We start from the raw sequence: 72,089 nt of genomic DNA, 5'->3' as shown, positions 1-72,089 counted from the left end.
GAATGAGTTTTGATTGAGTTAAATTGGACCTTTTCCAAATAGTGTCATATTGTGGAGCGTCGAGACAACCTCACTTCTAACACTTCGGATTACACTAATGATATATACAGGTTTAAAAAAAAAAATGCACCATTGTTCATCGTTTGATGGTCATGAAGTAAATGAATTATTGGCTTTTTGACTTCTGGTGAAGTCTTAGCTTGAAGCAACTGGGAGCGGAAACTCCTTTTGTACACCATTTTAATAAAGCTAAGCTACGATAGTCATCAGGTGAAGAGCTTTACTGAAATAATGCACTCAGGAATTTACTGTGAATGTGTTAATCAAGCTGCTGAAAGTAGCAAAACAAAGATTGGAGCTCTCTTGTGGTTCATTCACAGCCCATAACCAATTCATCAAAATGTTTCCTTCATATCATCACAGATTATTCTCATACTTTGCTACCTGTAGATTTGCTTCAAGGTATCAGTTATTTCAGAAGAGCATCGGGGAACTGCACAGCATGATACAATGAGGAGCATCATCTGCAGCCTCCACAGACATGCGATCTGATGGTTTTTCCTCATGCGCATTGCTCCGAACAGGATAGAAAAGTTCACATGGACAGCAGAAGCAAATTGGGAGGTAAGCTCGTCAAAGTGAAAAATAGAAAAGGGTCCCAAGGATCCCAAGTGATAAAGAAGGGGTAAAAGCACATGGGATCATGGGTAACTTGGCAAGTAGGATCCAAAACTGGCTTAGTGGTAAGAGACAGAGGCGTGGTAAGCGACAGAGTTAGAAGGCGGTTTGTGTGACTGGAGTGTGTCCAGTGGCGTATCAGAGATCAGTGCTAGGCCCCTTACTGTTTGTGATGTATATCAATGAAAATGTGGGGAGGATGATAAGTACGTTGATGAATGACACAAAGATTGGCAGGCAGGTTAATAGTGAGGAACCAAAGGAGAAAATGCTGGAAAATCTCAGCAGGTCTGGCAGCATCTGTAAGGAGAGAAAAGAGCGAACCATTGGAGTCCAGATGGCCCATTGTCAACAGTGAGTTTGCTTAATAGCGAGGAAGATGGTCTTCGTGTGCAGGGGGTTACAGGCGGTTTGGCCAGACGGGCAGATCAGTGACAGATGGAATTTAACCCTGAAAAGTGTGAGGTGAAACACTTTGGAAGGAGTAACAAGACAAGGGAGTGTTCAATGAATGGCAGGACTCTAGGAAGCTCAGAGGAAGAGAGGGATCTTGGGGTGCTTGTCCACAGATCCCTAAAGCTGGTAGGACAGGTTAATAGGTTAGATAAGAAGGCATATGGGACACTTGCCTTTATCAATCATGGCACAGATTATGAGAGCAGGGAGGTTATGTTGGAGTTATACAGGATTTTGGTTAGGCCACAGCTGGAGTACCGTGTGCAACTCTGGTCATCTCACTATAGGAAGGATGTGATTGCATTGGAGAGGGTGCAGAGGAGATTCACCAGGATGTTGCCTGGGATGGAGAATTTGAGCTATGAAGAGAGGCTGGTTAAGATGGAGTTGTTTTCTTTAGAGTTGAGAAGGCTGAGGGGGACCTGATGGAGGAGTATAAGATTATGAGGGGCATCATAGAATTTACAGTGCAGAAGGAGGCCATTCGGCCCATCGAGTCTGCACCGGCTCTTGGAAAGAGCCCCCTACCCAAGGTCAACACCCCCACCCTATCCCCATAACCCAGTAACCCCACCCAACACTAAGGGCAATTTTGGACACTAAGGGCAATTTACCATGGCCAATCCACCTAACCTGCACATCGTTGGACTTGGGAGGAAACCGGAGCACCCGGAGAAAACCCACGCACACACGGGGAGGATGTGCAGACTCCGCACAGACAGTGACCCAAGCCGGAATCGAACCTGGGACCCTGGAGCTGTGAAGCAATTGTGCTATCCACAATGCTACCGTGCTGCCCATTTGAACAGGGTGGATAGGAAGCAGCTTTCCCCCTTTTGTCGAAGGGACAATAATGGTTGGGCAAATGTTAAGGCGAGGGGCAGGAGTTTCAGAGGGGATTTGAGGAAAAATCTTTCCCACAGAGGGTGGGAATGCCTGTCTGGGAGGGTAAAAGAAGTGAGAAACCTGACAACTATTAAAAATTGCATGGATGAGCACTTGAAATGTCAAAACATTCAAGGCTATGGGGACTAGTGTTGGAAAGTGGGATTAGTGTAGATTTAGTGTTGTTTTATTGGTGCAGACTTGACGGGATGAATGGCCTCTTCTATACTGTATGAGAAGCTAGCCATGTTTCTGCAACAAAAGGAAAGATTGAGAGTGGATGAGACCGGGACTAAACCCAACAGCACAGGCTGGGAGGGCCGAATGCTATTTTCACTGTTCCAAAAAATTCTTACTTATCTGTCACTGCCGGTAACTATTCTTCTTTAAGATTCTCCTTCCCAACTTGCGTTGCGAAAAGGGCAAGGCTTCTCCAGAATAAGTGATTATATATTGAGAGATCGCGGCAAAATGCCGAGGTTACAAACATGCGGCACCAAAGCTCAGCAACGTAGGACAGAAAACGGGGCAAATTAAAATGTGGGTGATCAGGGTTGCCAAGTTTGGACGAGCAAGGTGCTGTGGCAGTGCATGTGTGCCCGTGCTGACAATGACATGTGCCTTTAAGAAGCGACAGAGTGAAATCACAATGCCATGGCCAGGTGTAAGGCTGGAGGATAAAAGGTGCAGCCTCCACGTTAGATGTTCACTGTCGCCTGTGATCCCTAATGCAGACGTTCACTACTGTCTGTTGTGACATTCTGGGAAATGGTCAGAATACAAAGGGTTAATGTCATATCATAATTAACCACTAGATGGAGCTAGATACAGAACTAGAGAAAGCACTGACCCACAGGCTTCTGGGAGAAGGTTGGAGAGGAGAACATAGGACTAGTGAGAGAGATCAGAGTCCAGTTATAGATAGAGTGTAGAGACTAGTGTTAGTTAAATTCCGATTGTAGATTACTAGATTATTGTTTACTATAGGAGTAAGTGGTCGAGCTTTAATAAGTAGTGTAAATAAATGTTAGCTTTGTTCTTAGCTTCTGTGGTCTTTGTGAACACTACAACATCTATCCTGATAACAGAATCACAAAGAACACCACATCTGTGACTCTGTATCAGTAAGAATTCGGACAGGATTCCCTCCACTCCCCCCATCCCTCATGGTGCATTATTCCAGCGGCAGAGATGGATCATTGGCCACCGGTAGGATCTTCCGTTTCCATCAAGGTCTGTGTGACATGCCCATGCCACTGCTGGAGAACCTGCCACAGGAGATTGCCTTCAGTAACGGAAGATCCCACCAACAGAAAGGGACAGAAAATTCCACGTATACATTCTGATTCAGGCTTACAGGGCGCGATTCTCTGTCTCCCCCAGCCATGTGTTTCTCGGAGGCGCGCCGCTCCCTGGCGGAGGGATTCTACCTTCCGGCCACTTGACAATGGGACTTCCCATTGTAACCACCCCACATCGCCGGGAAACACGCGGGTGGGGTGCCCTGCCTGCGGGGAAACTGAATCACGACGACCAGGGAGTTCCAGCTATATAGCCAAGGAATCTACCTACGTAACTGTTAGGACTCAGGCTAGATCGAGGCCTGTGTGGAGTTGCATACGGCTGGTGCTCCACAAAAACCTCATGTCAATTGTGTTCAACCGAAACCCTCGTCATTCTCAATCTCTTGCTCAGCATGGAGGCAGGCCCCTTGAGGTCTATACCAAGGCCCTCAACATACATGGTGGCAGCAGACCATAAGAGACCCAAACACCCGTGAGTCCTGAAGGCCAAAAAGTATTATTGAAAGACTGGTGTGCTCTTTGGCGATTTTATCCGTCATTTTCGAGCTATTTTAAAATTGCACTCAAAGAAAATAAGCCACAGAGGCGGCAGATCAGTTCAATCATGAACCTTCCAGGCAAAATAGTCTGGCTTGTTTAATAGCTTCAAAGGGGGCCAGAGAGAGATTTCCAAGATTTTGTTTCCTAAATCAGCCTCGGGATTTCTCCCCCCCCCCTTCCTCTGTTTATTTGCCTCTTCCAGGAGGTTGGAGAATGGCGGTATGAGATAGTCTCAATGGAACCAATTGATCGTCTCCCATCCTCCCATTGCTTGTCTGCTTGAAGGGGACACGTCTCTTTATTGTTCCACATCTGAGAAAATACTCCCAGCAACCTGGTGTCCCTTCACATAGGGTGCCAGCTACTTCTTGGCAGCTTTTTTTTTCCATCAGTTACCAGTTATGCATTAAACAGCTGAAAATAATAAATTTAACCTGGGAATTGGCTTCTTTAATTATTTCGGACTGAACAGGAAGCAATGGAGAAAAATCGTTTATGGCAACCGGTCAATAAAGAATTAATACTGAACTGGAAAATGTAAGGAAGTAAAAATACGGACAAAAAGCAATGTACAGAAGTAGGACTCTCTTCAGCATGGAGTGAGCCAGCCAGTTTTGTGTGAATTGTACGACAATAAAAAAGTCTTTTTCAAGCATTTAGCCGAACAATCATTTGCAAAGAAACAAAACGGCTATTAAATTCAGGCCAATGAATTTGTTCGGAACAAACGTTGAAAACTGAGACGCACAAATAACATCATGACCCCTTCAAGCAATTAATCCCGCTGTTTCCAGAACAGCAACAACAACAACAGCACCAGCCGTATGCAACTCCACATAGGCCTCGATCTAGCCTGAGTCCTAACAGTTTCGTAGGTTGATTCCTTGGCTATACAGCTGGAACTCTGGTCGTCGCGATCTGGACGGATGGTTTCGAACTTTAAATGACATGGTCGCAAAACAATATTAATCTGCATCCCCCCCCCCGCCATCCGCCCCAACCTGGAACAATGAGGCACAATTCCGGAATTATTCTATGTCAGCAGACTTTGGTTACTTCCCCTTGAGGCCTCAGAATGCCCAGCTGCCCCACCAAGCTGGCAAAGTTCCCCCCTCGTACATCAGAATGAAATGAAAATCGGGCAGCTTCTTTCATGGGCAAGCGACCTGCTCTGTCAGATGACGGCCCAAGCTGTGAAAATCTATCCCTACAGCTCCATGTTCCTCCGAAACGTTGCTTCCCGATCTTGTCTGGCCCATTAATCCTGACCTTCCCTTGGTACCCCGTCCCCCAGTACTTCTAATTTAAAATCCTCACCTTCCAACTTAAATCTTTCCGAGGCCTCGTCCCTCCCTATCTCTGTAATCGCTGGGTGAGAGTGGCAGGCCGGGATATCAAGGCATCGTTTGACCGAGTGTGGTCGTAAGGGGCCCTAGCAAAACCAGAGTCAAGTGGAATTAGGAGGAAGATTGTTCACTGCTTGCAGTCATTCTTGGTACACGGCAAGTTAGTTGGGGTTATTGGAGGGCAGCTATGTCAGCCCCGACACGTCATAGTTCCTCAGAATAGTGTCCGAGGCCCAAACACCTTCAGCTGCTTCATCAATGACCTTCCCCCTGTCACAAAGTCAGAAGGTGGGATGTTCACTGATGACTATACAATGTTCAGCACCATTCACAATTCCAGATACTGAAGCAGTCCGTATCCAAATGCAGCAAGACCTGGACAACACTCAGTCTTGGGCTGATAAATGACCCATTTTTACTCCCTTACATTTTCCAGTTCAGTATTAATTCTTTATTGACTGGTTGCCATTCATCCCGCTCATGTGCCAGACAAAGACCATCTTCAAAAAGAGACAATCCAACCATCGCCCCTTGATTCTTGGCATTATCGTTGCTGAATGCCGCTCTATCAATCTGCTGGAGGTTTATATGGGCCAAGCATATAAATACTGTTGCTATAAAAGCAGGCCAGAGGCTGCAAATTCTATAGCAACAAACTCACCTCCTTCCTTGCCTAAAGTCTGTCCGCCATCTACAAAGCACATGTCAGAAGCGTTTTGGAATACTCCACACTTAGCTAGATGAGCAACATTCCAAGCCCGACACTCTTCAGGGCAAAGCATCCCACTTGATTGACACCCGATCTGCCACCTTAAACATTTACTCCCTCCACTGACACACGGTGGCAGCAGTGGGTACCATCTACAAGATGAATTTCAGCAACTCACCAAGGCTCCTTCAACAGCCCTTTCCAAATCTGCGAACTCTACCACCTAGAAGGACGAGGACAGCAGATGCTTGGAAATACCACCCGCTCCGAGCCTCACACCATCCTGACTTGGAGCTAGATCATTGTTCCTTCATTGTGACTGAGTCAAAATTCTGGAACTCCCTCTCTAACCAGCACTGTGGGTGTATCTACACCAGAGGGACTGCGGTGGTTCAAGAAGGTGGTTCACCGCCACCTGCTCAGGGGCAACTAGAGATGGGGCAACAAGCCCTGTGCGAGTCCGTGACACCCGAACCGGAAATAATTAGCAAAAATAGTAGGCCAGAATTTAGCATTATTCAGGCGGGCACGCGTCCCAGCTGGAAACACGTAACATCACGAGGGAAGACGATGGGTGCATGTCCTGATGGCATTGTGCCTCCGTGGCATATTTTTTGTGGGCGGGCGAGCATGTGAGTTGGGATCGTGCCCGCTGACAATCAAGAAGCCAATCTGATTCAGCAACAATTAACTGGGTCTTTACATGGCCCGTCTGCCTGCGCGGTTGGTGGGCTGGCCGATTGGCCAGGCGGCCATTACATTTTAGCTACGACCTCGATCCAGGGAGGGAGGAAATTCAGCGCTCAAATAAAATGAACAAATGTATCTGGGGTCTGAGGTCTGGGTATGGTTGTGCTGCCCAGACGCTCGTGACACGGATTTTCCGCTGAGATTCATTATCCATGGGGCCGCAGTTCTCCTGAAACAGCTCTGCAATGGCTGCCCCCCTGAGGGGAGTACATTGGAAGCACCGGAAGGCACCCTCCCTTTTCTTGCCGCCCTCCCCGACCGCGTTCAGCCTATCACAGAGCGCATTTCATATTGGATGGCCATTAACCAGCCACCGAGCGTTGTGTTAACAACGTGTTTCACATCTACTCCCGCCTCTGGCGACATCCGACCCAAAATTCAGGCCGTAAACTCTCACCCCCAAAGCTCCATCCTCTTGACTGCTTTCTTTCCACACAAAATGTTATCTTCCCGTGACACTGGCTTCTTGCGCATCCTCTGGTTCCTTTGTTTTGTGATTGGTTGCCAAGTCTTCAGTCAGTACATTCTGGGGTTCCCTCCCTTATAACCCCTCTGCCTCTCTTCCACCCTCTTCTAGTTAAAGACACCCCTTAAAAATCGCCCTTATTTTTTTCCAATTAAGGGAAATCCAATCCACCTACCCTGCACATCTTTGGGTTGTGGGGGTGAGACCCACGCAGACACGTGGAGAATGTGTAAACGCCACACGGACAGTGACCCAGGGCCGGGATTTGAACCCGGGTCCTCAGCGCCATAGGCAGCAGTGCTAACCACTGCATCACCGTGCCACCTCTAAAAATCACCATTTTGACCAAACTTTGTTTGCCCATACAAATCTGGGTGGCCATTTTTTTGCCTCCCTCTTTTTAGAAATATACTTGGAATATTTTTCTGCACTAAGAATGTGATAGAAATGTCCATTCTTGTTGTGGTCATTTATTTATTCCCACATTCTTCCGAGATCACTCAAAAATTCTGCGCAGTAGTTGGTTAATAATTTTGCTGTATATTTTGATTTGGTTGTCATCGTGGCTCAGTTACATATTAGAGAGTTCCAGTGTGGACTGGTGTAATGACTTAGACCATGCCTTTGAGACTGGCCAATTGGAATACAGGTTCCCTGATTAGTGGGCCAATCAGGGAACCTCTCTGTATATAGCAGGGAGTGTCAGATCCTCTGCACTCTCAGTGTAGACAGCAAGCTGAATGCACCTGGTTGTACTGATGTTGGGGTTTGTTAATAAAAGGAATTTTAGTGAAGGGATTTCTGCCTCCGTGGACTTATATAACTGGCGTGACTGTTAAATTATCTTTGGCAGGGTGGCACGGTGACGTAGTGCTTAGCACTGCTGCCTCACGGTGCCAAGGACCTGGGTTCGAATCCCGGCCCCCTGTCTGTGTGGAGTTTGGACATTCTCCCCGTGTCTACATGGGTCTCACCTCACAACCCAAAGGTGTGCAGGGCAGGTGGATTGGCCACGCTAAATTGCCTTTTAATTGATTTTTTTTAAAAAATTATCTTTGGCAACCATTAGTTATTCAGTCAATTGGGCGCAACATGACTCGGCTAATGCTACTGGAGACCAACATTCTCCCTTCCAGCAGCGTTGTAATCTTATGGGATAAATGTTTTTGGTCTGAACTCTTCAGTGGGAGCACATACTGGGAATTTGAAAGTGTACATCATTTCCCCTCCACCAGATGTTCCAAGGTGTCAGCCTTGGTTCGGTTGTTAGCACTCTCACCCCTGAGTCAGAAGGTCATGAACCCCACTCCTGAGAATTCAGCGCATAATCCGGACTGACAGTTCATTGCGCGGCTGATGGCATGCCGCTCTGTCGGGGGTGGTACCGTCTTTCAGACCAAGGCCCGCCTACCCTTTTGTGCGAACTCAAAAGGTTCCCTGGTGCTACGTTGAAGAGAAGCAGTAGGGTCTGTAACACGCTTTGAGATGTGCTGAGGCTGTGAAAAGCATTATACATAATCAATGCGAATTTTATTATATTAATTTCTATTGATAGAATGTGACCTAACGGAGGTGTACAAAATTAGGAGTGGCCTAGATTGGATAGACAGGGGGCGGGATTCTCCCCTACCCGGTGGGGCGGGGGGTCCCAGCGGCGAGGAGTGGCGTGAACCACTCCGGCGTCGGGCCGCCCCAAAGGTGCGGAATCCTCCGCACCTTCAGGGGCTAGGCCCGCCCCGGAGTGGCTTGCGCCCCGCCGGCTGGCAGGAAAAGGGCCTGGCGCCCCGCCAACCGGTGCCAAGGGGCCTCCGCTGGCCGGCGCGAGTTGGCACATGCGCGGGAGCGCCAGCGTGTGCTGGCGTCATCCCCGCGCATGCGCAGAGGGCTTCGTTTCCACACCGGCAATGGTGGACCGCTACAGCCGCCGGTGCGGAAGAATAGAGTGCCCCCACGGCAGAGACCCGCCCGCAGATCAGTGGGCCCCGATTGCGGGCCAGGCCACCGTGGGGGCACCTCCCAGGGCCAGATCCCCGCGCGCCCCACCAAGAACCTCAGAGGCCGCCCGCGCCGCCAGATCCCGCCGGTAAGGACCTACTCCAATTTACGCCGGCGGGACTGGCAAAAAATGGGCCAGACTTCGGCCCATCACGGGCCGGAGAATGTGGGCGGCCCCGGGGCCCATTGAGTCGCGCCAGTCCCCGCCATTCTCCGAGGCGAGCGGCGCGTTTCACTCCGGGGCGATTTTTGGGGGGCCGGAGAATTCGGAGGACGGCGGGGGCGGGATTCCCTAGCTGTGGGGTCAATTACCAGGGGACACAGATTGAAGGTGATTGGTGGAAGGATTAGACAGGATATGAGGAAAACATTTTAAGCCAGAGAGTGGTGGGGGACTGGAAGTCACAGCCAAAGCTGGTGTTTGAGGCTGAAGCGCTCAATTCATTTCAAAGGTACCTGGATCTGAAGTTCTGGAACCTGCGACCAGGTCCTGGAAAATGAGATTAAAATGAGCGGCGGTAGTTTCTTTTTTTGGCACGATGGACTGAATTACCTCTTTCTGCACCGTGACCTTTCTGTTTGTTTACGCACAAATTCCGGACACGTGTTCCCCCTTAAGCAAATCTCCATCCCCTACGCTAAGGATTTTTCAGGTCGCTATTGGCAACAACATCCAACATGGTTTAATGAAGACATCTTCTAGCCAGAGCTGGAATGCTGTCTAAAGTTTGCAATCACGCTAGAAAGTCTAAAGTGCTGTTATAGTGATGTATTATGGATCGCAAAGTGACTGGTGGCATACAGGCCCAGCCTCTTCTTTCTCAGCATTTCAAGCTAAATGGCTCCAAAAATGTTGGGGCCTTGCCCTCTTCCCAACTGTCAAGGTTCCGAGTCTGCCCACAGGCTGATTTTCTTTTTCTCTCCTTGTCACTTTGCCTCCCTTAAATTCGTCGTCCTGTTTATTGCTGTTATTCTTCTACCTCAAGCTTGGCCGACTCACCATTAACTGCCACTCCGACACACATCACCTTGTTACTGGCCCCTCTTGTATCCGTCTCTCGGTACAAATATCTATCTTTACAGGTCCGCCAATCGACTGTTTCAAAAACATTTTGGCAAACGCTTTAACCCGTCTGAAGTGAGGGGCCCCGACCATTGCTCAGAGCCGACATGTTTTTAGATTCACATTTCCCAGTGTATCGGCTTCAGGTATTAAGTTACCCAAATTGGTACCTAAGCTGAATCGTTAGTTTGCCTCTACTTCATTAATCCAAAGCCATGTCACTGACACACTGTTTCCACTTAGCTTTCTAGCTGTGCCTTAATTTTCGTTCAGAGCATATGTTCACGTTGCCAGCATGGTTGTTTTGACAGAAGAACTTTTAAAGCAGAATTAATGTTTACCTGAGGTCATATTTTAGTTACGTTTCGAATTCTCCATGGCCTCGCCCCTCCCTACCACTCCCTCCATGCTCTGTCGAAGATGCCATCTTTCAGATGAGATATTAAACTAATGCCCCAACTACCCTCATTGACAGCTGTGCATTCGGTTGCCTCAGCCCGAAGCTTCGAGCATTTTCTTCCTAAGCCTCTGCCCCGCTGCACCTAGAATCACAGAATCCCTACAGCGCAGAAGGAGGCCATTCGGCCCATCGATTCTGCCCTAACCCTTAGAAAGGACACCCTGTAGCCCCGCATAACCTTTTGGACACGAAGGAACAATTTAGCACGGCCCATCCACCTAACCCGCACATCTTTGGACTGTAGGGAGGAAATTGGAGCACCCAGAGGAAACCCACGCAGACACGGGGGAGAAAGTTCAGACTCCGCACAGACAGTGACCCAAGGTCGGAATTGAACTCGAGTCCCTGGTGCTGTGAGGCAGCAGTGCTAACCACTGTGCCCCCACGCCGCCTCTATTTCTTTCTGGAAGACGCTCCTTAAAACCCACCTCTTTGACAAGCTTTGGGTCATCTCTCATAGTATTGTCTTAAGACTTCAGTGTCAAATTTTGTTCAATGATACTCTTGTGGTGTTTGACTGCGTTAAAGGCATTGGCCGGGATTTTCCACTCCCGTTCACGGCGGGTGTGTTTAGTGGCGGGTTTGGAAAATATCATAGGAGGCTTCCCAGTGGCGTAAATGGAGGACACAATCGTTCCCTCCCCCAGTCAGTGACGGGCCACGTTTTACACCATGCCACATCAGGAACGCCATTAGAATACATCTGCGTATCATTACTGGGCACATTATCAAAGTTCCACACCAATTTTTTTAATGCCAGCCTGGCACCCTGGTAGTGCCCTTGCCAGTTTCACCGAGGCATCCTGGCAGTGGCTGGCACCCAGGTGGCAACCCCACATCGACTTTAGCTTCCATGGTGGCGTGATGTCAGGACGGCGTCATGTGCGACTGGACTCAAATGGCGTGCGCCTGTCGAGTAGAACTCTGAAGGAAGGTGGGAAGTGATTGGACTCACCCTGGCGTAGCGCCTGGGGAGCGGCTCCACGCCTTCGGGGGCGGAGGGAGGGGTGAGGTCACAGGCGAGCTGGGCACAGCAGCTTCTTCATGGCTGCTTGTGGTGCCGGGAAAAGCTTTCAATGAAGGGCTGAATTGTGGGAAGGGCAGGGAACGCGGGGGCAGTATTCTTCCTCGGTTTGATGACTTACCAGCGGCTTCCTCTGACTTGAGGGCTGCACGGTAGCATGGTGGTTAGCACAATTGCTTCACAGCTCCAGAGTCCCAGGTTCGATTCCGGCTTGAGTCACTGTCTGTGCGGAGTCTGCACATCCTCCCTGTGTGTGCGTGGGTTTCCTCCGGGTGCTCCGGTTTCCTCCCACAGTCCAAAGATGTGCAGGTTAGGTGGATTGGCCATGATAAATTGCCCTTCGTGTCCAAAATTGCCCTTAAGTGTTGGGTGGGGTTACTGGGTTATGGGGATAGGGTGGAGGTGTGGACCTTGGGTAGGGTGCTCTTTCCAAGAGCCGGTGCAGACTCGATGGGCCGAATGGCCTCTTTCTGCACTGTAAATTCTATGAAATTCTATGAAGTGTGCTGGCTGCGTGCAGAGTGGACTTTAACCACCCAAATTCAGACGGTGCCGATTTCTGGCACCATTCCACCCATTGAATAAATGCAAGTGTTGTACGTAAAACAAGGCGACTTACAGGTTTGAAAGAGTGGACGGCAATCTTTTTGCGATACATCAATTGTGCCTATCTTTGGAGAGAGCTCTTTGATAGAAGCTGGTACCCTGAAGTCCTGCGGTGCTGCAACTGTTTGTGCGCCTCACCCAAAACGCTGCTCCACAAATCTTCAACTCACGTCAACGCCCCTCGAGCCGTCATTCTGAGGCTCGTTCGGTTACATTGGCGCCAGATGGACCTCATTTTAAAATTCTGACGCTCGCCCCTCCCCAACAGTGTAACCCCCCCCTCCAGTCCCATAAACCCTCTGCGAACCCTGTGTTCCCGGCCACCCACAGCCTCTTGCCCATCCAATCTCCTCCTTTCGCCTCAGTGTCGGTGTCCGTGCCTTCAGCTGCCTGGGGCTAAAGCTGCGGTTCCCTTCTTGAAGGCCCCTCCCTCTCTCCTCCATCTCGATCGCTTTGGCCATTTGTCTCACTCTTTGAGATCTCTTTCTTCGTCAATTTAATACCTTACTGCTCTCCCGTGAAACATCTTGGAACGTTTTGCAATATTCGTGTCAACGCGTCAATGCGAGTTGTTTTGCTGAACTTTTTGGAGGCATCTTTTCTTAACCAAGTCTTCTCCTGGGTACATGTGCCCATGTATAATTCTCATTAGGCCCTTGACCTGCTACATATTTTAGACATTGACTGGAATCCTCCGGTTATTGGGAATCACTTTTTCTGCTGGCAGCGCACCCCCGCCCATGGGGTTCCCAATGGCGTGGGGCGACTTCAATGGGAATCCCGCCGCCAACGAACAGTGCGCCGCTGATGAAACACGTGCCCTTTGTCTTGCAAATATGACATTTGATGGTACATGTTAAGCACCATTTAGCAGAGCTTTGTTGTAACCCCATAACTATATGTTGCTCTAAGAGGGAGAAAGCTACAAATTGCTATCATAGATCATAGAATTTGCAGGTCAGAATGAGGCCATTTGGCCCAACGGGGCTATACCGGCCCCTGAAAAAGCACCCTACCTAAGCCCACACCTCCACCCTATCCCCCTAACCCAGCAACCCCAACTAACTTTTGGATACTATGGGGCAATTGTAGCATGACCAATCCACCTAACCTGCACATCTTTGGATGCTAGCCATCGCTGGAGTCACGAAAAGTTTAAAGGATTAATTCCACATCCCAGAAGTGTCAAAATATACACCAGTATATCGTGGTGCAGACACACACACACTGGTGGACATGCAGTGGGACCAACCAGCATTCATAACACCGCAGCCAATCACCAGCGAGAGCACAAGCACTGTAAAGACAGGGGACAGGAGAGTTCCCGCTCATTCTAGCAGCAGCCAGCTCGGAGCACAGAGCTCACAGCCTGCAACACAGACATTCACCATGTGCTGAGTGCCTCACCGAAGCTAGTGATAGGAAAGGGTCCACAGTTAAGCTGGTATTGCTCATACCCACGTTTACAGTATGTTAGCATAGTTGAACAGTTAATAAAATAACTGTTACACTATTATTGTAACAGTTACACTACTTCCAGCATTGTTGGCTTGTTTGTGAACCAGAACACCCAACACGACAAGAAGGGGGAAAAAAATGTTCAGACCAGTGTTCTTATTTCCCCGTTTTACTGGCGTTCCATTTTAAAGCGCGTAAGACCAGTTCAGACCAAAATTGTTATTTCCCCGCATCACTGTTTTTTTTCCTTCTAGGCTACATGCTAACTGGTTGCATTTTGAGTTGAGAGCTTTTCAATTCGTTTCACAAGAAAAACCAGCTTCATCTCTGAATTTGCAGGTGAGCGGACAATTGAACCAGTTGGGGTGGTGGCTCTCAGTATTGACCTATCAGAAGTCACCTTCTTCTCCTGTCAGTTGTCAGCGAGCATGAAATCAAAAAAGGCTTTTTGATGAGTTGATGGCTTCTGAGAATATCTTGTCCCCAGCCAAGGTCCACATTTAAAAACAAAAACAAGCTGTTCAAAAATGTCGCTTTCCTCAAACCTTTTATTTTGCTGAAATTCTGGAGTGCTTTCAATCCTTCGTCTTTCGAAAAATTGACTTTTACAGGATGGGTTGTGGCCACATCTTTGAGATAAGGGGCAGTTTCCTGGTGTAAAATCATTCGCTGGGTTTCTGGCGGCATGGTAGCACAGTGGTTAGCACTGTTGCCTCCGAGCGGCAGGGTCCCGGGTTCGATTCCCGGCTTGGGTCACTGTCTGTGCGGAGACTGCACGTTCTCCCCGTGTCTGCGTGGGTTTCCTCCGGGTGCTCCGGTTTCCTCCCACAAGTCCCGAAAGGCGCGCTTGTTCGGTGAATTGGACATTCTGAATTCTCCCTCCGTGTACCCGAGCAGGCGCCGGAGTGTGGGGACGAGGGGATTTTCACAGTAACTTCATTGCAGTGTTAATGTAAGCCTACTTGTGACACTAGTAAAGATTATTATATATTTAAGCCCCCATGACAGTCTCTAAATAAAATGAGAAATATAATAGTAATGTGTTGCATTATTTTAAAAGATATGCTTCTCGTATTTCATATTTTAGCATTGTGTATTACCATGGTGCGAACCACTGATCCAGTGGTGTATGCGATTTGCACTGCCTGTTATTTTTTGACTGAAAGCTGTTTTGTTTACACACACTCGTGGTAAAGGTCTCTTTGGTTGCCATTGCTGTAGCAGAGGCAGGAGCTCACAACATCTTTATCAAGGCGGCCAACATCCACAGGGAGATGTAAGCAATGACAGAAACAATCAATGAGAGTATAATACATTTCAAAGGGCATGCGGGAGCAGCCCGCCAGGTCCACCTGAGTGCAGAACGGCCAACTCCCTGCCTACCTCCTGCAGACAGCGCTTTTATGCGCTTTAGTTATTTTCTCAAAGTCTGCAGCTTTATTTCCCAGCCCAAGAAAATAAACAACTCTTGACAGGGTCAAAAGAGCACAACAGGGTAGAAATTAGACAATTTCCTAATACGTTCACATTACATCCCTTCGCCATCGTTTGAATGGAGGTATTAAACTGTTTGTTTTAAGTGGATTATGCGCATCCCTTATCCAGGCTAGTACCTTGCCTTAGGACTTCAGGCCGATTTGCAGGCCTGTCTGGGAAACTGTAGCAGCTTTCCAAATGCTATTGGGGAGGTTTGGATAGATTTCTTAGCCGCGTATGACGATGGGTTGGAAGTCAGGAAAAGCGCGGCGGTGGTGGTGGTGGGGCGTGTGGGGGAGGGGAGTGAGGGGAGGGCGATGGCAGGCTGTGGCGGCGGGGGGGGGGGGCCTAATCGAGGCAAATGAGGACAATGCGTTCAAGTGGCTCAGGCCTGAGCTGACACTTCATTAAATACTCCCCACTCGTGTCAGAGCACATACAGGAGAAATTAAGGGAAGTGGTCAATTAGAAATAAACACTTGGAATGATGCGCCAGGGAGGAAAGCACTGAGATGACATTGTAGATATTTCTGAGGGAAAGGTTACGGGAAAATGTGCACCTCCAAGTTAGGAGAAACAGGGAATCCAGCTGTGCGGCTAATAACTTAAATATGGTACGAATAACAAACAAGCTTCAGTCAGGTCGTTTTGTAAAAGGTACAAAGCAAACTGCGTGAACATAACAATGGTCCTGAACTTTGATTCTGAGGTAAGTTTGATAAAAAAAGACCATCAAAGAGAGAAATATTAAATATCTAAGATTAAAACTAAACATTAGGTGCATTTAAAAGCTCGAGTAATGGTAGCTATGGCCATATACTAGGGGATATATTCAATCAGGCCCCTTCACTCTGAGACAAGAATCTTCAACGACAATACCTGGAATTGACTTCTATCCACAGTCTGTGCAGGAGTGGGAAAATTAACAGTTAAAATGTTTGGCAACAAGACAGACTGGCTGTGGGAGGAGAGGAGAGGGTTGTTGGACCAGAAGGTTTGAGGCCGGAGTTCTCCTGCCGTTGGCTGGTGGTGGGATTCTCTGGTCTTGCCCCGGCGACGTGGGGTGGATTCAATGGGAGTCTCAAATGGCAAGCAGCGGAGCAGAGGATCCCGCTGCCAGTGAACGGCGTGCCGCCTCCCATTGCTGAGAAATACACGGTTGGGAGGCCGGAGAATCGCGCCCTGAGCCTTCAAGTGTCTGTCCTGTTGGATCAGCGTGTTTGAGATTGTAAGGGTTAATGTGGGGCGAGGGAAACAGTACCACCCACATTATCATGTAGAGTCACACGTGAATAATAGGCTGTAGGTCTGGCAGAGGTCAGCATGAAGATAGTAGCTAGTCTGGACTGTGCAATAAGTCCACGGAGGTAGAAGTCCTTTCACCAGAATCCCTGTTATTAACAAAACCAACAGCAGTACGCCCTTGTGCATTCAGCTTGCACTGGGAGTACAGATGATCTGACACTCCCTGTTATACACAGAGAAAGGGGTTCCCTGATTGGGCCACTAATCAGGGAACTCAAAGGCCTGGTCTAAATCATTACAGACTGTACCCTCACTGTATGTGTGAAGTGATGTGTTATTAATAAACAGATTGTTCAACCATACAAACCTCCAGGCATCATCAGGGGGCAACATGCAACACTTAAACAGAGCCCTTTCTTCAACTACCCAGGAAATCACTACAGAAACGGGACACAACAGTTGGGAGGTTATGCTCCAGATACGCAGGGCATTGGTGAGACCACATCTGAAGTACTGTGTACGGCATTAGACACCTTATTTAAGGAAATAAGGAATGTTTAAGGAAGGGCAGCACGGTAGCACAGTGGGTAGCACAGTTGCTTCACAGCTCCAGGATCCCAGGTTTGATTCCCAGCTTGGGTCACTGTCTGTGCGGAGTCTGCACGTTCTCCCCCGTGTCTGTGTGGGTTTCCTCCGGGTGCTCCGGTTTCCTCCCACAAGTCCCAAACGACGTGCTTGTTAGGTGAATTGGACATTCTGAATTCTCTCTCAGTGTTATTTTTCTCTTTCATTTGATCCATTTGTCGTCATGGACTTCATTCCTCGTAGACCGATCGTATTTTGATGGAATACCTCTTGGAGGGATGTATAGCCGGCTGGTTTCCCCCTGTGGAACTTCCTGCTTTGCACTGTCCAGGACAACAACAGCTTTATTCCCCTTGTCAGCTTTGCACAAACTGGCTCTTCGTTTGAGCTCATCGTGACGCATGAGTATTTAGGCTTCTCTCTGTTCCCATCCTCCTTTTACTGCAGCTACTTTCATTTAGCCATTCTCTTAGCGTCCCTCAACAATTCATACAGAGATTTAGAGCGGCACGGTAGCACAGTGGTTAGCACCGTTGCTTCACAGCGCCAAGGACCCGGATTCAATTCCCGGCTTGGGTCACTGTCTGTGCCGAGTCTGCACGTTCTCCCCGTGTCTGCGTGGGTTTCCTCCGGGCGCTCCGGTTTCTTCCCACAAGTCCTGAAAAATGCGCTTGTTAGATCAATTGGACATTCTGAATTCTCCCTCAGTGTACCCAAACAGGCGCCTGAGTGTGACGACTAGGGGATGTTCACAGTAACTTCATTGCAGCGTTAATGTAAGCCTACTTGTGACGGTAATACTGATTATTTTTATATATAAAGGCATTGGAACCAGTTCAGAGGAGGCTCACTAGATCAATACCTGAAATGGGGTGCAAGGCCTTCTGAGGAAGGATTGGACAGGGCAGGATGGTATCCGCTGGAGTTTAGAAGAGTAAGAGGCAACTTGAGTAAGGATCTTGAGCGGCTTTGACAGGGTGCATGTGGAGAGGATGTTTCCTCTGACGGGGGAATCTAGAACGAGGAGCCACTGTTTTAAAAATAAGCGGTCATCCATTTAAGACAAAAATGAGGATTTTGTTTTTCTCTGTGGGTTGTGAGATTTGTAATTTTCTCCCTCAACAGGTGTTGGAGGAGGCAGAGGGCTTGAATATCTTTAAGGCAGACGCAGATGGATTTTTCATCGGTAAAGGTGGTGATAGGTTATCAGAGATAGACAGGAATGTGAAGCAGCCATGATCGTATTGAATGACAGAGCAGGCTCGAGAGGTCGAGTTGCCTACACCCGCTCCTAATTTGTCTGTTCGTACTAAGGCAGTTAGAATTCATTGTAATTTGGTGCTTTGTGGGAGAAGCAAGGATATGAATTTTTAAAAGTCTTTCAATGTCCACTCACACCATCGCCCTGATAGTAACCTAACCCAGCCAAGAGGAATGTGATAGCTTTGGTAGAGCACTTGTTTTAAGTACCGCACCCATAAAAGCACAGGGCTAAATCGCTGGCTTTGAAAGCAGACCAAGGCAGGCCAGTAGCACGGTTCAATTCCCGTATCGGCCTCCCCGAACAGGCGCCGGAATGTGGCGACTAGGGGCTTTTCACAGTAACTTCATTTGAAGTCTATTTGTGACAATAAGCGATTTTCATTTCAGAAACCAAAAGTCCCCCTCCCCATTCAATGATCTATTGATGTCAATGGAACATAAAATTGGGTAGGATGTAAAACTGAGTTCTGATTCAAACTCATTCCATTCCCACCAGACTACGGTGATTAAAATTGTAATTATAATTATTATATAAGCATTTAATCACCAGGTAGGAATGTTCCCTCCCAGTCTGGGAACACTTCAACAGGCAAGGGCATTCAGCCTCTGATCTTTGGGTACGCATTCTCCAATGCGACCTTCAGGACGCGCGACAACGCAGAATCGCCGAGCAGAAACTGACAGCCAAATTCTGCACACATGAGTACAGCCTCAACCAGGACCTTGCATTCATGTCACATTACATTCACCCCCCACCATCTGGCCTGGGCTTGCAAAATCCTACCAACTGTCCTGGCTTGAGACAATTCACACCCCTTTAACCTGCGATTATCCCTCTCTCCAGTCGCACCATCTGGACCTGTAAAGACTTAATTACCTGCAAAGACTCGCATTCAAAGAATCGTTATGCATCATTAACTTTGTCCGTATATGTGTTTCTGGAACGTACCTCTTCACTCACCTGATGAAGGAGCAGTGCTCTGAAAGCTAGTGATTCAAAACAAAAATTTTGGACTTTAACCTGGTGTTGTAAGACTTCTTACTGTGCCCACCCCAGTCCAACGCCGGCATCTCCAGGTCATATAATTAACAGGAAGAGCCAGGTCTATCTGTATCTTTGCCACCTGTTGCCATGTTGAACATCGGTTTTGCCAAATGCTGTTAGATTGAAGTGTATTGGACCTGCTCTTGAAAGGATCTCTCACCAAAAGTCCATACACAGTTAAGCAAGTAACCTGTTTTGTTAACTTTATTTATAAGTGGCATTTGAACTGTATTGGGTTATTTAATTGGAATGAATGGCAGGTGTAGATCGTAAGTTCAAGTTTTCTCTTTTATTTAAGAACTTCTTCACTATTAGATGTAAAGCTATTTCTTTGATAATGTGTTTAAATTAAAGTTTGTTTTAATATAAAAGATACCCACAACAGGGGAGGTCACCTTTGGCCGGTCTGGAAAATCCTACTAGTAGTCTTGTATATCCTATACAAGACTAGTAGTCTTGTGAGTATCCTTTTCTCACAGTTTTACAAATTTAAAAAAATTGTTTGGGGTTTTTGTCCAGTGCCCTAATAAAAGCAGCATGTATTCATACACAGGGACCTACTTATTCTTTGCAAACAAAAGGACTAGGCTTATGTCTTGGGTCTTCTTTTAATTATCTGGGAGATTGGTGTAGTCACTTAAAATGGCCAACTCCCGATTCAAAATGGCGAACGGCAAAGGCTGATGGGAAAGTCAGCCAACAAGACAAAAACCAGCAGCTGCAGGTTGGCTGTGTATTTACCTCTGGAAAGGCCAGACAATATCGATACCAGCAACCATCAGCATAACAAAACACCAGCCATCTGCATATTAATGAGCAATCCCCGGGAACAATAAGCAACATTTAGACACACAAAGTAAAACCAGACTCTTCGGCGCCAGCAGACGCCTACACAAAAGGAGGTGAACGAGCACTTCAAGACCGCCCATCGAGCAGGGAACCGCTCCAACATTGGAGAAAATCGAACCAAGCGATTGGGACAAAGTCCAATCACTTGGGACCAGGTAGAGGGTCCGCCCCGAAAGGCGGGAAGCCCCTGGGGACTATAAGAATTGAGCCCCAAGTTCAAATCGCTCTCTTTTCTTCCTCTCCACCTCTTCGCGCTCTTCATCCTGCCCGGGTCACCCAGCAACATTGACCATGACCGGTGCAGTGACTCCAGTGAAGATCAAACTCATAAGTCTTAATTTAATGCTCGCTACGAGATAGGTGCTCCTAGCTACCAATCTGTACCAACTTCGAATCCCGCAGGCTCAAAACTCGAACGATACGCCATTTGTTTCCCTGACCTGTTGGGCCAGTTCCAAGTTAAGTATAGGCCTGTTAGTTGTAGAAGTAGCTTAGACGTAGAATTTGTGCATGAGTAGCGATTACTGTGTATAATAAATGTGCTTTGATTTAAACCTTACTAATCGGTGTATTGGATTATTGATCATGACTCGGACTTGAACCATGTGGCGGTATCATAAAGATACCTGGCGACTCAAGAGCAAAGGTAATAAAACAGAGCAATTGAACTAAGGCAAAATTAGCAACATTGGGTAGCCTATAATTCCCCATTGCTTTCTTTGTCTCAATACCTTGGCCAATAAGAGTCAACTTGCCAACTAATCAGCACTCTTTTCCCCTGTGGCATAAATTGTGATCATTTGAAATTTGGAAATCTTGCATTTGTCCTGATGAAAAACTTCAGCAACATGTCTCTCTTTTCAGCAAGATTCAAGTCCCATACTACCAAGCGATTACTTATTTTGCTTTTATTGACTAGACATTACCTTGTCGGCAACTAATATGCTAAACTGAAGAAAAGGTATTTCCCATTAACATCTTAGCTCAACTGAAAAGCCCAAGACACATTTAAACATGACACCACACTCACAGTAGAGATGTAGGGCAGGGTTTTCCAACCCCCCCCCCCCAACCCCCCCCCCCCCAACCTCCCACCCCCCCCCCCCCCGCCCTCCCCCCCTCACACCGTGCATTGCAGCAGCACAGGCGGCCCACCATTGGACAGCAGTAGAATCTTCCCGTCCCACCGCTGCCATCGGGGTTTCCTGTTTTTTGCACCCTCCGCCACTGGGAAACCCACAACAGGGGAGGTCACCTTTGGCCGGTCTGGAAAATCCTACTAGTAGTCTTGTATATGAAGTCTTGAGCTCTTCCCGTCTTCAACAGGATCTCTTATCCTGCCACATCGGAGTGAAACTTACAGTGTCCTTCTAAAATAAAGTCCATCGCTCAATCTTCTAAACTAAATAAAATGGCCTCCAGTTGCAAGGTATCTTCTGGCAACTCCTGGATCTTTAACTCTCCACAAATCTTGTCTCTTCGAACAGGAAATCTGTCCTCGCCAAAACTTTGCTTGGTGGTTGCTTGGCATAGCAGCACCTGTTTTTGCTCCTGGATTTGATTTGTTTATTGTCACGTGTACCGAGGTACAGTGAAAAGTATTTTTCTGCGAGCAGCTCAACAGATCATTAAGTACATGGGAAGAAAAGGGAAGAAAAGAAAATACATAATAGGGCAACACAAGGTATACAATGTAACTACATAAGCACCGGCATCAGATGAAGCATACAGGGTGTAGTACATTCCTCAAATCTTTCCGACTGACTCTGAGAATCTGCGAGTCTGGTCACAGCAAGCCCAGTTGCCTCCTCATTCATGTCCAGGTCTTAAAAACTGAACCTTACTGTCAATAGATTTTGACCTTGCCCCCTGTCTCTATGAGAACCAGACCACATTGGCTTGTCTCCAGGCAGATTTCACAGGTCACATCCCACTCGCCAATTTTTTCCATTCCACCTTGAATTAAAATTCAGTTTAAAATGACAGTTTAAAATTTGACAGCCTTATAAAAGTCTGAGCTCCATGAAGCTATGCTAAAGGCTCAATGTCAATGAAATTGCTGTTGTTGCAAATGTGTTGTAACAACGGACATCTTCAAATATTCACTTTAAAATACTTGATAAGTGAGCTTCAGTAAAATGCTATTAACCAGCATGTTGGGGGTCGGTTTGCAGGACTGAAGGAGCTGGAAGCGAAGTATGGGCTGGGGCAGGGGGAAGTGTTTAGGTACATGCAGGTTCGAGATTTTGCCAGAAAGGAGATACAGAGCTTCCCGGTGGAACCGGCCTCCACATTGCTGGAGGAGGTGCTGACGATAGGGGGACTGGAGAAGGGGGTAGTGTCAGCGGTTTACGGAGCTATTTTGGAAGAGGAGAAGGCACCACTGGAAGGGATCAAAGCAAAGTGGGAGGAGGAGTTGGGGGAGGTTATAGAGGAGGGGGTCTGGTGTGAGGTGCTCCGGAGAGTGATTGCGTCCACCTCATGCGCGAGGTTGGGGCTGATACAGCTGAAGGTGGTATACAGAGCACACCTCACGAGGGCGAGGATGAGCCGATTCTTTGAAGGAGTAGAAGATGTATGTGAGCGTTGCCTGGGGGAGGGGGCGCGAATCACGTTCATATGTTTTGGTCCTGTCCAAAGCTAGAGGATTACTGGAAGGAGGTTTTTAGGGTAATTTCCAAGGTGGTGCACATGGAACTGGACCCGGGCCCTCGGGAGGCCATATTCAGGGTGTCGGACCAGCCAGGGTTGGAAACGGGTGCAGAGGCAGATATCGTAGCCTTCGCCTCGTTGATCGCCCGAAGGCGGATCCTGCTGGGATGGAGAGCAGCCTCTCCACCCTGTGCCCTGGCGTGGCGGGGGGACCTGTTGGAATTCTTGACTCTTGAGAAGGTTAAGTTTGAACTGAGGGGAAGCTCGGAGGGGTTCTACAATTCATGGGCATTATTCATTATGCACTTTCAAGAACTGGATAACATCGAACATTAGTTGGGGGGGATGGCTGGGAGGGTTGGTGGGAGGGGGGCTGTGTGTATTAAGGGTGACTATGGGTGATTCCTGATTCCTTTTTATCATTTGTTTATGTAAACATGTGGGCTAATGTTTGGGGTTTGGTGGGAGGATGGGATCGTTGTTATTGATATGGGGATTGACATATTTGTTACTGATTATTGTTTATCGTTGGTGGGTGTAAATTTGGGAGAAAAGGTGAAAAAGGAGGAGAATAACAAATAATTTTTTTTTAAAACAACATGTTGGGTATGAATTACGGGGAAAAACTATTGATAATCACTTCACATTAAAATATAGCATTAAAAGGTAATGTAGTTGACAATAATGAACGAGAAGTATTAACAGTGTACAGATTCAAAAAGGGCAAATGTTACAAGCTAGTAGAATGACTTGTTAGAAAGCAACAGAAAGGAAACATATTTGGAAAAAAATGCCTCAATGCTATAATCAGTGTCGTTATTCAAAGGGAAGAGTGCATTGGAAGGTGCAACAGATGAATGTACATGATAACTTGAAAATAGAATTTCTTCTGTCTCACTACATCCCTAATCTATTCGCGACAGTAAAAATTTAGACGGGCTTTAGGAAGAATTTGGTGAACCTTCAGCCTCAGCCTGGGCATTGCTATTGTTTAAGAAACTCAGTGAAATTGTGCAAGTTGGCCACATTCAACTTGAGATAGAATTACACGGAACTGCATCAGCCCAGCTGGTCAAATTCAGTGTTTATGCTTCACGTAAGCCTCCTCTCAACCTACATCATTTAACCCCATCAGCAAATCTTTCTAGTCCTTCCTCTCTTCGCTCTTTGTTCAGTTTTCACTTAAATGCATCCAAGCTAGTTATTCCATGCAAGTTCGATATTCCAATCAATCTCTCAATTCAGCAGCTTCCCGGGAATTTCTTATTCAATTTATAATAATAATAATCTTTATTGTCACACTGCAATGAAGTTACTGTGAAAAGCCCCTAGTCGCCACATTCCGGCACCTGTTTGGGTACACCGAGGGAGAATTCAGAATGTCCAATTCACCAACAAGCACGTCTTTCAGGACTTGGGAGGAAACCGGAGCACCCGGAGGAAACCCACGCAGACACGGGGAGAACGTGCAGACTCCGCACAGACAGTGACCCAAGACGGGAATGGAACCTGTGACCCTGGCGCTGTGAAGCAACAGGGCTAACCACTGTGCTACCGTGCTTTACTAGTGGTTATGTTATCTAGTAAAAAGGAGGTCTAGTGCCGCAGTGAGAGGCTTCCCTGACTCTGAGGCAGAAGATCCGGGTTTGAGTCCCACTCCAGGGATTGATGGCCACTTTCACAATGCAGCCAAAAGGTTTGAGTATCAGCTTGCAACTTCCTTCCAGCTCGTGTCAATGGCTGGCGGTAAGAGCGGGAGAGACTCCTGGTCAGTCATGTTTGATGCAAAGCGGCACCACTCAAGCTATAAGGTTCTAGATTCAGGCTGGAGACCTGTTCCAGAAAAAAACCTCACGATGGAAAAAGATGAAGACCTGACCTGTCCGCCAGTAGATGCGGAAAGAGAAACAGCAACGATAATATTACATCCAACACGAACAGAAAGTGCTGTAAAAACCCAGCAGGTACAGGCTTGATGGACCGAAGGGCCTCCTTCCGTCCTGTCGGGATCCTATGATTCATTCTATGAAATGCATGTGATATTTTTTTTAATGGGGTTTATGCGGGAGGAGAAAGGTCATAGGGAATAATTGTTGAGTCCCGTGCCCAATGAGAAGATGAGGTGTTGCCCCATGTAGTTTGTGCTGGACTTCACTGGAGCTTTGCAGCAGGCCAAGGTTGGACATGTGGGCACGAGAGCAAGGTGCTGAGCTAAGATGGCAAGCGACAATGATATTATACAGTTACTGATCGTTGGTGAGCACTAACCATGAAAGTTGCTTGATTTACATGTGACCAGGCCTGAAATCACACCAAACTTTCTTTTGTGTAAAACCCGTGGTGTAATTGTATAATCATTATCTGACATCTGGGTTAATCAATGCCCTGCTACCTCAGTGTGAGCAGTTAATTGTCTTCCACAAATCCTAATATCAGAAGACAGACCCGTCGAACTTCTTTCATTAATTTCCATTCTGTTCATGGCACCTCCGTGTAACCGAATGTATTTTGCAACTGACCCGCAAGGTCGCAGGATAAACTCCCAGGAGTTAAACATCAATTTGAAAAGAAAAATATATAAAGTCTTTAATGCAAGAAAATAAAGACTTGAACTTCAGCCCCGACAACTGGAAACCATCAGAAACTTTATACGCCCCGCTCAGCAGAGAAACGCTGCAGGTTTCTGGGCTTATGTGAGTTTCTTAGAAGGTTCATAAGGAGCACGTTGCCTCAACACGACCGACTGTTTCACAGAGTTGATATCGAAGTTGTGGAAACGACTTTGGGCGGGATTCTCCGACACCCCGCCGGGTAGGCGAATCGCCGGGGGGCGGCGTGAATCCCGCCCCGACTGCTGAATTCTGCAGCTCCGGGGTTTTGGCGGGGGAGGGAATCGCGCCGCACCGGTCAGCGGCCGCTGGCAGCGCCCCCCCCGCCGATTCTCCGGCCCGCGATGGGCCGAGCGGCCGCCCGTTGGCGGCCAGTCCCGCCGCCGTAAATCAAACCAGGTCCGTACCGGCGGGACCTGGCTCTACAGGCAGCCTGCAGAGGCCCCGGGGGGTGCCCCCACCGTGGCCTGGCCCGTGATCGGTGCCCACCAATCCGCGGGCGGGCCTGTGCCATGGGAGCACTCTTTCCCTCCGCGCCGGCCGATTTAACGGTCCGCCATAGCCGGCGCGGAGGGATGATGCCAGCACACGCTGGCACTCCCACGCATGCGCAAACTCGTGCCGGCAGAGGCCCTTTGGCACCAGTTGGCACGGTGCCAAGCCCTTCCGCGCCGACTGGCGCGGCGCCAACCCCGCCGGTGACGGCCTGGGCCCTGAAGGTGCGGAGGATTCCGCAACTTCCGGGCGGCCCGATGCCGGAATTGTTCACGCCACTCCTCGGCGCCGTTACGGCCTGCCCCGCCGGGTAGGGGAGAATCCCGCCCCTGGTCTTTGAAAGCTGAAAGTCAGAAACAGTTTGCATGAATCATGTTGCTTTGGCCAAGATAATCCAGACGTTAGGAATTTGTGATGAAAGCAAACTGCTGGTGAGGTCCCCGCCGGCCTAGCCCGCACCCTGGAAAAGCAAAACGAGGTTACCGGCATTGCAGGTGTAACCCCTCACCGGGACAGCTGCATCGCAGTTGATATTGTCGGGTGGGTGGCTTCTCGATTCGACAGCTGCAGGAAGTAGAATCTGTGTATCTTTCTCAACGTTCCGCCCAATGATGTGACCAGATGGTGCTGCTGCACCAGTGAAATGAGCATCCAGCAAGGCAGTGGCCTCAAATAGACCCAAACAGAAGGCAATACTCAACGATGAGTCAACTCCGCTGACTAGAGAACTTGATCGTTAACTCATCGCGCGCTGGGTCTGTGGAGGAATGTTTCAAAGTGCCTCAATCTCATCCTGGTTAGACACTGACTGCCCACATGGGGTCGAGGGTCGGGAATGCTCCTTAGATTGGGGGTCAGGCCATCCTGGCAACTTGGTCTACCCCATGCATTGACTAATACATCGGCAAATTCCCCCACTGCTGTGCATTTAGCCATGGTCTTCCTGTCTGACAGGGTACCAAGCCTACGCGATCAGATGGGCTCACCGCCAGAGGGCCTGTTGGGGGGGAAAACAAAGATTCTCACTATGGAGTTAAACCAAAGCAAACCTCTGCCCTCCCCAACCAGCAGCAGCCCCCCCCCCCCCCCCCCCCCCCGCCGCCCCCTCTCCTCACCCCTTGCGCCCCAAAGCAACCTACACATCTCGCCACAGTTTACATCAGGGGCGGGATTCTCCAGTCAGCCATGTTTCAGAGCTTTGGATTCAGAATCCGAGTGTATACTTGTCTTACCCACAAACTGGACCCAAACTGGGAAGGGCAGAGGAGGCACCGCTTTAAAAATAAAAGTTGGAAGTGGGAAGATCAGTAGAACCATAGAATGTTCCTGAACAAAAGGAGGCCATTCAGCCCATCGTCCCTGAGTTGGCCCTTTGAATCAGCCATCCAATTAGTCCAGCAGGGATATGCCTGTGAACAATATGGTAGATAGTTGGTGACACGACCTCCAACCATCAGGTGGCAGTAGAGATCCCCCATGCAGGCTTGAGACAGTGGTCACGTGACAAGGCATCCAGATATAAGCCAGGGCAGATCTGGTGATCCTAGAAAGGTTATAAGATGTATATGAGGACAGTCGTGCATAGGGGGTAGTTCCAGGGGAGTATTAAGAAACTCCATGAGAACGTGCTCTGTATCAGATTGTTACCTTCCCACGTGTGTATTAATTAAAACCCTGGTTTGGACAAGTCACAAACATTTCTGTGGATTCCTTGCTAGACATCGAACACTGAACACAGCAAGTCCCACTTTACTTTTCTTTCCCCTGCAGATCCCAGCAAGCGTTACTTCTCAGGTATTTATCCAGTTCACTTCCAAAAGTTACTATCCCCTCGCTAATTCCAGATCTTAACAACAAACTGAATGAAAAAAAAAATCAAGGCCAATGTCGACAGCAGCAAACAGGAAGACAAACGGGTGGTGTAAATGATCCACTAAGAGAGAAGAAAGGACTAAATTGGATGACGCTAGGGGTTTTAGTAGCTGTTCATTCACAACTGACAGGAGCCATGAAGAAAGTAGAATATCGATAAAACCTTTGAGCAGTTGTGGGATAAGCCATGCTCAAACTATAAAGACCAAGCAGTACCTCACTCTGGTCACTTACCCGTGAAGATTGTCCAGAGAATTGCTGCAAGGCCGATTTTTAACGTCAGTGTATGGGCTGCTTTTGATTGGTATTCAGACAGACGGCCATCCTGTAGGACTTGTCTGTCAGCTAGCCATTTTGGCCAGTGAGAGGTTTGTCGCCCTAGCCTCGTCTGAATCTGGAACGAGCTGCAGAATGAGGCGGCTTGCCGTTTTCTTGGCCAGTGGGAACGGGCCTGAAGGTCCTGGGTTGGATGGCGGAGAGAGACAAGACCGTGGCACACAGAGTGACGGAGGGGCAGCGGCCCACCGTCATTTTGGTGGAAACCGGAGGAGAATTCTGTTCCTCCAGGCCTCACAGAAATAACTTACGACGGACCCTTTCCAGGGCCTGTCTCCATTGCTCGTTGAACCAGCATGACAATCCACAATACAGGCTTTGATCAGTGCTGCCCACAAAGGCGAAACGGATCTACCCATGTCACGGGACGCTGAGTTGCACATGAAAAGAGCCTAGAGCTATGGCTGCCCAATATTAGGCCTCTGTGGAAGTTACACTGGGGGCAATCATTAGGGTTAATGAGGCCAGTTAACACCAGCTTTGGCAGGTTTAAATTGTCCCCTTGGGCCTTATGCACACTTGAAATGAGGCAACTGGGAGGGGGGCTTTATAGAGATGCCACATAAAGAGGCAAACAATGGATCTGGAAAATAGTCACAAACTAAAGAGTGGAACACGAGTGTTTCGAACCAAAATAACACAATTTAAACAAATTTAGCACTGACATCAGGGGGCTGGTCAAGTTCGACTCATTGGATTCCAGGTAGAGGAGAGTTAAAGTCCTGAAATTATTTAAAAGCAGTTGGGTGATGTGTTTAGAGCGCTCTCTGGATGGTTGAGTCCAGCAGTCTCCCCCATCTGTGTTTATTTGGTGATCTCGTAAAAACAACTCAAACATATAGATCGTTAACATGTTAACATCTCCCCAGTCTAAAAGGAATGGTCTTGGAAAGCATAGCTACGATAAAGGTATGTGTGTTCAGAGAACCCGCACCAAACGTCCTTAGGGCCTGTCCATCAACCTCGAGAAACAGCCTTAAAAGACTTTCCCAATTCAGCTGGTGAAAGGAAATAAATCCTCAATCATTTTGTTTACAGATGATAAAGGATTGTAACACCATGCTGTTCTGGGCAATAAAAGTCCCCAATTGGAAGAGTGCCATTATTAAGGCTGAATTAAGATTCTTCAGACTACAGGCCTCAGGCCTACAGTTTTAGTTGCTGTGTCTCATAAGTCTCAGGTTTTTGAATTATGCTGGTTTTGCACCAAATGAAACTGAATAATTGCCAAGCAAAATACTGCGATAATATACTGGAAGATGCTGGAAATGCTCAGCAGGTCAGACGGATTCTCTGAAGAAAGAAAGAGATGACGGTCTGTGAAAATTGTAGATTGATTCCTGAACATGCAAACTCGGCCCCCTTAATATATAGTGTCATGGGAGTGTACCTTTAAGAAATGGATATTCATAAATGGGTGTGTACATAAATACCTGTAGTGAGAGTACCTTTAAGAAATAGGTGTTTACTACTGTAGTGATGTCAGAGAGTGGGTGGAGCTGTGCTCTCTGTCAGCTTTTTACTTTCGTTTTAGGCTGTTTGCTGCAGGGTGTGTTTTAGTTTTGTTTTCAGTGTTGGAGCTGAAGCCAGACCAAGCAGGTGTCCTGCTGTTCTCTCTGCCATCAAAAGACTATCTCTTGATCATTTGGTGAATTCAGAATTATAAATGTTCTCAGTGGTGACTGTAAACCTAATGTGCTTCTGTTAAAAGTTTTGTTTTAACTCTTATGGATGTTAAATGGAAAGCTTAAAGGATTACTTAGTGTTGTATTCTTTGGGGGTTGTATTTGAATTGATGGTTGCTGACATGTTCACTGTATGTTTTAAAAAGGTTAACTTGAGTTCATAGAATAAACATTGTTTTGTTTTAAAAAATACTTTTCCATTTCTGCTCTACCACACCTGTAGAGTGGGCCGTGTGCTCCCCATACCACAATCTATTAAAAGTTGTGGGTCAGGTGAACTCAATGATATACTTTGGGGTTCTCTAAACCCTGGCTCACAACAATGGATGTCCCCGTGCAGCAGGCTTCAGGCCGTTTCGATTCTTCATGTGCATATGGTGGGGTTTTGATAACAGTATCAATACGGGCTTGAAAGAGGAGGGGGGTCTCCTCAACTTCAGACAGCTGTAGATCCTAGGACCACATTAGGTTAGCTGAAAGCATCGAATTGGCTACCTTTGGGTCTATCATAAGGATGGCTGCCCCACCTGGACAAAAGAGTGCTGACATTGGAGATGCCTCAACCAAACCTACTGGGAGACTACCAGGGTTTCCACATGTGGAGGAAAGTTCCCTTCTGCTCCCCTCCCCCCACCCTCCACAATTCCTGCTATCCCACAGTTGGGCAAATGGCAGCGGTGTTGGAAGAGGCACTTCATTTGCCAGATAAGTGCCTCAATTGGCCTATGGGCCATTCACCACATTCCCCGCCTCCAGCAGCAGGTGGGAAGGCAGAGGAAGACCACATTCACTCGACACCTTTATTCCGCATTCCCTCACCACTTTACAGGAGACCCACCCTCGACCCTATCCCCAGATGGCTGGTAAACCCCAGTCTGGTGGGTTAGCAATGGATTTCTCTGCATTCTCTACTATCTCATTTGAATACATTGTATTTCCCACTTTCCTGTTCAGAGTAGAGGTGGGAGAATTGAAGGCTCATTTTAGAAGGTGTTGCACGCCAGGATTTTGTGCTAGAATTGGCAATCATGGGGCAGCACGGTGGTGCAGTGGTGATTAGCGTTGCTGCCTATGGAGCTGAGGACCCAGGTTCGATCCTGACCACAGCTCACTGCCAGTGTGGAGTTTGCACATTCTCCCCGTGTCTGCGTGGGTTTCGCCCCCACAGCCCAAAGCTGTGCAGGGTAGGTGGATTGGCCACGCTAAATTGCCCCTTAATTGGAAAAAAGAATTGGGTACTCTGAATTTATATATTTTTTAAATTGGCAATCTTCTGTTTCACAGACTTTGGGCATGTAAGCATTCCCTTCTTACTTAGACTCACACTGTGTCTCTCATTTGGATACGCATGGGGCAGATAAAGCACAGGCCTACCATCTGTTCCTGTAGCTCGCATTTCCTGGGCCAGGTCGCTAGCCTGAGAGACTATGGTTTGAGGGGTGCTATTCCGTATCAAGCATGGCTCCCACTGTTACAGGCAAAATCGGAAGGATTTACACCTTGATAATCAACTTGTTTGGCCACATCACGAAGGCCGTCAACAAATCCTGGAATGGGACTCAAACCCTGGTTTCGAGATAGGGACATCAGCCACTGCACCACGATTCCCCTCTCATCCTGCCATTCACAATTCTTCACGGTTAAAGCGAAGAAATGAGTGATGGCTCAGCCACCTCACAGAGAGCTGTTCTTGTCACTGTTTTAACACAAGCATATAAACTGCCAATTTGAATTAAATTAAAGCCTTTGCCAAAATTGGTAATGGGTTGAAGGGTTACGGAGAACGGGCAGGACGGTGGAGTTAAGGCCAGGATGAGATCAGCCATGATCGAATGGTGGAGCAGACTCGATGGGCCAAACTCCCGAATCTTGCTCCTCTATCTTATAAAATAACAGAGCAATTTGATAACTTCTCCAAGCGTCATTTCTACCTCGCAGCCATTAACACGCTCAATGAATAGGCAAACATTAAGTTCAAAATGCTTTTATTTTTGTCCAGTAATGCAAATCAGTGCTCACAAATTGTACAAGCATGTCCCGTTAAGTTGAACAGAAACACTTTCTTGTGCCAACTGCCTCTCTTTCCACCTTTTTAAGCAACCTTGATTTGAATTAATTCTCTTTAACTTTCCTTTGCAACAGTGGTGGGTTCGGGGGGCAGGAAATCAGGCAGAGGCCACAAACAAAGCAACCTGGACTCCTCCTGGGAACCGCCACAAAGGCTTTGTAAATTTAGAAAGAGTTAGAGGGAACCGTATAAAAATGGCATTGTATTGTGTTACAATGAGCACTCCTGACTCAAGAATGCCGTCAGACAGAAAGGCATCAGAGTTCGCAATTACCGATTGTTTTCCAAATATTTTGCAAGTATGGTAACAATGTTGGATATTCAAGGACAAAATCAATAGCTGATATAGATCATTAGGTAAAGGGAAAGGAATCGGTTACCATTGTGCTGATTTATGCTTATAATGACTGACTTATAGAATACATTTGTTCCCTAGGGCCCTATAGATCAGTTTCTGAAATTAATTCAGTCTTTAAATCAGTCCATCCTGTTTGAAGTTTCACTATATAAATCTACCTTCCCCACCACCCACCCAGCCCAACCCCGGCCATTGATACAGTTTAATATGATCAAATCTATATTAATAATAAATGCAGCATACATGTTATTGTCAGTAACGTGCGAGTATATGATCTTTAATGTATATATTTTTTAAATGTGTCAAATGCTTCCTTTCTCTTGCATATTTTTCCAAAGGGAACGCTTTGCATTTGGTATTCTTCACTCAAAAATCTTCCGGAAGGGTTTTCCACAGGACTCGCATTTATAGGAAGCATCTCAGCACGGTTCTCTGGGGTGCCGCCAAGCACACCTTGCACGCAATAAATTGAATTGCAGTCAACGCGATTGCAAAGCCCATTTTTGCCCACAGCCGCGTCATTCGGACTGCTGTGGGGTGGGGTGGGGGGGGGGGGGGGGGGGGGGGGGGGGGGGCGGGGGGGGCGGCGCGATGTGGGCCAGGGTTTTCACACGAACATCTTGACCGCCTCCGATTATTGTGGCGGGAACTTTTACTTCACTGTAAACAGGGAGACGGGGTCGGGAATTAACAGCGCACAGGGCCGCTGAGTATGCCCTTCGTACCTTTTGTGCTCTTATCTTATTTTCTGACTGCTGGCAACTTCAAATGAACACTTTGAGAGAGGTTCTGAGGGGCATGGACAATTCTAAATACAAAATTTCCAAATTGGAAGTAGCAAAGCTTGAATCTTTTTTGTTGCATGTATTAAAGCACGTGGGGGGGTGGGGGGGCCATTGTGTTTATATTTTGAGAGAAGCAGACCAAAACGCCAAGAGATTGCCTTCTCACCCAAAACATTTCCAACTGTTATTAATGTTTTATGGGACTGCTGTTATGTTTATTTTTCCGGCAAGGTTTCCTTGCCTTGTCCACTGGGATTGTTACATCATATCCCCTTTGGCGCCAAGGCCTCGCCTAAATGATGCATTTAGCTTCTCACTGAATCTCAATTCTCTGCTGCTGTGGCATTTAGGTTGCAGACCCTGCTCATGCCGCATCGCCACTCTGCAGCATTGCAAGTGCCTGCAAGTTCTTTGCCCATTGGCGCGAATGCAGGGCTCTGCAAATGTCAGCCCGTGTGCTGGTAACCTGTGTCCCTTGCGAATTAAACTTGAATCCCGCTAGTCTCCAGGTGAGAGCCTGGTGGGAGTCCAACGCCTCTCCAGGCAATGCAGCCGCACTGGCAACAGATTCCCACCGGAGTCACGGTCAGGACTGGGGTGGGGGGAGAGGGAGGTCCATGTAATCTCAGCCTGTTATGCAATAAGTGCATCATTGAGATTATATGAAGTTGAAGGTGTTCATTTTGCACGTAAAGTTGGATTGTGTTATTGCAGCTGATGTGCAGTCAGACCCATGTATATTAATAGGTAACAGCAGCAAGTTGCAGTGTCACATTGGTAGCTTTTGAACCCCACAGGATTGAAACACTGCCTCCAATTGTGAAGTACATGCTTAGCTTCATATGTTTCTTTTCAAAGGTTCAGACATAAGGTTGGCGTGACATAGATGAAAGGCTAATAAAGGCGGTTGCCACGGTGAACCTTAAAGCATAAGTCATAATGTATTGCTATAAACATTCAGCTTGTAAACTATATCACTACGTAACAACTGGGTAATATTCTGTGCGCGATGGCAGTCTGCGTGGAATACATAAGGGTGTCACATTTTTCTTTCGCCTCATCCGCACGCACGATCAGCACATGCCTGTTGCCTTCACACCATGGATTTCCTGAAAAGTAATGGAGAGTTTCATGAACTACAGCCTTGTGTGTCATGTTTGCTTATGATTATTGGGACGAAGATGCCTCAAGCAGTATTAACTTTAGCTCTCCCGTTTAGATTGTTAATTAGGTTCTCTTCGGCATAATTTAAACAGCGGAACTCTGGACGTATCTATGTAGAAAAGTGACACCTATAGCGAGGCAGTAAGACGGTCTTGTGGCGCAGTGAGAATGTCCCTATCTCTGGACCAGAGGATCTGGATTTGAGTCCAATGCCAGGACTTCTTGGCCATGGGAGAAGCTAGAGGGAGGCAGTGGTGTAGTCGCTGGACGAGCAATCGAGAGACCCAGAGTAATGCTCCAGGTTTGAATCCCACAACGGCAGATGGAGAAATTAAAAGCCATGAAACGATTGGTCGATTGTTGTAAAAACCCATCCAATTCACTGACTTTCTTTAGGGAAGGAAATCTGCTGCCCTTGCCCGACCTTGCCTACATGTGACTCCAAACCCACGGGCATGTGATTAGCTCTTAACTACCCCCTCGCGGGTAATTAGGGATGGGCAATAATTGCGCGCACAGCCAGCAACGCTGAATTTTTTACAACATACGCGGTTCAACGGGCTGGTTATCAGCACAGGAATTCTTCCACCAGTTCCCCGACCATTTTCCCCAGAAGGAAAAAAGTGGGCGGGATTCTCCGCTCCGGCAGCCGGCCAATGGGTTTTCCCAATGTGGCCAACCCAGGCCTTCGGAAAATCCGCGGGCGTGGGTGCGCTGCCAGCGAAGCAGAGGATCCCGCCGACGGAGAATCCCGCAGAGTGTGCCGTTGACACTAAAAATAACAAACTGAGGCACCAGCCTTGGGCCTTCCCCTTCAGCCAGAATTGGGCTGCACCCTCAGCGCCGATGCTGCAATGGTGAACTCCTGACCTCAGTCCAGGGGTCACTGCGTCAAGCCTCGGAGAATGCTAGGCCACTGGCGAAACGGAATTGGGTGCCGATGTGTATTAAATTTAAACCACTTCCTCCATTGCCACAACCACACCAGGCACCAAGGCCCAAATAAGTAATTAAGTGGCAAATCTCTGCCATTTGAGTACTCTTTCAATTTGTCCATCCAACTGACACATTGAATATCACTGGTTAATTCCAGCAGGAAGCCCCAGCCAGATATTAGCAGGGGGTGGAGGGAGGAAATACAGGCGAATAGCTTCCCATATAGACCAATGTATAAAATATCTCTAAAATGAGGTAGAGTAATACTTCATGGAGCTAAAAAGAACCTAATGCATGGCTCACTAATTATCACATGTTGTAAAATATGATGTAATGTCAGGCGTAGTTGACTCACAGCTGCAGCGAAACATGAGTGAAAGTGAGACGAGGTGCCTGCCTTCTCAGCAGCGCCAGAACTCAGAGTGGACGCTGCTGGGACTGCAAGTAGGCATGGTGCCCGGATCCTGTTAAGTCCTGGGTTTGGGCATAAAGGGATCAGAAGCCTTGGGGAGTTGGGGGGCGAAGGAGTTTGTTGGCCAGGATGGCCACCAATTTCAGGGGATTTAATGGGAACAGATTGGGGTGGGTGGAAAGACAGTAGATTAGCCATCGGTTGCCCCTCTCCACGAGAAATACAGCCCAGAGATGGGGGGTTCCAAAAGATACAGCCCTATATTTACATTGTACTTGCGGTGACCCATCAAATACCAGGGACATTGGACTTTGGAGCTGGAGTGGGCCATTCAGCCCTTCAAGTCTGCTCCACCATTCAATAAAACCAAGGCTGATCTGGTTGTGGTCTCAAATGGATGTTCCTTTATTCCCTTCAGACTCCCATAACCCTTGACTCCTCTGCCTTTCAGAAATCTACTAATTTGAACTACATTCATTTTCCAAAACATTGCAAATTTGCAAAATTTGATAAATTCAGATTCCCTTAGCATTCTAAGATGAAAACATGGTTGTCCGTTGCCTTAAAGTCTTTCTGCTTGATTATATTGGCCTCAAATGTACTTTATTGCAAGGGAAATGGAGGACAAAAGTAGGGGAATCTTGAACTGGACAGGGTGTGAGTGACACCACATCTAGAGTACTGGGTACACATGGTCTCTTAGTTAAGGAGAAATATATTTGCTGTGGACGCAGTTCAGAGAAGCTTCATTCAACTAATTTCCGGGATGAAGGGGCTGTAAAGATTGAGCAGGTTGGGACTATACCCACTGGAGTTTGGAAGAATAAGAGGTGATCTTATTGAAACATATAAGCTTCATAAAAACATAAAAAATAGGAGCAGGGGGAGGCCGTTCGACTCTTCGAGCCTGTAGTGATATGCATCACTGTACCTACACAAGGGGTTAATGTAACTACACTACAACTAAGTAACCACTAGAGGGAGCACCAGAGATGTCATGATATGCAGACACGCAACCAATGGGTCATTAGAAAAGGACTCAACCAATGGGTAATCAGGACACCCAGCGGTGGCATTACCGCAAGGGGGCACTACACGACCTATATAAAAAGGACAAGGCACGCAGGCTCTGCCTCTTCCACCGTCAGAGACCAGGGTTGATGAACAGCAACATCACACCCTGGCACGTGGTCAAGAGCAAGCATGTATAGTTAGCGGAATAGACTGAGTTACTATAGAGGCAGATTAGCAGAGTGTCGAACTCATTTAGAAGAATTGTTAATCGTTCAATAAATACGTTACACTATCGCCGAGTCTGGAGCATCTTTCAGCAGAGCCTACATCAAGTGGCAGCTTATGTTACTACCAATAACATAACACAATTGAGCCTGCTTCATCATTCATTATGATCATGGCCGATCATCCAATTCAGTAACCTGTTCCCACTTCCCCCCCCCCCCCAATCCTTTGATCCTTTTAGCCCCAATTGCTTTATCTAACTCCTTCTTGAAAACATGGCCTCAACTGCTTTCTATGATAGCGAATTCCATAGGCTACCATTCTCTGGGTGAAGAAATGTTTCCTCATTGTAGCCACCTAAATTGGCCAACTCCCGATTTAAAATGGCGAACGGCAAAGGCTGATGGGAAAGTCAGCCAACATAGACAGAAACCAGCAGCTGCAGGTTTGCTGTGTATTTACCTCTGCAAAGGCCAGATAACATCGATACCAGCGACCATCAGCATAACAAAGTAACAGCCATCTGCATACTGATTAGCAATCCCCGGGAACAATAAGTAACATTTTGGACACACAAAGCAAAGCCAGACTCTTCGGCGCCAGCAGGAGCCAACACAAAGGAGGTGAACGAGCAGCTCAAGACCGCCCATCGATCAGGGAACCGCTCCAACATTGGCGAAAATCGAACCAAGCGATTGGGACAAAGTCCAATCACTTGGGACCAGGTACAGGGTCCGCCCCGAAAGGCGGGAAGCCCCTGGGGACTATAAGAATTGAGCCCCAAGTTCAAATCGCTCTCTCTTCACGCTCTCTTCACCCCTGCGTCCTGCCCGGGTCACCCAGCAACACGAACCAACATTGACCGTGACCTGTGCAGTGATCGCCAAAAGCCAGTAAGTCTTAATTCAACGCTCGCTACGAGATAGGCGCTCCTAACTACCAATCCGTACCAACTTCGAATCCCGCAGACTCAGAACCCGAACGAAAGGCCATTTGTTCCCCTGACCTGGTGGGCCAGTCCGAAGTTAAGTATAGGCCTGTTAATTGTAGAAGTAGCTTAGACGTAGAATTTGTGCATGAGTAGCGATTACTGTGTATAATAAATGTGCTTTGATTTAAATCTTACTAATCGGTGTATTGAGTTATTGATCATTACTCGAACTTGAACCTCGTGGCGGTATCATAAAGATACCTGGCGACTCGAGAGCAAAGGTAATAAAACAGAGCAATTGAACCAAGGAGAAAGTTAGCACCATCATCTCTGCCTTGAATGGTTTACCCCGAGCGCTGGTTCTGTACTCCCTTGCCATCAGGAACATCTTGCCTGCATCCACCCTGTTCCTGTCTAGTCCTGTTAAAATCTTATAGGTTTCCATGAGGTCCCCCCCTCATTCTTGTGAACTCCAGCGAATATAATCCCAACCGACTCAATATCTCCTCATACATCAGCCCTGCCAACCCAGGAACCAGTCTGGTAAACGTTTGCTGCACTCCCTCTAGAACAAGAACATCCTTCCTCAGACAAGGAGACCAAAACTGCACACAGTATTCCAGATGGTCTCACCAAGGCCCTGTATAATTGCAGCAAGACATCCCTGTCCTGTATTCTAATCGGCTCGCAATGAGGGCCAACGTACCATTTGCCTTCTTTACCGCCTGCTGTACCTGCATGCTTACCTTCAGCGACTGGTGTACGAGGACACCAAGGTCTCGTGGCACCTTCCCCTCTCTCAGTCTATAGCTATTCAGATAATAAGCTGCCTCTCTGTTTTTGCTACCAAAGTGGATAACGTCACATTTATCCCCGTAATACTGATTCCAAGGGGTGATGCTGGGAACATATTTCCCCCATGGGGGCACCTAATACTAGAGACACCATTTTGAAATAAGGAGCCTCCCATTTAAGAATTAGATGAAAAGGAATTTCTTCTGTCAGAGAGTCATTAATCTGTGGCAGGCTCTAACACAGAGAGCAATGAAGGCTGGGCCTGTGAATGTACTCAAGGCTGAGTGTCAAGAGTTTTGAGAGACAGGTGGGAAAGTGGAGTTGAGACCTCAATAAGATCACCCACAATCTATCTGAATGGCGGAGCAGGCTCAAAAGGCCAAACGGCCTACTCCCGCTCCTATTTTTTTTTTCATCATAGAATTTACAGTGCAGAAGGAGGCCATTCGGCCCATCGAGTCTGCACCAGCTCCTGGAAAGAGCACCCTACCCAAGCCCACACCTCCACCCTATCCCCATAACCCAGTAACCCCACCCAACACTAAGGGCAATTTTAGATACTAAGGGTAGTTTAGCATGGCCAATCCACCTAATCTGCACATCTATGGACTGTGGGAGGAAACCGGAGCACCCGGAGGAAACCCACGCAGACACGGGGAGAACGTGCAGACTCCGCACAGACAGTGACCCAAGTCGGGAATCGAACCTGGGACCCTGGAGCTGTGAAGCAATTGTGCTAACCACCATGCTACCGTGCTGCCCCTAAAACATTGTGGGCGGATTCATCCCTATCTGTGTAACCTCCTGTAGCCCCCCCTATCTCTGTAACCTTGTCCAGCCCCTACAATGAAATGAAAATCGCTTATTGTCTCAAGTAGGCTTCAATGAGAAGCCCCTAGTCGCCACATTCCAGCGCCTGTTCGGGGAGGCTGGTACGGGAATCGAACCATGCTGCTGGCCTGCCTTGGTCTGCTTTAAAAGCCAGCGATTTAGCCCAGTGTGCTAAACCAGCCCCTTGTATGTTCTTAAGTTAATTATAGGCAACAGTAAGCAGCGGGCTGTAAATTCATTTGCTTTCTCAGATTTGTGGTGTCCTATTGTTACATGGAAATCTGTTCCCCGAATAATTGCTGAACTCCACCCATCGTGCAGACGAGAGTAGAACCTCAAATGTTCCATTGAGGGCCGTAATCCAAAGCAAGTCTTGAACCAAAATGGGAGGATTGCCATCATTCCTGATCTTTCCACATGGCAATGATTTTACAAAGGAGAGGGGGAGGGGGTTTGTCCCTGCGGATTAAGATGAAGATTGCAACGACAATGTTGAAACTCTCTTCTTTGTCTTATTTGCACCAGGGTGCTCTTTCCAAGAGCTGGTGCAGGCTCGATGGGCCAAATGGCCTCCTTCTGCACTGTAAATTCTATGATTATTGCCTCCGCTGGAAAACAAAATGCCCAGAAACAAATTTCTTGCCGCAGAATTAACTATTAACTATTAACAGTGACAGCAATGGTGGCCTAAATCTTGGCGGGACAGATACTTTGACGGACCATTGAAAGGTTTGTTGACCTCGGAGGTGGTCGGGACTAGAAAATCCCACCCAATGTAACAGGAAGTAAGTGTTATGCTTACAGGAAATGCATAACTTTAAATATATCATAAATGGTCATTCCATTTGATAAATGCAACAGCTTCTTATTAATGCACTCAATCACATTATTGACATGAGAGGCAATGCAGTTGTAAATGATTTGAAGGAAACCGCCTGGTTTTGTGTCCTTACTGGTGTTTATTTCTAAAACGGAGCCATCTTGTTCTGGGGTGAATGCAGACCTGGTCACCGTTGATCTTCAAAGTGGCTCTGTCAAATGAAAGAACAAAGTGGGTTAGAAGCTTAACACAGGAGAGGAGGTAAGTCACTGATAGATCCCCCATTGAATCTCAGAGACAAGGGAGGATGTGTATCTGCACGCTCCCCGGACTTGCAGGGAGGAATTCCCCCCATTCGTTCGTATCTACTTTGCCAACAATGCTAGAGGGAATCCCAAGTGGCACCCAAGAGAGAATTTCAAGGACGAATGGGCGGAGCTGTTGGGAAACTCCCATCAGCTTGGCTTTGTTTTAGCCCGCGGAGGTTTTTCAGTTCCGTAGCTCGATCAGGGAATCAACAGGACTAGCTTCAGAACAGCAACGTTGAGGCAGAGAATGGAAATGACATGACTCATGTTGTAACTCACGCTGCATGGAAAATATTGAGGAAAGGATTGCAGATGATTCTAATTTCACTAACATCTTGCTCCTACTATAACCCATCGATGCCACAACCTCTCAATGGGAACATACATGTAAACATGTGAGGATTGGGACAGCTGAGGACTATTGAGACTGTTCTGTACTATGAGTTACTTGTGAACATGTTGACCCAGATCTTCTGGTCAGCTGTGGAATAGGAGCACCCACTGCTGACTTTGATTTACTTTCCTTTTCACATTTGAGCAATAGGCTCCCCCCTCGGTTTGAATTCAGCAACAAGTATGGTGGCACAATGGTTGGCACTGCTGCCTCACGGTCCAGGGACACGGGTTCAATTCCGGCCTCGGGTGACCGTCTATGTGGAGTTTGCACATTCTCCCTGTCTCTGCGTGGGTTTTCTCCGGGTGCTCTGGCGAAGTGTCCCTTACAGCAGAGCCATGCCCCGTATTTCATCATGAGCTGGACACATGCCCCTCAGCGTCGATTTTCAGATGATTGACAAGCAGAGTTGCTAAATGTCCGTGTTACTCAGAACACTGCACAGCTTCCACCCACCCCTCCCGACAGTGCTCACCCCCTTCAACTCCTTCTTCACGCCCCAAAAAACAGTGAACACCCCCCCCCCCCCCCCGCCCCCCCCCTCCCCACTCCCCTCCCAGCTCATCCGCCCTCAACAATATTCATTGTTCATGCAAAAAAAATAGCTGCATTCCCTTTGGGTTATCTTTAACAACCTCAAGATATCCCTGACTTCTCCACAGCCAATGAGACACTTCTCTGCACCGACCCTCCGAAAGAGCCGCCCACCTAGGTCCACTCACCCTCCGCTTTATCCCCGTAACCCCACCTCATCTGCACATCTTTGGACTTGTGGGAGGAAACTGGAGCACCCGGAGGAAACCTACGGAGACTCGGGGAGAAAGTACAAACACAGTACACAGACAGCCACCCAAGGCCAGAATTGAACCCGGGTTCCTGGTGCTGTGAGGCAGCAGTGCTAACCACTGTGCTGCCGTGCCACCTTTGCTTCGTTATCAAAATTGTGGAAATTTTACAAATCATTCTTTGTGAAAGCACAAAAGGATAGTTAAGCATGATTTCTAAATCTTTACATTGGGCATTTTGAATCTCATTGGTTACAGCAATGAAGCTAAATGGACATGAATGTATAGGATAACTGATTCGGTAAACTAGTGGAGTGAAACATGTTTTTCACTGATTTAAACCCTAGTCCTTATTGTACAGCAGTGCAATGAAATTAAGTGTATTATAAACAAACCTCTAACATTCCCTAATAGACTATGAACAGAAGTGAGGATAGCTTCCAATTTGGCATTCACCCACAACAATAAATAAGCAACAAAGTCAACACCCTCGCCATCAACCCAAATAAACAATCCACTCAGACATCTAGCTAAACAAAGGTGTTCCTAGTGCCAACCAATTGGGAGGCAGGATAGGATAAGTATTTCCAGATGACAGCCTCATCGCTGATCCTGCGCTCCGTGGAATGGAAGCAGAAATTCCTGACGGAGCAAAGCAGAAAGTTGAGCACATTCCCGTGGCAGTTGTCTGAGCTGCCCAAGTTCAGGAAGTTGGCTGAAGGCTGACCGTCCCTGTTGCCGCTCCTGACAACCTGGTTTTCCCAACTATCCTCCTCCAGTTATTGGCACTGCAGGTTGGTTTTCAATCTGCCCATGATCTCATCATCTCCCGGATCAGCTGATCCACACAAAAGGGCATCCTTCGTTGATTCATCAGTTGACACAGTGTGAGGTTTATTGTTCATGAAGCCAAGGGCGTGGTTGTACTTCGTGGAATTGGTTCTGACAAAGCTCTTGCCTTTCATTCAAATAAGTCCATTGAGGAATGGTACGGGATTAGTGTAGTCGTATTACAGAACTTGCATATTGATAAAAAGAGACATGTTTTCAAAGCTTTTCGTCTTGCACTCATCAGGACAAACACAAGCGTGCCCAATTTCAAAGATTCACAAGTTTATGCTACAGAAACCTGGTTGTTTTTCAGGTCAACTCTGATTGGCAGTCGCTCTTTTCAGCAATGATTAGTGCAGCTGTGGATCAGTGTAGATAATGGTCGTTACACTTCAAAGAGTAAGTAATTTGAAGTGAAATATATTGACCCTGAATTTTCTGGAAAATATAATAGGGCGGAATCTTGATCCCGCAAATGCCGCCCGCGGGATTTGTGGCGAGGGCGGCAAATCTTGTGAAAATCAGGAAGTGAGATTCTCGCTGGAGCTATCGAATTACCTGATTTCCCCGCCGCTCGCTGGCGGGATCATGCCCACAAAGGGCGTGAGCCTCATTTTAATGAATTTCCACATTATTAGCGGCCCCCTTGCCAAATGAACCCCCCTCACTAAACTTGCTGACGTGACATCATGTCGGCAAGGTTACCAACAGGCTTGCCCAGGCATGAGGCAGTTGAGGGGATCCCTCTGGAGCAAGGGTGGGGCGGAGGACAGTATAGCCCTGGGGGGATGGTCAGAGGGGGTAGAGGGCACTGCCCATTAGCACAGATTGGCACTTCCAGGCTGTCACTGCCCCGGGGGGGGGGGGGCGGCGAAGGGGTGGGTATTGTGTTGCTTGGGTGGGTGTTCTGTGGAAAGGGGTGTTCTATGGGGGTGGGTTCCATTGCATGGGGGGAAGGGGGGTTCTATTTTTAAGTCTTAGTATCGGGGAGCCAAATGAAGTTGCTGATGGGACAGACTAAATCAGAGGGCAGTGGTAAATTGCACCAAGGTCCTTTCCCTAACACATGACTGACCATTTTCCCGTAAGATTGGGGCACAGCACGCCATCGGTGGCCCAAACGGGGTTGGTACCCACAAATTTCCCCTGGGAATTCCATTAAAAGTCAAGAGCATTCCGGCCTCAACCTATGTGGATTTTTAAGCGGCTCACTGTGAGTGTGGTGCAAGGTGCCGGATTTCCACATGTCAGCATCTGAGTACCCAAAAAATACCAACAATCTATTATTCTGTCTTTGCTTATAGTTTTTTACATATCTAAATATCTGAGCTGCCTTTCAAGGACCTGGGCCGTCATTCTCCGACCCCCCAGCGGGTGGGAGAATGGCCGTTGGCCGCCGTGAATCCCGCCCCCGCCGGTTGCCGAAGTCTCCGGTACCGGATATTCGGCGGGGGCGGGAATCGGGCCGCGCCGGTTGGCGGGCCCCCCCGCACGAGTATCCGGCCCGGATGGGCCGAAGTCCCGCCGATAAATTGCCTGTCCCGCCGGCGTAAATTAGAGTACCTATTTACCGGTAGGACAAGGCGGCGTGGGCAGGTTCCGGGGTCCTGGGGGGGGCGCGGGGCGATCTGACCCCGGGGGGTGCCCCCACGGTGGCCTGGCCCGCGATCGGGGCCCACCTCTCCACTGTGCATGCGCGGGAAACTGTCAGCGGCCGCTGACGCTCCCGTGCATGCGCCGCCCCGACATGTCATTTCCGCACCAGCTGGCGGGGCAATAAAGGCCGTTTCCGCCAGCTGGCGGGAGGGAAATCCCTCCGGCGCCGGCCTGGCCCCTCAATGTTGGGGCTCGGCCCCCAAAGATGCGGAGCATTCCGCACCTTTGGGGCGGCGTGATGCCCGTCTGATTGGCGCCGTTTTGGGCGCCAGTCGGCGGACATCACGCCGTTTGGGAAGAATTTCGCCCCTGGTTCTCTCCGTTCAATTTGCCTTGTATCTTTTCCAAGCCCCTGGAGTCGAGAAATGCAGAGAAAGTCATAACCTAAAACTAAAAATTATGGGATGTTATTGTTCTCTTTCATTTGATCCATCTATCGCCATGGACTTCATTCCTCGTAGACCGATCGTATTTTGATGGAGCACCTCTTGGAGGGATGTATAGCCGGCTGGTTTCCCCCTGTGGAACCTCCTGCTTTGCACTGTCCAGGACAACAACAGCTTTATTCCCCTTGTCAGCTTTGCACAAACTGGCTCTTCGTTTGAGCTCATCGTGACGCATGAGTATTTAGGCCTCTCTCTGTTCCCATCCTCCTTTTACTACAGCTACTTTCATTTAGCCATTCTCTTAGCGTCCCTCAACAATTCATGCGGAGTCTTTAGGGCGGCACAGTGGTTAGCACTGTTGCTTCACAGTACCAGGGACCCGGGGTCAATTCCAGGCTTGGGTCACTGTCTGTGCAGAGTATGCACGTTCTCCTCGTGTCTGCGTGGGTTTCCTCCGGGTGCTCCGGTTTCCTCCCACAGTCCAAAGATGTGGAGGTTAGGTGAATTGGAAATTCTGAATTGTCCGTCAGTGTACAGGAACAGGCGTCGGAATGTGGCAACTGGGGGCTTTTCACAGTAACTTCATTGCTGTGTTAAGGTAAGCCTACTCGTGACACTAATAAAGATTATTATTATTATTAGTGTAGTAAAGCATTCTAAGGTGTCTCATTGGAATGTCAACAAACATAATTTAACACTGAGTCACATGAGGGATAACAGAGGGTAACCAAAAGCATGTTCAAAGAGGTGGGATTTACGGAGCAGCTTTCGGGAAAAGTGGGAGGTCGAGACACGGAGAAGCTTTGGGACAGAGTTCCAGGGGTTAGGCACCATCGGCAATGGTGCAATTAAAATTGGGAATTGTAACCAGGAACGGAATTGGAGGAATGCTGAGATCTCAGGGAGGGTGGAAGGGCTGGAGGAGATAACGAAGGTAGGATGAGGTGATTTGGAAAGATTTGAAAACCAGGATGAAGATTTCTTTTTAACATTTTAAATTCCCAGTTCTTTTTTTTCCCCCAATTAAGGGGCAATTTAGCGTGGCCAATCCGCCTACCTTGCACATCTTTGGGTTGTGGGGGCAAGACCCACGCAGACATGGGGAGAATGTGCAAACTGCACAAGCACAGTGACCCGAGGCCTGGATCAAACCTGGGTCCTCAGCGCCGTGAGGCAGCAGTGCTAACCACTATGTCAGTGAACACAGTGGTGAATAGGACTTGGTGCAAGTTAGGGTGTGGGCGGCTGAGGTTTGGAGGTGTGGGCAGCACAGTAGCATAGTGGTTAGCACAATTGCTTCACAGCTCCAGGGTCCCAGGTTCGATTCCCGGCTTGGGTCACTGACTGTGCGGAGTCTGCACGTTCTCCCCGTGTGTGCGTGGGTTTCCTCCGGGTGCTCCAGTTTCCTCTCACAGTCCAAAGTCGTGCAGGTTAGGTGGATTGGCCATGCTAAATTGCCCTTAGTGTCCAAAATTGCCTTTAGTGTTGAGTGGGGTTACTGGGTTATGGGGATAAGGTGGAGGTGTGGGCTTGGGTAGGGTGCTCTTTCCAAGAGCCGGTGCAGACTCGATGGGCCGAATGGCCTCCTTCTGCACTGTAAATTCTATGAGTACTGTCTATCCCATGGTACATCATGGCAGCAATGGCGTTGACTCCTATCACCTGCCAATCACAGGAAGAGAGCCTCGGAGGTTTTGGCACTAGGCTGTGAAGCACTCTAACAGAAAGCTCCCTGAGTGTTAAAACATATTCTTTAATGATCTGTCTCAATTTGGACCGAGCTATTATGGTGCTGGCGGAATTCCATCCCATTTTCAGCTCCGTGCGCTACATTCCCGGGTGCCTCATGTGTGTGGCCAGTGCCCAGCAGTCTCACAGCTGGAGCCAAATTGGCTGCATCCTAAATTCACCATCAGTAGAAAAGTCTGCATAAACCATTCCTCCAGAGCTTTGAGAGTCCAAGCAGACTGAACATTTTTTCAACACCTATCAATGCTGAACACCAAAAAGGAATTACAAATGGTACTTTACGATTCAAAAACAGCTTCTTCCCCGCTGTTGCCAGACTCCTGAATGACCCTCTTATGGACTGATCTGATCTCTCCACACATCTTCTCTACTGAGTAGTGCTACACTCCATATGCTCCACCCGATGCCTGTGTCTAAGTATTTACATTGTGTATCTGTCGTATGTCCTATGTTTTCCAAGTATGGAATGATCTGTCTGGACTGTACACAGAACAATACTTTTCACTGTACCTCGGTACACCTGTAAATCAAATCAAAATTGAAAAGATGTTGGCCTGAATTCTCCAGCCGTTGGGATTCTCTGAGCGTGCTGGCAGCACACCCCAGCCCGTGGGTTTCCCGGCGTTATGGGGTGGCTACAATTGGAAATCCCATTCACAAGCGGCGGGAGTAGCGAATCTCGCCACCAGCGATCGGCGCGCCGCCAAGAAACAGGGGGCTAGGGGACTGGAGAACACCGCCCTCCCCGCTGCACCATCCAGTTCTCTGCCCTTTTCTGTTGGTTTTTGCTGGATGTAATACCTCCCGTGGAGGCCAGGCTGTGCAAAACAAAGGCTTATTCTTGACCAGAAAAGAAGCCACAGCCGTGATGCACAACACTATCGTCCCATTCCCGGGACCATCGGGAACTCCAGTCCCGCTCAATACGGGAACTCATACTTCGCAAAACCCTGACAGGGAGATCAATCGACCATACTCTGTGGGCCTTGTGAGGGTTGCAACAACCCTCCCCACCCCAACCTTCGGTCCGATTCATCGGCATCGCTCCCGCGACGATGAGGCCTCCTCCGCCTTTTGACGCTCTGCCTCGAGTGTGTGGCAGGTGGAACTGGATCGGGAGGGAGGTGAGGTGAAGCAGACAGGCGACCGTCGCTTCCTCAAAGAGCGCCTGAGGGTTACTGATGCGGGTGTCCTCCAAAAGAACAGTGACCTAGAGCCGGGATTGAACCTGGGATCTGGAAGTCGTGAGGCAGCAATGCTATCCACTGCGCCACCGTGCTGCCCGACAATAAAGATTATTAAAGGTGAGGGGCCTTTGACGCCCTCCAGAATGGAGTGTCACTGAATTGGAAGAGTGGCCTGATACAGCAATTGGGGGAGGGAGGCTTTTTGCCAGCGAGAAGAAGGGGAGGCCTTTGCTGGTGAGAAAGAGGGCTGGCGCTGTAGGGTTATTTTTAAAGGATGCCCCAATCTCTGGCCATCCAACCCTGCCAGCATCTTCGGGTCCCACACATCATATTTTCGGCACAAATCATCCCTAGCTCCAAACAATTGGACAAGTGTGGGAAGATGGTGATGGGAATCGTGGCAGAACAACCGGCACGATTTGTACAAATTTTCCCGCCCAAAATGACTATTTGTCACTTCATTATGGGAGAATTCCACCCCATGGGCGGGATTCTCCACTCCCGCGCTGAAGTGGCCGCGCCGTCGTGAACGCCGTCGAGGTTCACGACGGCGCAAAACGGCCCCGATCCCGACCGATTCAGGCCCTGACAATGGGCCAGGATCGGGGCCGCGTCATCTACACGCGCCAGGCCTTGTCGCCCGCGTAACGGCGGCGGCGCATAGATGACGCGGCCGGCGCCGCATAACGGGCGTCACCCGCGCATGCGTGGTTGCCGTCCTCTTTAAGTCCGCCCCGCAAGAAGATGGCGGACGGATCTTGCGGGGCCGCGGAAGGAAGGAGGTCCTCCTTCAGAGAGGACGGCCCGACGATCGGTGGGCACCGATCGCGGGCCACCCCACATTTGAGGTACTCCCCGGTGCAGGATCCCCCCTCGCCCCCCCCCCCCGCAGGCCGCCCCCCCCCAGCGTTCATGCACCGTTCACGACGGCAGCGACCAGGTGTGGACGGCGCCGGGGGGAGCCCGCCGTTTTGGCCTGGCCGCTCGGCCCATCCGGGCCTGAGAATAGCGGGGGTGCCGGAGAATCGCCATTTTGGGTGTCTCCGGCGATTCTCCGGCCTGCGGCCCGCGGAACTCGACCGGGCCGTTCCCGCCGCTTGGGAGAATCGCGGGAGGGCGTCGGACCGGCGTCCCGGGAGTGGAGAATCTCGCCCATGGAGTTCTGGGGTGAAATTCTCCTACCCGCCCCGCCACATTTCTGCCCCGACCGGCCGGCGGGAGTCTCCGTAACACCTGCCGGTCAATGGGGTTTCCCATTGTGGGGCAGCCCCACGCCGTCGGGAAACCCCCGGGCGCCGGCAAAACGGAGACTCCCGCCGGCGGAGAATGACGCCCCTAGAATTTGACAGCATAGAAAGAGACCCTTCGCCCATCGTGTCTGTGCCGGCCACCAAGTCCCTCTCTATTCTAACCCCATTTCCCAGCACTTGGTCTATAGCCTTGTATCCTGAAGCATTTCAAGTGCTCATCGAAATTCTTCTTAAACATTGTGACGGTTCCCACCCTCTACCACCCTTTAAGGCAGCGAGTTCCAGATTCCCACCACCCTCTGGTTTTTCTTTCAATCCCCTCTAAAGCTCCTGCTCCCTTACCTTAAATCTGCCCTGGCTAATTTCTCTTTGATCTTTAACCCAGGAGTACTAAGCCTCGGGCGAAAGAGGCCAGCTCAGCACAGGGCAGTGATCCATTTACCTGACCACGAGAGTCTTCCAATGACTCAACCCAAGACAATGTGAAGTGGGAGCATTACATTTCACCCCAACATTCCTGCGCTGGTCAGTCAGGTGGCCCGGAGCTGGAAAACCCGACAGACAGTGTACATGTGAACACCTATGTGAGGACTGGGTCAGTGGTGATATCGTCTGCAATCAGCTCGCCATCAAGTGACTCCATTGGACCAACAAGGAGTTAATGTCTTCAGGACTGAACGAGTGAGGAAAAGATTGAACATAACATTTTTGTTAATTTAAGTGACAGGTGCAATAAAGATAAATATAAAATATTTGAATCAATGCATCCATGGGACTTACATGATTTGGAGGGGGCAGTTTGGAATCGGAAGGACCATCAGTTTTTGAATGCTGTTGGGGCTCAGTCGAGTGGTGCCACCTCGGCACTTGCATCTGTTAATTATTGACAATGGTTTTCCTGGCGAGGCGGGAAACGAGAGGTAGCGAGAGAAAGAAAGAAAAATAAACACTGTTGAAGGCAAACCGGCATGTGCAACACTGCTACAGAAATCTTTCCCTTGCATCTATTGTAAATTGTACTCCTGTCGCTCACAACTGGGGTCCAAAGCATTCCTTTCATAGACAGACTTGCCGCACTGTATCAAAAAGGCTGTGTTAGTTGTTGCGACTCAGAATCATAGAATTTACAGTGCAGAAGGAGGCCATTCGGCCCATCGAGTCTGCACTGGCCCTTGCAAAGAGCACCCTACTTGAGCCCACACTTCCACCCGATTTCCGTAACCCAGTAATCCCACCTAACCCTTTCTTTTTGGACACTAAGGGGCAATTTAGCACAGCCAATCCACCTAACCGGCAGAACTTTGGACTATGGGAGGAAAGCGGAGCACCCGGAGGAAACCCACGCAGACACGGAGAGAACGTGCAGACTCTGCACAGACAGTGACCCAAGCCAGAATCGAACCTGGCACCCTGGAGCTGTGAAGCATCAGTGCTAACCACTGTGCTCCCATGCCGCCCAAGGAATAAGGCTACAACATTCCTTACAACCAGAATATCCAACTAAGTCAAGTTTAGGATTAGTTTTATTTACACCACCTTTTTTGGGTATGAAGCTAAATCGACAATAATAAACTGGATATTTAAAGTTTCCAAACTTCACATTTTCTTCAACAAAGGATGTCTTTTTAAAGGAAGAAATATATAATAATATTGTGTGCACTTACATTGTTTACAATAACTAACAAATAAAATGACTGGATTACATTACTAATTGCTGTGAAAACTTTAAAGGAAGTAATATATCATGGTGGCACAGCAGTTAGCACTGTTGCTTCACAGCGCCAGGAACCCGGGTTCGATTCCCGGGTTGGGTCGCTGTCTGTGTGGAGTCTGCACGTTCTCCCCGTGTCTACGTGGGTTCCCTCCGGGTTCTGCGGTTTCCTCCCACAAGTCCCGGAAAACGTGCTTGTTAGGTGAATTGGACATTCTGAATTCTCCCTCGTGTACCCGAACAGGCGCCGGAGTGTGGCGACTCGGGGCTTTTCACAGTAACTTCATTGCAGTGTTAATGTAAGCCTACTTGTGATACTAATAAAGAATTTATTGCCCATTCCTAATTGTGTTTTAGAAGAGGTGGTGAACGACTTTTTTGTATCACAATCCAAATGGTGCAGCTACACCTAAAGTACTGTTCGGAAGGAAGGTCTGAGATTTTCACGACAACGGCATAGGAATGGCGATATGGTTCCAAATCAGAATGGTGAATGACTTGGAGGGGCACATGTTCCCTTGCCCCTCTTAATGGTAGAGGTCAGGGATTTGGAAGGTGCCACTGAAGACATCAGTGACCAGCTGAGATGGGAGGAGACTGATCTGAGAGAAGAGAGCAATGCTCGCTGTCCTTGCTCACAGTTGCTGTACAGTGACAATCTCATTCTGTGCTGAGCAGGAAGAGGGGTTGGTTAGCTCAGTTGGCTGGAAGGTTGGTTCGTGATGCGGAGTGATGCCACCAGCGCGGGTTCCATTCCCGTACCGGCCGAAGTTATCATGAACCTTCGCAACCTTGCCCCTCGCCTGAAGTGCGGCGACCCTCAGGTTAAACCACCACCAGTCAGCTCTCAAAGAGGAGAGCAGCCTATGGTCCTCTGACTGTGGCGAAACTTACATTAACACTGACTATGTGCCCCGTAGATGGGTCGTATTTAATGGAAATAACCTGTGAATGAATCAACCTCATTTCAAGTCCTCATCTTCTCCCAGAAAAGGGTGACGCATTTGCACAGTCCTAATCCTAATGGGCAGCACAAGTGGATAGCACTGTATCTTCACAGTGCCAGGGTCCCAGGTTCGATTCCCTGCTGGGTCACTGTCTGTGCAGAGTTTGCACGTTCTGCCTGTGTGTGCGTGGGTTTCCTCCGGGTGCTCCGGCTTCCTCCCACAGTACAAAGACGTGCAGGTTAGGTGGATTGGCCATTCTAAATTGTCCTTAGTGACCAAACAGGTGAGATGGGGTTATTGGGTTACGGGGATAGGGTGGAAGTGAGGGCTTAAGTGGGCTGGTGCAGACTCGATAGGCCGAATGGCCTCCTTCTGCACTGTATGTTCTATGTCCTATGTTCTAATCGACGTGCTACCTTGGAAATGCTGTCAGTTCGACTTCAAATCTAACAATGTCTTGTTGGTGATTTGCTGTGTTGACTGAGATTTGGTAAATCAGCTAAACCTGTTGGAAAGAGCTTTGTCAATTCGTCAACATCTCCAACCGAAGCTGAACATTTGGGGTATGTCGAGAATGGGCCGTGGAAACTGAAAGCTGGATGTTACTTTGATGCCTTTGAACAATAGATCCTGATGAAGGGGGAAGGCATGTTATAATTACTGAAAGACAAAGCTCACCCCAACAATTGGAATTCAAACATCTGTGTTCAAAGACTTTTTGTAGCTGAATTTCCCATTGCATGCCATACAGCTCTGAAGCACTGCTCATTATCAATCATGATCCAAGCTTAAATAACATTGGAGGTCAGCCTATAGTGATTGTTTTAAGAGTTTGGTTTGTATGTTTTCTGGCAGTTGTAGCATACTCCCTTGGAAAGGATCCCAGTGAGTAAAATCAAACCCTAATTTATCAATGTCCCTTTTTAGAGGTCCAACTTAAAGCAGTAAACATTTCATTTCAATGCGACATGAAAAAATACATAAAAAGGCAAATGCAATGTACCAACTGTTAACCGTTTATACATCATCTCCCTCACTGTTTGATCTTCTTTGCCAGATCATTAATCGAAGATCATGGACACAAACTGACCAACCTTTAGATATTCCCGCAGGCTCCACCGGCCTTCGATGGTCCTCTTATGAAAATCTGTCTCAAGACAGACTGCGAAGAATTAATGTTACGCATTTATATAGCTTCCATGACAAACGGCTGAAAAACTCTAAAATTATAAATCTCTCAGTCTCCTCAAGCCACACACATCCTTGGCAAGTTAGCAGGACATCTGGGTTGCAAATGCGATCCGCGATGTTCCGAAGAGTGACTTCTCTCCTTTTTTTAAGTTTGAATATGATAAAGAGAAATTTTGAAGATTTTTGAAATCCCAATGTTCTTTGGTAAGATTTTAGTACCTCTCTCAGGATAGAGCATAAAATAAAAACTTTTCTGGAGCTTAAACGATTAAGTAAGTGGCAGGATTGACATGGACAGTAGGTGTTAAGAACATAAGAATTAGGAACAGGAGTTGGCCATCTGGCCCCTCAAGCCTGCTCCGCCATTTAATGAGATCATGGCTGATCTTTGTGGACTCAGCTCCACTCTCCGGCCCGTACACCATATCCCCGAATCCCTTTATTCTTTAGAAAGGTATCTATCTTTTTCTTAAAAACGTTTAAAGAAGGAGCCTCATTCTGTTGTTACAGAATCATGCCTGGAACAATTCAGCATGTGTCGCTCCCCTCCCTGTAGCCTTGTTATTGGTGTTTAAGTTCAGTAAGATGTGTCAGCATTCTTCATTGGCCGAGAGACTCACAGTTCAATCCAATCTTGTCATCGTCTGATCTGTCTCACACATGTTTCTTTTTCTCTGGACGGCGATCAGGAGCAGATACTAAAGACTGTTTATTCCCTCCGCAGCCCAACCCACCATCCTCGTGAAGGTCAAATTGCTCAGCACAGATTGAACCTGAGATCCTGAGGGATGAATCACATGCTGATCGAGTGGCTGGCCACCTATTCTTCAACACAATCTTTCTTCGTGAAAACTTGAAAGTTGATTGTTTCCAGCGGGTTTGGACCATTCCCAGTTGGATGAAGTAAAGCAGTGGCGAAAATATCAGGGATCTGATGTAAGGAAGCATTAGTGCTCTGAAAACAGGTGCACAGAATGCCCTTACACTCATATCCCACCTTAGAAAGGACGCTTTCATCCGTAAGCATTGACAGAATCTTAATAAAAATATTATTAATAATCACTTATTGTCACAAGTCGGCTTCAATGAAATTAGTGTGAAAAGCCCCCTAGTCGCCACATTCCGGCGCCTGTTCGGAGAGGCTGGTACGGGAATTGAACCCGCGCTGCTGGCCTTGTTCTGCATTACAAGCCAGCTATTTAGCCCAATTGTGCTAAACCAGCCCCTTAAAGCAAGCTTTTGAGAATTACATTTGTTACGTTAGTCAGTACCTGGTACTTGGAACTGGCAAAGTGCATTCCAACTGCGACACATCAAAATAGACTAAATGGTTATCACTTTCATTATTGTATAGATTGGCTCCTGATCTTCTCCAGTAGTTCAGAGTGAGAAGGCCACTTCAACGTTTTAACACTTCATTTTGAATCGAGGGTTGCCTGAGATCTCCAGGTTGCCTAGCGCTAGGAGGGGCAGTCTATCCCAGGGAAGGGTCCTGAGGTCAACGCCCAACGTGAGCCCACCCTACACCCAGGACCCTTGGAGGAGCCCTCCCTTTGAAGCCTAGTAGTGGCAGAGGGGCAAATGTGCAATGAACTAACCGGCTTGATCTCCCTCGTGCTCCATCGCGCCAGGACAGCGCGTGTCCTTACTCGCACCAGAGCCCACCCGGTGGGGTTCCTGCTGGGTGGGTGGGGGGGGGGGGGGGGGGGGGGGGGTCGGAGAATTACAGGGAGGGGAGGGGGATGGATATTTGGGCTTCTAGCCCATTAATCGCATTCGGATGAAAGCGCCTGAGCTGTTTGCACGTTCCCATCAGTAAGGGACGGGAAGCCCGCTGTGGTTGAGGGGGCAGGTCCAGAAATTAGGAACGGGTTTGCTGCCCACCACCGATCCCATTTTTGGGCCGAAGCTGGATTCTGCACCCGATTGGGATTCCCAATTCTGGAGGGCGGGAGCGGAGAACCTTCGTGTGCCATAAAGTGGAGCTGAGGGTCATTACATCAGATCCGTCATGACCTCGTTGAATGGCAGAGAAGATTCGATGGACAGAATGGCCTCCTTCTGCAGCAATGGGCGGGACTTTCCTTGCAAACCCGCTGTCTTCGGGTCTTAAATACTTTTCAACTTTAAGCCTATTTGCAGTGACGGAGGAAGTCAAGTTTTGTCCTTTATCCCGTGCAAGCCTCAGGATTTTACCTGGTTCCTGTGGCTAGATTTTTGAGTTGCGGGTGTCACACTAAATGCAAAACAGCATATAATAAATACCGTAAAGGTATGGCAACTGGGGAGTCGGGCTAGTCTTTAAAGAACTCATTTTGGTCAGCTGACAGAACAAAACCATTAAAATACTGCGAAAGAGAACAGCATTATCCCCCAGTCATGACAATGCTGCAAATCCCACAGGAGTTACCGTCAGTGGGAATTCCGCTGTGAAAATAAAGGAGGACGTTTTCCTGATTCTGTGCCCAGGAACTCGCAATCACCTGAGGCCTGTGGTTCTGGGAAAATCCAACAGATTGGAATCCGTGCCTGTAAATAGAACCCATCCATAGGATCATAAGACATAGGAGCAGAAGGAGGCCATTCGGCCCATCGAGTCTGTTCCGCCATTCAATTAGATAATGACTGATCTTATACGATAATCATCAATTCCACTTCCCTGCCTTATCCCCATTACCCTCTATTCCATCACTGATTAAAAATCTGCCGATATCAGCCTTGAACATACTTAACGACCCAGCTTCTACAGCTCTCTGTGGTAAAGAATTTCACAGATTCACTCCCCTCTGAGGGAAGAAATTCCTCCTCATCTCTGTCTCAGCATCGACCCTGTCAAGCCCCCTGAGAATTCTATATTTCTCAAGAAGATCTCCTCTCATTCTTCTACACGCTAATGAGCATGGGCAAAACCTACTTAACCTCTTTTCACAGGAAAATCCCGATTTTCAGGTCACTGACTCAAATGGATAAAAGTCAGCAGGTGGCACAGTGGATAGCACTGCTGCCTCACAGCACCAGGGACCCGGGTTCAATTCCGACCTTGGGTCACTGTCTGTGCGGAGTCTGCACGTTCTCCCCGTGTCAGAGTGGGTTTCCCCCGGGTGCTCCGGTTTCCTCCCACCGTCCAAAGATGTGCAGGTTAGGTGGATAGACCGTGCTAAATTGCCCCTTAAGTGTCCAAAGGTTAGGTGGGGCTACGGGAATGGGATGGGAAGTATGCCTGGGTAGGGCGCTCTTTCAGAGGGTCGGTGCAGACCCAATGGGCCGAATGGCCTCCTTCTGCACTGCAGGTATTCTATGATTCCATCGTATTCCATGGATGCCAGCTCCAAACCAGGCCATTATCTGATATTCACCGAGCCCTGGTGATCCATCACACCCCGTGCACTCCATCTGCTCATAGCCAGCATCAATTACAGACCGATGCACGGAGAACTCGCCGACTAAACACTTCGATGTTCCAAACAGGAGTTAGTTTGTTATACTCCGTTATTCCACGGTGGAGGAAAGAGCAGGTCAACTCTATAATTTTTCCATGAAGGGGAAGATGAAGAGAAGAGCAAACAGAATAGATTTTGAGAGCAAACAAGCAGAGCCACACAGTGGGCGGAACTGGCTGCAGATATCGTGAGACATCCGGGTAATTTAGGCACGAGTTCGAAAATCCAGGTGGCCAGTTACACCGCCGTGCTCCGTTTATTCAGAGACTGTAAACGTTCTCAAAACTGCAGCCTGCAAGAACGACCGATACATCGAGGGGCAGTGACACATTTCACACAAGGAGACTCCCCTCCCTGCACCGTGCCAGAATCGATGTTAAAAGCCGCTTCGGAAATTTACTGCACTGTCAACTTGCCCAAGGAAGCTTGAGGTGATATAACGTTGACCTCGTCTTTAAGCAAATGCAGCACAAGCTGTATTGGGTAATTTTAAGAGTCTGTGCGGCAAGCTGCCTTGCTCGCTGTCATTAGATATTTAAAATTTGGGCTGGATAAGCATTGTGGATCCAGGAAATTACCCATCTAATGTTAATGAGATGCTTTCACCCCCCCCCCCCCCCCCCACCCCCCTCCCTCCCCCTCCCCTTCCTTACAGCATTACGGAAAGCGCCATTAAATCACCAATTTGCCAAAAGAAATGCATCTCACTGGGCATCACCAGGTTTCCTCTGCTGACAAAACATCTTCCGCATTTAAAATTTTATTCTGCAAGGAAACTTGGCGACAGCTAAATGGTTTCACACCACCTTTACCCCAAGTTTGTCCTCACTGCATATTTTAAAACTGGATGACACTTAAAGAAATTGATTAGAACATAGAACATACAGTGCAGAAGGAGGCCATTTGGCCCATCGAGTCTGCACTGACCCACCTAAGCCCTCACTTCCACCCTATCCCCGTAGCCCAATAACACCTCCTAACCTTTTTGGTCACTAAGGGCAATTTATCATGGCCAATCCACCTAACCTGCACATCTTTGGACTGTGGGAGGAAACCGGAGCACCCGGAGGAAACCGGAGCACCCGGAGGAAACCCACGCACACTCGGGGAGGATGTGCAGACTCCGCACAGACAGTGACCCAAGCCGGGAATCGAACCTGGGACCCTGGAGCTGTGAAGCAATTGTGCTATCCACAATGCTACCGTGCTGCCCACAGCAATGACCCTCGGGGATGGAGTGTTCCCCTTCATTCAGGTGGCAAGTACCATTGCCACTCAAAGTAGATTCTCTCCCGCTCATGACAATCCTTTCACTTGCGAGACAGTACCTGCACCCCTGGCATCTTCATCGTCACAGCAGAGATGTGTCACTAAAATACACTTGAGCAACACACTGTTCTGAAGGTCATCCGGCTGGAAATAGTGAACCACCTCCTCAGAAAACACAAATCCTTTCATTAAAAGTGAGAACAGCAATGCAGATAGACAGACAAATCCAGTCATTCCAAAAGCCAGGTCATTAGTAAAGCATAGTTTTTTTTAAAAAAACTAATTGAACAGTTTGTGTTTAAACTTTCAAAGTGCAACAAGAGGTGCCAAAGTAATTTAACATGTTATTCAAAGACTGAGCTGGAAGTTGCTTCGAGATCAATAACGATTGAAAAAGTATTAAACATTCTCTAAATGTGGATGCAAAATATATCTGTTCCTCATTCACTGTCGGTGCCATTAAAGACAGGTGAGGGAACCGAGATGCAGCGTAGAAGTTTCCAGGTTTTTCTTTTTAGAAAATGCCTTCACTGCAACCAGAACGAAATCTGGATGCGCACAAGAAAATTCTATGACTGAAAACAATTTTTACAACGACCAGCTTTCTTTCTCAACCTTTTGTGTTGGCGTTACTTTGATATTATACATTTGCTTCTCACAATCTGTTCCTTTTCACACAAAGCACAATTTTCAATTCACACTCCAAAGACGATAGTGCAGCGATGTGTCTGGAATACTAAAAATCGGGTTCTCCCGTCGTCATCTGCATATCAGCAATTAAGTAAGTAATGGCCACTTACCCCAGGAGAAGTTGATGCAGGTTACCCCTACCAGAAGGGCGAGGAACACCCAACTTTTCACACTCATGTTGGCTGGTTTGGAGAGCTTTGTACTGCACAGCCTCCACTGATTGAGATATCGCAATTTCAAATTATTTCCAGCCTAAATGTAGCTCTGCAGTTGGAAAGAATCCACCCCCATCCCAACTTTTTATTGGATGGAGAGGGAATACCCAGGATGGTAGTTTATCAAAAAGTGGCAAGGTGATTACATTTGCACTTCTTTCCCAATAACTGGACTAGGCTCAGCCCCAATGAAACAAGGCTAAAGAAATGCAAGGCTGGGCAGTGTCCTGTGATAATCTGATACATTGCTCCCCTTTCTTTTTTAACCATGCGAGTCCACAGTCAGAGCCATGTCAGCCTGTGCATTCTTCCTGTGAAGAAGAGCATTCGTTCACTTCTAATCTGCATCTGCAGGCTCTGGAAATGCTCTTGCAAATCCATTTCTTATGGCCCCCACCCCCACCCCAGATGAAGAGGAATTCAGGTATTGCCCTGTATCAGACTCACTCCTGACCCAGTGCTGGTGTGAGCTGCGTACCAGATAGCAGATGGAATTAGTACAAAGGACAGACCCCTCAACATTATCTCTCAGTCTTCAGTGCATGCATCACCCGAAAAAAGAAGAGACAAGATTCTACAATTGGAAAAAAGCAGGCCAGTCGAATGGAATAAACTCCAGTGGTCACAGTTTATTTTTTCCAGTATCACCAACATTTAAAAAAATTGTATTCACAGATACCCTTTCACTCTCTTCAATCGGGGCATAAATAACCTTGAATCTGTGTACAGCGCGGAGGCGCACTGATATTGCAAGCTATAACTGTCTGCTCTAATGAAGATTAACTGATTGCTTCTATTTCATCAGTATTAATTGCGCATTCCACATATGAATCAAAATTTGATTTGCGTCATTGTTTTCAAAACAGTTCTTTCGTCTGTAAATGTGTCCTTCCATTGACAGAGGAGGCTAATTAGACTGGCCCTCTTCCCAGTTAGGGGGCCAGGCGGTCCAGTAGGTTAACAAACAAAGCCCATGCACTTAGGGTAAAGCATCCTCCCTCAGACGGGCCATTGGAGACTCACCAAGATTAATTTAATTATTTAACTCCACAAGACTTATATCACGTTTGACAGGAAACAGAAGGATTGTTAAATGGAAGTGTCCCTCCATGGCAGTGGAAAGAGACATTGAGTTGAATTCTCACATTGCAAGACTAAGTCCCATGGTAGGGGGGGGGGAGAATATGAAGCGTTTCCCCTTATCGGGGTTGGCCTGCAAATGCGGCAAATCGCCCAGCCCCCACCTCATTAATTATCCACCCGCATGTTTTACGCCGTACTCAGTTGCGGGTCAGGCCTGGATGGCGCGGTGTCCCTCAACGTGTCCAGGTGCCACATTGCAAAGGCGCCCAACATCACCAGCCCATTATTGAAGGAAGAAGGTCAACCTGTGGGAAACGAAGATAGGTTTCCGGGAGATCTTCGAAGGCCGGAAGATGGACCGCCTTAGAATGAAGATGGATCTCCAGGAACATTCCGAGGCTGGAAGAGAGGCCAGCTCCAGGACACCCAAACTGGGGGATCTACCTGCAGATGCTCCCGCCACCCACTGCTGTGGTGGTCCAGGGTTACAGGCGACCTTCACCCCGAACTTCAGAGGTAGCCCCTGGCATTGTTGAAGCGGGTTCCGACATCGCACGGCAAGTGCGTTTTCCCTACAACATCAAGGAGAATCTGTTGTGGGGGGAGGGTCAGACTTTTACCTGCATCCCATTAACAGGATGCAAATGAGGTTCCCTCAGGCCTCTGGTGGGTTTACTGACCATAGCGGAAGATCCCGCTGTGAATTCACACTGACATGAAACCAATTTCTGGGCCTCCCGCCATATTGCCCCCCCGGCCTTCAGTACCACTGAAGGGGGCTTGGGGGAGTTCCACCCAAAATTGACACACAGCTTATACAAATCACCGCCTATTTTTGCCTGATTGTGTTCATGTGATGCATCTTGGGATATTTTCCTACGCTAGAGGCACAACATAGATGCAAGTTGCTCGGGGTCAAATGATGAGAATGGTTGCATGAACCTGACCTATTTTCCCTTGGATTATAGATGGAGGGATGATCTGACTGATGTCTGCAGAATGATGAAAGAACTCGATATGGCTCAGGCCAACTTCCAGAACTCAAATATGTAACCTAAACTGAGGTGTCAGGTGACATCATAAATCGAGACCCCGTTCAGATGGACAATGCTATTTAAGGAGGAGCCCAATGAGAGCGTAGCCAATCCCGCAAACAATTGAAATCATTTGGTGATTGGAGGATTTTCCTTCGTGCCAATTGGCTGTTCCTTTGGCCCGCAGAATCATAGTGGCTAAACTTCCAAAGTCATTAATTAGTGAGAATCTATTTGAAACATTCTGAGGATATAAAAGGTGGGAAGGAATTGCAGTTTTTTTTTAATTTTAGTATCCCTGCAGTGCAGAGGGAAGCCATTCAGCCCATCTAGTCTGCACCGCCCCTCCGAAAGGGCATGCTACCTAGGCCCACTTTCCTGCCCTATCCCCGTAAGCCTTGATCATGGCCAATCCACAATACTTGCACATCTTTGGACTGTGGGAGGAAGCCGGGGCACCCGGACGAAACCCATGCAGACACGGGGAGAACGCACAAACTCCACACAGACAGTTACTCCAAGGACGGAACCGAACCCAGGCGCTGGGAGGCAGCAGTGCTAACCACTGTGGCACCGTGCCACCTGTCCTACAGGCCTGAGGCCTTGATACGTAACCTTCCACAAAATGACTATTAGCAAAGTACCCAATTGCTCACAGGAAACTAGGCCCCAGGGGCATACATCAGGAGGGTCATGTGACCCCATCACCCAATGGGAATCAAGTATAGGGATCTTGGTTCAGAGCGCTGGCTTCTCCAACCAGACTAGATCTTAGAGCTCACAGTGAGAACATTGCGAAAGACTCTGTGTGTAAATACCATTTGTAAATAAACCGTTTTAATTCAAATCTCTACTGACTGGTTACTCCTTTACTACATTGGTGATGAGGGAAATCGGAGCAACTTTGTTAGCAGCAAGGAATTCGACGAGCGCGTCGCTGAAAAACAGAAAAGAGAATCAAATCGTTCGAGGCCTGAGTGAGAGAGAACAGACGTGCCTCTCTTTGGGAAGCTGGAAGCCTTTGCCCCGACTGCTGAAAATTGGGTGCAGTGTATTGAATGACTGGAGTATTTTTTACAGGGCTAACAAAATAGAGGGGAGGATAGAAAGACATCCATTTTACTTATTATGTGTGGGACCCAGACTTATAATCAGATTACAACTTTAACATCTCTGGAGGATCCAGTTATGAACCCATTTGCAGAGCAGTGGAATTAGTGAAGGTCAATTATCACCCTAAAGCCTCAGTGATACTGCAAAGATATAAGTTTAACTTGATGGGGAGGGACCCGGGGGGACCATCACAGTATTCGTATCCAGGCTCCTCCGACTTTGGAGCATCTTTAAATGATGTGCCAAGAGATTGACTGGTATGCGGTGTGAATAGTGTAGCCATGCAAAAGAAACTGTTGGCCGTGTCCGAGATGACTGTCAAGAAGGCATTAGAAATAGCGACAGCAATCAATCGGGAGCGCCGAAAAAGGTGAACAAAGCTTTGATGTCCACCATTCAGGACGGGAAGCCACTAGTAGTCATGGCTCCAGAAGCGAGGGCACGGTATCACGCTCAGGCAGAAGCAGGAGAATCAATAAACACTGAAGATTTAAGCAGCCTTCGAGGAACAGAGTGCTTTCGGTGTGGGGAAAGACTTGTGTAAATGCAAAGAAGCTGAGTGCTACGGATAGGTGTAAGAAAAGAGGCCACCAAAGGGACAAATGAAGAGGCAAACATGGCCAGGCCAGCACAAACAGAACAAGTAATCAAGCATTGGTAAATAACATAGGGGATTGTCCAGTGGGAGAATGTAACGTCATGTCGTTAAACCATGCGGAAGAGGGTAAGGATCTCCCCCATCACTGTCGTGTTGATATTAAACGGCCGTACACTAAAAATGGAGGTGGGCAGGGCGACGTCTGCTACTGTTATGAACGAACATACGTATAGGTATCTGAAAGAAGAGGTTTAGCACGAAAAGTTGCTTAACGCGACAGCACAATTAGCCGCCTATACCGGAGGGGCTATGAAGATAGTTGGAAAAAAATACAACCCCAGTGAGTTCTGGACAGCAGCCGGCACAGCTTCTGCTGATGGTGGTGTCAGGCCAGGGCCTGATGGGACGTGATTGGCTCCGAGAGATGAAATTAAACTGGCTGGAGAGCTTTAGGATTGAAGGAGGGGCCTGAATGACGTCTCAATGAATTAACAACAATTATTCCAAGAAGAACTTGGAAAGATGACAGGATTACAATCTAGGATTCACGTAGATCCGGAACTAAACCAAGGGCCAGGATTCTCTAAAATCGAAGCGAAGTGTTGACGCCGGCGTAAACACCGGTGTGTTTCACTCCGGCATCAACGGGCCTCCCGGCCCAGCGATTCCGTGGCCGACATGGGGCCAGCACGGCGCCGGAGTGCTCGCCGCTATTCCAGCTGCCATACGTGGCCCTGCACTGCCAGCCATGGGTCCGTGCATGCGCGCGGCGGCCGCTTCCGCGCCGGTCCCGCGCAACATGGCCGAGCCACACAGCGGGCCGGGGCAAAGAAGGTAGGCCCCCCCGCCGGATCACGCGGGCCCACCGATCGGTGACACCCGATCACGGGCCTGGCCGCCGTGGAGGTCCCCCCCCCCACCCCACCCCCCCCGGAGTCTGATCCCCCCGCCCCCCACCAGGACGGCCACCGCGGCCGCCAGTCCGAGCTCGCGCCAGGTGGAACCATGTTAGAACCACGCCGGCGGGAACTCAGCCGGTCGACCGCGGAGAATCGCCACAGGGGCCTCTTTCAACGGCCCCCAAGCGGCGCCGCGTCGACTGCGCACGCGCGGCTGGCGGCGATTCTCCGGTCACCGGAGAGCCGCGACCCGGCATCAGACCGGCGACGCGGGCCATCTCGGCGTCAACTCCGATTCTCCGAGCCGGCGCGGGCTCGGAAAATCCGGCCAAGGTGGTTTTAGGGTAAGGCCCATGCTCGAAGCCTGAGTGGAAAAAGCTGAAACAGGATTGCAGCGATCAAACACATGCAATTTGCTGAATGGGCCTCACACATGGTTCAGGTAGTTAAATCCCACAAGACAATCAGATTTTGTAGAGATTATGGGGGTGTTTTTGTCCAAAAATGGCTAATGGATTCTTTGGCCTCCCAGCTGCCTGTTCCACTGTGGCAGGAGCCAGCGGCCATTTGCTGGCATCGGGATTCTCCGTCCAAGGGATTTCCCATTGACGCCACTGCACACCGCTGGGAAACCCGTGGGCAGAGGTACGCTGCCGATGGGATTAGAGAATCCCAATTAGCGGAGAATTCTGGCAGAGGTGACTGTCCCAGGAGCTGTTCCGGTGCGATTCCCATCACAATTCACCCACGCTTAGACACGTTTTTGGAGCTTAGGGAGCTTCTCACTGAATTCTCCCACACTTAGAATTTTCTCTGGAGTGGGGGATGTAAAGACGCCGGCAAGAGCCGCTCCTCGGAGATCGGGCACGTGCTTTAAAGGTTGCCCCGACCTCAAAGTTAAGTTGAAGGTTCCCCACACTCTACACCCATGGACATCGAGGTGCCCTGCTGACACGGGCTCCCCAGTTAAGGCCCTCCCCCTTCAGCCACCCCCTCCCACTTTCAGCCACACCCCTCCGTGCATCCTCTTCATGTCCCCCTTTCAGGCCCCCCCCTCAATTCCCCACCCCCTTCATGGCCATGACCCCTCTTAGCTGCACCTGTGGGGGCGGAGAATTCCGGAAGTCGGGAGACACCAGCCCCGATCAGGCCGAGCAGATTTTATTGAGTTTTAAGTCTCATTTAAGACACTTAAATATGCGAGTCTAGTTCACGCCCAGCGAGGATGTGAACCAGATCACGTCAGGCACTGCAGGCCGGGAGCATCGCATTCCATTTGGAGCCCAGTACGAACTCTGTTGAATGGCTCTCCCGCTATTCTCCGGGAATAGCGGACGGTGTGGTAACGGGGCGTTAGAATCGCGCCCTATAACTTAACGATGAATGAAGCTGTGAAGTTGGACAGGTCCCCTGACAGACTGAGCTTTTGATGGACAGTGTACAAGAAGTGTTTCTCAGTGCGTGCTTTGTGAATGGTATAACTACTTCATTCATTTTATAATAAGGGAATTAAAGGGTGAGGGATGTAGTAGATGGCCCCTTTAAGGGGTGTAATCAGGAGGGTCATATGGCCCCATCACCCAATGGGAATCGAGTGCATGGATCTTGTTGCCGAGAGCGGGCTTTAGTAGCCAGCATTGATCCTAGAGCTCGTAGTGATAATACCGTGAAAGACTCTGGGCGAAGTTCTCTGTCTCGCGCCGCCGGTAGCGGAGTTCTGGTGAGGCGGTGAATCCCGCGTTAGTGACAGGTTTGCGGTTCACGCCCCGGGCCAGCGGGAGGACACAAATGGCTCATTAAGACCCATTTGCATCCACTTAGCGGGCCGGGCACCTTATTCTGCAGGCCCGCGTGATTCTCGGGTCCTCTGTGACGGGTATCATGTGGACAAGGATTACTACACATATGGACAAACATGGCTCTGGTATGGTGGGCTTCACGGTCATGGGGGGTCACTCCTTATTTGGAGTTGCCCCAAATTCCACCCGAGGAGCACCCTTCACCCCACACTCCAAGACCTGCCCAGCCCTCCCCACCCCCACCGACACCCTCCCCTCCCCACCCCCCAAGACCTTCTAAATAAAGAGACCCCAAAGAGCCCCTAAATAAAGAGACCCCCACCCAGAGATCCCCTATATACAAGGATACCCTAATTAAGGAGACTCCCCCACAGACCTCCCCCCCTCCTCCCCAGAAAAGAGACCCTGTCAGGAAGCTAGGGAGCAGTGCAGGCAGATAGAGTGAAAATAATTACTGTTGTAACACTCACCTGGGCAATCCACCTGCTGGCTCAGACACAGGAAGCACCAAGTGTCAATTCCTGGAAAGAGAAACCAGTCAGCTGTATTTAAATCCTTCAGATGCTTGAGCTGCAAGCCATTCATTCATTTCCTTTACTAGGCTTTGATTGACAGCTTCCACACACACACACACAGCTGTCAGCTTTGCTTCATTCATCTTCCTTCATGGTTGAGTAACTCTGAAGTGCCCTAACCACAGTGGTCATAAACATCAACCACTTCAAAGAAAATTAAGTGCTTTCCAATCACCTACCTTCACGCTTGAGTGATTTTGAAGCGGTCAGCTGGAAATTGACAGCACTTAATTCAGCTCCAGCGGGAGAACGTAGGGCAAAAATATCCCATTACCCCTTCATGGGTTCATTTCTATTTCACTCTGATGACACCAAACTGCTTCTGCATATATTAGGGCTGGTTTAGCTCAGTGGGCTAGATAGCTGGTTTGTGATGCAGAACAAGGCCAGCAGCACGGGTTCAATTCCCGTATCAGCTTACCCGAACAGGCGCCGGAATGTGGCGACGAGGGACTTTTCACAGTAACTGAAATTAAATGAAATGAAAATCGCTCATTGTCACAAGTAGGCTTCAAATGAAGTTACTGTGAAAAGCCCCTAGTCGCCACATTCCGGCGCCTGTTCGGGGAGGCTGGTACGGGAATTGAACCGTGCTGCTGGCCTACCTTGGTCTGCTTTCAAAGCTAGCGACTTAGCCCTGTGCTAAACAACCCCTTGTGACAATAAAAGGTTATTATTATTATTTGCAAGAATAACAATTTGCATTTATGTAGCACCTTCCTCCTAAGGTGCTTTGGAGGAATTGACACCGAGTGATAGCAACTGTTGCTGAATTAAAATCCCGGAACTCCCTCCCTAACAGCACTGTGCGTGTACCTACACCACATGGACTGCGGCGGTTCAAGAGGGCAGCTCTTAAGGGGCAATTAAGGATGGGCAACGAATGCTGGCCTAGCTAGCAACGCCCACATCCATCAATGTATCAATAAAGTAGGAGATATTAGAGCATAGGGCCAGTAACTTGGTCCAAGAGGTGGATAAATGTCAATTTGGGACATTATGATTGAGATGCAAATAAAAGGTGAAGGATTCTCAGGAGACTGACCTGTTTGGAAGGAGTGCGCATCTCCATTTCTACACCCCCTTTGTGCCTGGAATGCTATCTGACACTCTCTGTTGTATTATGAATAATGTTTGTGTTGGAGCCCAGCTCTCCACCCACACTAACACCGCTCACTTCGATACTCTCCAAAGGATTGAATTCAGAGTGGCCCCTGGAAAGAGTCGAACCCACAACCTTTCACCTACAAGCCCGATGTCTTACCAACAATGGTCGCCTGTGTATGGTGAGAGCCCAGGACACAGGCGAGAAATGATAGTTGCACTCTCACGGCAAGTCCCATTCATCACGCAGCACCTCGGTAAACAGTCTGGCCGAACATATTCAAACCATTGGCCATTGCAGCCTTGTTATTTAAGACTTTCCCTGGTTTAGAGTAAACAGAATATCATAGCAATAGCGATGAGTTACTGCAGTTGTTCAATTTGTGAAACAGCTCTCTTAACAGACAGTGCCTGCTTTATTTAATACCCAACCACATTTACACAGTCGCATTCTTCAGTGACCTTCACGCAGCTGGGAATTAAGGAAAAGGGCTGCTTTTGGCTTCTTATCAGAGTTCATCATGATAACGTGACAAGAATCGAATGATGATTCGGTTTCTATACTCTCATTCTGATGGCACGCCAGTAAAGAAACCTGCCACGGAATCCCCATCCCCAAAATATTCCCAATAAATAATTTATATTTAAATACAGTGGAACAGGAAACCTGTTTCTTCCAATGGTTTTCTAATGGTTTTTTCTTTTAGCAGCTGAACAAACATTGCCCTGACCCAAATTATCATTGAGGTAACGGCAACTGTTTTAATCAAAGTGACCCAATAAGGCCATTCATTCAGATGTGTCCCAGGGGATCCAAACCCATTGAAAGTAATGGGAATTCCGCACATTTCCAGCTGCGGAAGGGGTTAATCTTGCTTTTCTCACTGGGTAACCTGGTCCCCAAAGAGAATGTTGGGATAATTGTCAGTGTGGAATTTATGTCACGGCACCTTTTTGTTCGCTCAATATGCGTGCGTTTTGCATTTTTGACTGATAGTTTGTGGATTTGTGGGAACTCCTTTTCAGAAATAATACCGCAAGGTTACAATTCATTACTTCATGATCCTGTCAAGAATTTGGGTGTCCTTTTCGTGAGAACCAGCACGGGCGATTCCACAGCACCACTACCATTTATAAATCTGGCAAAAGGTGATTTATAATAATCAGACATTGATCGTGGCTCGAGAACGTCATGACTTTTCCAAAAGTACAATTTCCCTTCCAATTCTTCAGGTGCGGTAGCACTGTTGCTTCACAGCGCCAGGGTCCCAGGTTCAATTCCCGGCTTGGGTCACTGTCTGTGCGGAGTCTGCACATTCTCCCTGTGTCTGCATGGGTTTCCTCCGGATGCTCCGAATTCCTCCCACAAGTCCCGAAAGACATACTTGGTGAATTGGACATTCTAAATTCTCCCTCCGTGTACCCAAACAGGCGCCGGAATGTGGCGACTAGGGGCTTTTTACAGTAACTTCATGTGCTGTCAGGTCATTTGGACATTCTGAATTCTTCCTCCGTGTTCCCGAACATAGAACATAGAACATTACAGCGCAGTACAGGCCCTTCGGCCCTCGATGTTGCGCCAACCTGTGAAATCACTCTAAAGCCCATCTACACTATTCCCTTATCGTCCATAGGTCTATCCAATGACCATTTGAATGCCCTTAGTGTTGGTGAGTCCACTACTGTTGCAGGCAGGGCATTCCATGCCCTTTCTACTCTCTGAGTAAAGAACTTACCTCTGACATCTGTCCTATATCTATCTCCCCTCAATTTAAAGCTATGTCCCCTCGTGCTAGACACCACCATCCGAGGAAAAAGGCTCTCACTGTCCACCCTATCTAATCTTCTGATAGGCGCCGAATTGTGGCGACTCGGGGCTTTTCACAATAACTTCACTGCAGTTTTTAAAAATAAATTTAGAGAATGTTGGGATTCATTTTTTCCCAATTAAGGGGCAATTTAGCGTGGCCAATCCACCTAACCTGCACATCTTTAGGTTGTGGGGACGAAACCCACACAAACACGGGGAGAATGTGCAAACTCCACACGGACAGCGATCCAGAGCCAGGATCGAACCTGGGATCTCGGCGCCGTGAGGCAGCAATGCTAACCCACTGCGCCACCGCGCTGCCCTTCACTGCAGTGTTAATGTAAGCCTACTTGTGACAATAAAAGATTATTATTTTGGGGAATCCCGCACAAGCTTGCTATGTAAGTTGCCCGTTTTCTTTTTCTGTAATTCTTAACCCGCAATTAATACAATGTTTTCATTAATATATCGTTCACCAAAGGAACCATTATCAAACGTCCTTTAGCCTTGAAAGTGTTAACACTAATTCAAACAATCAAGAGAGAATATGACATGTATCAGACTAATATAAAGAGGGTTTGGGTAACCGCGTAAGTATCAACATTGAATCCTATACCAAATCTGACCTCATACTTTTGATTGCAGATTTGAAAACAAGTCTCTTTTTGTTTTGGCAAATTTACTAATTACATCTCCCTCTCCCTCCTTCAATCGGTAGACTTTTGAAACCAAGTTTGATGCGACCTGATTGCTCTCCCATATCTTCCATCCTGCTGAATGCAGCCTTCATTTTTGCCTTGACCCTTGACCTTACTCTCCCTGTTAAAAAACCTGTCTTTCATTTTGAGCAGTGGTTTTGCAAATAATGACCATCAGCTCACAAATATGCGCCACTCGGTGAGGGTCCCTCACAAAGGTTATTGATGTCAGTGGGGAAAGATTATCAGTAATCCCTGCTTGGCCAAGATTTACTGTACAAGGTTGTTGCTTTGCAGCTTTCATACTGAAGGCAAGTAACTAAAAATTGAGGCTGAACCATGATTGTATTGTATTAAAGCAATATGGGACGAGACAGTATGTCAAGGGACGAGCGAGGGCAGCACGGTGGCTTCACAGCGCCAGGGACCCGGGTTCGATTCCAGCCTTGGGTGACCATCTGTGTGGAGTTTGCACGTCCTCCCCGTGTCTGCGTGGGTTTCCTCCGGGTGCTCCGGTTTCCTCCCACAGTCCAAAGATGTGCAGGTTAGGTTCTGGGGATGGGGTAGTGAACCTGGGCATGCTGCGCTTTCGGAGGGTTGGTGCAGACTCGATGGGCCGAATGGCCTCCTTCTGCACTGAGGGGATTCTATGATCTAATCAACCCCCTTCCAGAGATTGTGCCACCGTTAGATAAGATTGTGACTGATTTGTACATCAACACTGTGTTTCTGATTTAGATTTTATATCAACAACAGCTAAATACCAGTGGTTTGTGGTAAGATAATTATAATATGTATACAAGAGATGATATTCCATTGCGTTTTCTCAAATCCAATGTCCCCCATCGCACAAAGTATAATGCAATGAAATGTCCCATGCAGAATCACAGGAGTAGCATCAAAGTAAATGTGGCACCAAACCACGCAAGGAGATATTAGGACCAATGACCAAAATATTAGCTAAAGAGGAAGGTCTTTAGGTTGTGGGGACGAAACCCACACAAACACGGTCTTAGAAGATCTCAGGGTCTTGACAGTTGAAGGCGTGGCCACCAACAGCAGAGCAATTCAAATCGGGGATGGTCAAGAGGCCAGAATTTGGGGGAGCGCAGATATCTTGTGGCGTTATACGGCTAGAGGATATTGCAGAGTTAGAATGGGGGGAGGCCGTTGATACTGCCTGACAAACATTTATCTATCTGCATTCTGAAAGTTTCAATTTACCCAGAATCCCAATCCACTGACGGGGGTGGAGGGGGAGGGGGGTGGGCCGTGGGGGGGGGGGGGGGGGGCGGGGCCGGAGCGAAAGACACCAGTTAAATCTGCGTTATAAGGTGTAGCCATGTAAAATGGCTGCGTTCCGATTAATCTGGCCATAACCCAGTTTAAAATGGCTAACCCGAAAGACTGCTGGGAAAAGCAGCCAAGAAGACACAAGCAGGCAGCTGCAGACAGGTTTGCAGCTTCATCTCTGTGAACGTAGCCCAGATCGATACTCAGGGCTATCAACAGCCCATCAACCCAGGTATCCGCAGTTTCATTCAGGACTGTTTACACCTAATCTACTCAGACATCCACAGTTAAATCGGCTATCCCCGGGAACAATTGCAACATATTAGCAATTGAATACCGGGCCAGACCTGTCGGCGCCTGCAGTGGCCGAAACAAAGACAGGTGAGCGACCACCCCCCGATCGAGGAATCGCCTCACCATTGAACACATCGACCCCAGAGACTGGGGACAGAATCCAATCACTTGGGACTCAGGGTCAAGGGCCGCCCCGGGAGGCGGGAAGCCCCTGGGCCCTATAAAAGTAAAGGTCCAAGTTCAGATCTCTCTCTCTCTTATCTTCGCCTGCTCGAGACCTTCACAAGACCAGCCACCGGCCACTGTAAGTGTGAATCCAACGATCGCTATCCGGTAGAGACACCTAGCCACCGACTTGTAGCAGCCTTTTGAATCCCGCGGGCCAGATTTGATTGGACAAGCCATTCGTTTCCCTGACCTGGTGGGCTCTTCCTAAGTTAAGTATTGGCCAGTAGTGATAGGTTTATTGTATAGAAAGTAGTATTAGGGTATTAATATTGCTTGTTGTATATAATAAATGACTTGTTTTAATCCTTACTAAGCAGTGTGCTGTGTTATTAATCATAATCTAAACTTGAACCACGTGACGGTATCATAAAGATACCTGGCGACTCATGAGCAAAGGTGACCTATAACAGAGCAAATAGACTAAAGCTAGAAAGAGCAACATAATTGGCGACTCCGCCGGGACCCGACTTAGAAGTGGAAAACCACTCCGGGAGAACCCCAACATTATGAAATAGAATCCAATCGGAAACAAAAAAAAAACCACAAGTGTTCAAGCGGTTCTGGTTAATAATTCACAATTCGGAAGTGTGTATATGCATGCGTAACTAACAGGGTTATAAGGCAAAACTGATAGATTTTTATTGCGTCAAAACTGTCGGCAGTTGGTATTTCGGAAATTAGCGCAAGCTGTACCCGTATCTACCACACCACCTTGAACCCCTGTTCCAAATTCGAACGTAACGAGCAGATAAGAGAGAGCCATGCAGGCAATGCAAGCGATGCAGCACCTCATGAACCCTGAAGATTTTGCTGTCGCACCAGTCAGCAGCGTAGGAGCGGGACAGTGTCCCATTTGGGAAGTGGAAATCCGCAAATTTCTGCAGGGCAAAGGATGGCCCGTGTGGAAGGATTTCTGCAATAACGACGACTCAGGTCCTGGAAGTATAGGGCATACTTGGTGGGAGAACCTGAGTGAGATTCACAGAAAGAGTTTAGCAAAAGCGCGCAAGCCGATGGCAATTGTGTCCTGTCTGGCACAATTGCGAGGCACAGAGGAGGTCGTCAGGATGCTCCGCAAGGAAATAGAAGGCATACATCGGATAAGTAAAACCAATATATGTGAAATTGAGAAAGAGACCCAGGAATTGAAAGGGAAATTAGCAGCAAAGGACCAAGAGATGGCTGACGCCAAACGGGGTCACTAATCTTGTCTGGCGCACTTGAGTAGTTTCCAGTCACAGTATGAGAAGGCTTATCAGGACCTGTAGCGTGCAGTCCTGGTAAAGAAAGAAACAGAAAACCAGTTAGAAACGCTCCAGAAACAATGCAGTGATCTCAAGGCAGCCTTGAGAGCGCTCCAC

The 72,089-nt window shown here is 48.3% G+C and overlaps 1 protein-coding gene across 1 annotated transcript; it reads right to left on the bottom strand.

The window, feature by feature from the left end:
* Positions 1 to 31,820: 31,820 nt before the first annotated feature.
* On the bottom strand, positions 31,821 to 58,391 carry LOC140403608 (stromal cell-derived factor 1-like). Its single transcript, XM_072491714.1, has 4 exons — positions 58,096 to 58,391; positions 49,518 to 49,635; positions 40,325 to 40,402; positions 31,821 to 34,172 (listed from the first exon to the last, which is right to left on the bottom strand). The coding sequence occupies exons 1-4, from the start codon at positions 58,160 to 58,162 to the stop codon at positions 34,157 to 34,159; spliced, it is 279 nt and encodes a 92-aa protein (XP_072347815.1). The 5' UTR covers positions 58,163 to 58,391; the 3' UTR covers positions 31,821 to 34,156.
* Positions 58,392 to 72,089: the final 13,698 nt, after the last annotated feature.

This window comes from Scyliorhinus torazame, chromosome 28 (assembly GCF_047496885.1).
Source record: "Scyliorhinus torazame isolate Kashiwa2021f chromosome 28, sScyTor2.1, whole genome shotgun sequence".
In the NCBI taxonomy this organism is placed as follows: Eukaryota; Metazoa; Chordata; class Chondrichthyes; order Carcharhiniformes; family Scyliorhinidae; genus Scyliorhinus; species Scyliorhinus torazame.
The sequence above is the reverse complement of the archived record's forward strand: the minus strand, read 5'-3'. Positions and strand labels throughout refer to the sequence as shown.

Bases quoted from the DNA above. Each gene is read 5' to 3' on its own strand.
- LOC140403608 (XM_072491714.1), bottom strand. From the start codon at position 58,162: ATGAGTGTGAAAAGTTGGGTGTTCCTCGCCCTTCTGGTAGGGGTAACC. The intron at 49,636-58,095 runs GTAAGTGGCCAT...CCGCCTCGCCAG, and splicing joins CTGCATCAACTTCTCCTGGG to GAAAACCATTGTCAATAATT. The intron at 40,403-49,517 runs GTAAGTCCCATG...TTCATTTGACAG, and splicing joins AACTGCCCCCTCCAAATCAT to AGCCACTTTGAAGATCAACG.